Source organism: Equus przewalskii, chromosome 6 (assembly GCF_037783145.1).
Source record: "Equus przewalskii isolate Varuska chromosome 6, EquPr2, whole genome shotgun sequence".
NCBI classification, from domain to species: Eukaryota; Metazoa; Chordata; class Mammalia; order Perissodactyla; family Equidae; genus Equus; species Equus przewalskii.
The window spans coordinates 33,575,996-33,648,084 of NC_091836.1; the positions used below are offsets into that span (position 1 = coordinate 33,575,996).

The following is a 72,089-nucleotide window of genomic DNA, read 5'->3' on the forward strand; positions in this document are numbered from 1 at the left end:
CCCTTTAGGCGACATGGATAAATTCCTATAAACATACAATTTACCAAAACTGAATCGGGAAGAAACAGAAAATCTGAACAGATCAATAATAAATAAAAACATTGTGCCAGTAACCAAAAATCTCCCAACAAATCAATTGGTAAAATTGATATTTCCAGTCATTTAACATTTAGATGTTCAGAAAAAAATGCCTTCCTGCTAGAACATTGAAAAATGTTGAAGAAAAATACTAATAATAGAAATGTTAAGCCACTGATTATCTTAGCTGATCTGAAAATAGGAGTACTTAGGAGTGAAAAAAGACAATTTAAAGCAGGAAACTGTCTGTATAGTTGAGATGGAGCCAATGTTTCCCTTAGAAGTCTCTGCCAATGCTTGGAGGCCTAGAGCTATGGTTTGCACACATGAGGGTCAAAAGCAAGGCATAGAACCTGATGTGGATTAAGGCTGCCCCAGCTAGAGAAGCCCAAGGTGACCTGGCCTACATGCCAAACTATATGACCCAGTGGATTTTTTTATGGTATGAATTACGGCTGCCCCAGGGAGAGAAGCCCAGGACATCCTCACCTACATGCCGATCTATATGGCCAGATTCATATCTAAAGTTATGTGACCGTACAATAACCAAACCCCATCTGCACTGAAATCATTTAATGACTTTTTACATCATCTTTTCTTTTTCCAGTAAAAATAAGTCACGTACCCATGCCTTATAAAATTAGCCCTAACCCTCAACTCAGGGCAGCAGAAGCTCTGCCTGCCCATGGGCCCTGTCCCCATGCAGCAGCAGCAGGAGCTCTGACTGCCCACGGGTCCTGTCCCCATGCGGCAGCAGCAGCAGCTCTTCACTGCCCATGGGTCCTGTCCCCAGGCAGCAGAAGCTCTGACTGCCCATGGGTCCTGTCCCCATGCAGCAGCAGCAGGAGCTCTGACTGCCCATGGGTCCTGTGCCCATGCTATTCCACATTATTCTCTAAATAAAAAGAGCACTACTGCCAGATCTTGAGAGTCCAAGAAATCTTTCTTTCGACTCCTTGGCTCACCGACCCCGCATCAGAACCCAGACAGGAAGGAGTGCGGGACTAGAGGCCACTACACCTCTCCATGACCCTCATAAACCTGTGACCAACCAAGGCTATACTTGAAGGTGAATAAACTAGAAAAGAATCGCCCCGTATGGTGAGATGGCAAAAATGCAGGCTGATCTCAGCCTTGACTGTGGTAAAAAAGGAACAGCCTTTCCTCCGAGACTCCCCAGCCACAGACTGCACTCACATGTGTATGGACCTGAAATTTACAATTATTATGTTCTTGTAAAACCCCTCACCAAATATTTATTACAAAGGGGTCCTAGATATTATTACTTATAAAGAATTAGAAGTCCAAGGTTGTCTAAAGAATTAAAAGAAAGAAACTGAACTGACTTTCTAAGGTGAGGCACAGCCTCTCAGAGGAAGTGAAATTCAGTGACCTGAAGGATAAAGAGGTGTAGTCAACATTTGGCTTCCCAGCATCAGAACTTCTTTCTTTGTCTGGAGAATCTGTCCTTATTTGAGTTTGAGTTGAAACTTCCCCAGATGGTAGATAGCAAGGCCATCACGTGTTCCCCAAACTCCTGGAGTCTACAGACAAAACACACCGCTCAACCTCAGGCAATCAAATGCTCCTCCTCAGATCTTTGGTTCTGGAACAAGTTGTATGAAGAAGCCATGACAATTTCTAGTTCATAAAGGCAAAGACAAAGATAACATCTTCCAGCAAGTAGCCTGGAGCATGTGACATTCAACTGCCAACAACATAACCAAACTATACCTAGGCTGGAGCCTTACCTGAATCTAGACATTGGTAGAAAGATTAAAATACACCCTACATTACAAGAAAAAGGTAAGAGGACAAATACTGCCTTAAAAGAATTCAAAAGGAATCCTAGTAACCATCACTGCCCAAAATCAAGAGAAAAATCAGAGAAATTTCATCACAGCAAATTAGATACTCTGGTTCCTCAAGATCTTGACCAGACAGTTCATCACTGGCCCTAACACTGGTGGAGGAGACTATGTGTAATTTGCTCTAGCCCACAGTTCCAGGAGAAGATCTGAAGAATGTCCCTAATACAAAGAAATAGAGAAAGGAATTTCTGGTATCTGCGGACTTATCATCAGCATTGAGTGAATGAAGGATTGTGAAGAGAAGAAAACTGAAAGGTGAAGATGGTAACATTGGGTACTACAAAGCAAGTTCCTATGACTACAGATCTACCTGCTCGTGATATACAGTCATCCTCCTTATCCATGAGGGATACAATGTAAGACACCCAGTGGATGCCTGAAACCATGGGTAGTAGCAAACCTTATATGTACTGTTTTTTCCTGTATATACATATTTATGATAAATTTTAATTTGTAAATTAGGTACTTTAAGAGATTAAGAACAATAACTAAAATAAAATACAAAAGTAACAATAACAAATAAGAATAAAATAGAACAATTATAGCAGTATACTGTTATAAAAGTTACCATAGATCTTACTAACTTCTGCATACATTTTTTTCTTTCCTTAAGTCAGTTACTTTCACCATTTACTTAAAGGAAGCACTTATGGCTTCTCTTTGGCATATCCAAATAGCAATGATCACTACTCTTGTGTTTTAGAGACATTATTAAGTAAAATAAGGATTGCGTGAACACAAGCACTATGATACCACGATAGTTGATCTGATAACAGAGACAACTACTAATGTCTAAGTGGGGACAGGATAGCATATACAGTGTGGATACACTGCACAAAGGGATGATTTATGTCCTGGGTAGAATGGAGCATAATGGCACAAGATTTCCTCTTGCTACTCAGAACAGCGCAAAATTCAAAACATGAATTATTTGTTTTTGGAATTTTCCATTTAATATTTTCAGACTGTGGTTGACCAAAGGTCACTGAAACTATGAAAAGTGAAACCATAGATAAAGAGAGACTACTGTAAATACTGAATCAGGAGACCTGGAGCAGAGGGCCTATGTTACACAAGTAATGTTTGATGCTATTGTTATCAGAAAAGGACAGCTGGTCCATGTTCCCTGGGAAGACCGCAGAACCAGTAAACTGAATAGCTTATGAACCATCAGCAGGAAACAGTCCTGAGTAGTCATGGCCTCATAGTGACCAAAGACCAGTGGTACAAAATAGGAGTAATCACTAATGACAAGCAGAATGGAAAAGCTGAGTCTTTGATGTCACATAGGTGATGATATTCCTCTCTGTAACAAAGCTCATCATCATTTTAGGAGAAATGATAGAGGAATAGAAGAAATCTATGAAGGAAAAGCTAAAGATTAAAAAGTATATGGAGGTGTTAAGGTTAGAATTCAGCGCAGTTAGGATGACCAAATGACAAAGAGAGGACAGAGGGCTGGAGCTCTGATACGCCTCTCAATTTAACAAAAATATATCTGAGAAAAGAAAAATTAAACAACACATTTCTAAGTCGCAAGTAGTTTCAATAAGAAGAAACTACACGATAAATTGGAAATATTTTGAATTAAAAAATAATGCAAATAAAATAAGAATCTCTCCTGAGAAAATAATCAGAAATCTAGACAAAAATTTTAACATAAACTGATAATCATAGCATTATTTATAGTAATAAAACATTGGAGAGTTGACACAATTTTAATTTCAGCAATTGGAAAAGCTTAAATAAAATATGATATAACTACATGATGAAACTCATGAAAAAGTATAATTCGAAAAATATTTGTTGACAAGCAATAAAGCTCACATATAATGATAAGACAGAAAACATTTTATAGCATGGCATATAGAGTATGATCCCACTGGAAGAAAATTCTTTACTTCAGATGAGATTCTCCTTTCCTGATCTCTGAATGGTGGAGTGTTACCAGTTAGGTATGCTGTATAACAACCTCAAAATCTCATTGGCTTATAGCGATGAATATTTGTTCCTCATATGTCTACACGTTAATTGTGGTGACCCAACTTGTCTGGGCACAGATGGGCATCTCTGCTTCAATATCTGTTCCAAATGTGTTCATCATGAGAATCAGTTGGAAGCAGCAGCCGTTACCTATGACAAGCTCTTCCCAAGGCAATGGCAGAAGCACAAGAGGGCAAGCCCCAGAATGTAAATACACCCAACGCATCTGTTTATATCATATCTGCTAATATCCTACTGGCCAAGATGGATCCAATGGTCAAGTGAACAATCAACGAAGCAGAATCCTACCTTTATGAGATCAAGGCAAGGGTCTAGATGCATAACACTGCTAGTTGAGTGGCAAATTTTGGCTAATAATGCAAACTACCACATTGAAGTCTAGGTAATCTTTTTCCTTCCCACATTTTTTATATTCCAAACTTACAACAGTAAATAGGAGTGGCTTCAAGAATCAGAAAAAGAAAAAACATGTGGCTAATTTATTAAAATAGATAAATAAACATGTGTAGAACTGTGTCCTGTATTGAAAATACTTACCACTCTGACATTTCCAGCTCTCAAGGGCTCTAACCTCAACACAACATTAACAGAGATGGAGGAGTAAAACCATGGGGTGAGGACAGAATATCAGAAGATGAAAATGTTACTCTGTGGCTACAGGGTTTGAACTGATAGTGACCCGTCAAGAATGAAGGATGCCTCTGCTGTCCCTTCCCTTCTCTCTCATATGCTCAGACCCTTTCCCAGGCCTCTTCTGTGACTGGTTCCTGTTCTTTTTACCTCTGAAATGTTTTCTGTCCCATCCACTTCTAAGCTGTTTCCATTGAAAACATCATTCTTAAATACTCTTATATAATATATTTAAAAAGGAAGGGACAGACATTTATATATATACACAGAGAGAGAAAGAGAGACATATGTTTGAGTATGGAAGGATTCATACGGATTTAGCAACAATTGTTGTTTCTAAGGAGGAGATTTCAGGAATGGAATGACTAGAGGGAATGAACACATATTTTCCCTGTATAATCTCCACCTACATGGTTTAATATTTTACCAAGTCCATGTGTTAGTTAGTCAAAATATATTTTAATATATTATAATAATAATTAATATATTTTTAAAATGAAAGTTAGGGAAGAGTCCATTTTCTCATGACTAAGCAGAGTTCCAGGAAGATGAAGTGATTTCCTCAGGTCAGGAAATAGCTAGAGGAAGTGCTGAACCTGGATGAAGGAGTTCTAGCAGGGAGAGAACTAAGATTTATTAAGTGCCTAGAGTTTAATACTCTCAAAAACCCCACAAAGTCAAGATTATTGCCTCTCTCTTAATAGTGAAGTTAATATTTAGAGACATTAAATCATTTGCTCAAAGTCACACAACTGATAACAACTGAGCTAGGATACAAACCCAACTCCTCTATATGCCTCACAAATTGCCGTTTCCTCTACTACCTACTGAATGTGGCCTATTCACCTCACCCACCTGACACATGCCCCACAGATCTCCTGAACTCCATTCTCTTTCCCTATTTCATACTGACTAAAGCAAAATCCTCCCCCTGACACTCTCAGTTTTAATCTTCACCCCCTTTGATATGTCATACTAAAGGGTTAAACTATACACTCGTCTAAACTTCTCTCTTTCCCAGAGAAGAGAACCTTCCCAAAGAAAAGCTCATAAGTCAAAGTGTCTCCTCAGCTCTTGACATAGTAGTGCTTTTCCAAAAAAAAAAACAAAACCTTCTTTGGTTACTAAGAAGTCATTGAGATCAAAGTGTTCTGATGTATTCTGTACTTCTCTTTACTTAAACCAGTCTTTGAGGTGAATTTTCTTTTCCCATGTATGCCTGTATAAGAAGAGTTGTGCAAACCAAACTTTCTTAAAATTTGATGTAAATTGCTTCCTGTAATAATTAGCTGCTTGGTACTCCCTTGATAACTAACTAGATCTCCTGAATTATTTACTCCTCCTTTAGAACTTACAGGCCCTTAGCTAATTATCCTGAGTAACAGAGTTCTCCACCAAAGCAAAAACACCCAGACTAACCCTTAGAAGAAAGCTTTAATTCTGATCTTCTTAGATTTTAAACAATGTATGAAACTTTCCACTCAGCATCTTTATAAGCCTTAAACCTACAGAAGACCTAATTAACTAGCTGGGTCCCCAGGGTACCCCACATGACCCCTGGAATTACCATGCTTTACCTGGTATTGGAACCTACATACTTGCTGCCCACACCCCACAATCTTAACACACCTCACTCGTCATTTGGCCAAGACAATTTAAGAAAATTTTTCACCTCCTGTCCTCTTGAAAAAAAAGTGATATTGAAAAATTATTAATGGATAAGTTACATTAAATTGCTACACATAGAATCAGGCTTTAAAATGCTAGACATAGTACTTTCAAAATTAAATCTATGTGGGTAGAATGAAGCAAGAACACATAAAATAAATGAAAGCAAAGTAGATAGGAATTCAAGGACCTGGATTCCAGTCAGAGTTGTAGCACCAGGTGGTTGTGTAGCTCTGGATAATATATGCAGTATTAGTATTTCTAAGTTTTCAATGTCTGTTAAATAAGGAGATAGATAAATGATTTATAAAGCCCACTCAAGATTAAACGATCTTTGATTGTAGAAATACTTTGCATAAAAGAATATTGGAACCCTCAAGGTGGGTCAAGGAACAAGGAAAATAGACCTACAGTAAAAACTCATCCAAACATAAAGACTAAAATTCTCTTTCTGTACAAGAGAAAAAAAAACTGGACCTTGGATCCCTCATTGAAAACACACGCAGTAATGAACAAAGCATTGTATCTTCTTCCTCAAATACTACTCATTTCTCAAGAAAATATATTTCATCCCAAGGTTTTCCTCAAGAAAACTTTGATATCCTTGTTCCTCAAACTACAGATCAATGGGTTTAACATGGACCCCACAATGGTATAGAGTAAGGAGGACACTTTTCCTTGGTCAAGGGACAAAATAGAAGGTGGTTTGAGATACATGAAAGCTCCAGAACCAAAGTAAAGGGAAACCACAATTATGTGAGAGCAACACGAACTGAAAGTTTTGGGCCTGCCCTCAGTGGAGCAAACCTGGAGAATTCTGGGGAGGATTAAACCACAAGAGATGAAGATGGTGACAATGGGCATTCCAATTTCAATTGTCACAAATATGAAGATCACCAGTTCATGCATGTAACTGCTATTGCAGGAGAGCTCAAGGAGAAGAAAAATATCACACATAAAATGATTGACAACATTGTTGGCACAGAAGGTCAGACTTGCTATGTTTCCCATATGGGCATGGCACCCTGAAAACCTGCTCACATACACACCCAACAAGAGGAGTAAACAGGTCTGAGGAGACAATGGTTTACAGATGGCAACATAACGGTCATAGGCCATTTCTGGTAGGACGAAGGACTCAGAGATAACAAACAAGCAGAAGAAAAAGAATTGAATTATACACCCTGCATGCAAGAAAATGTTCTGCTTTGAGACAAAACTCCAGCATTTGGCGGGTGATGGTGTTGGAGTGACTGAAATCTATTAAGGAGAGGTTGAAGAGGACAAAGTACATGGGAGTGTTCAGGTTAGAGTTCAAACCAATCTTGATAAGACCAGCTTCCCCACAACGTTGACCATGTAGAAACCTAGAAACAGGAAGAAGAGAGGTATCTGGAGTCCTGGATGATCTGTTAATCCTGCATGGATAGACTCTGTCACAGAAAAGTTCTTGGCTGCCATACTCCACTGGAGATGAATAAGGTAGGGGCAATCTGTCAGGACAAGAAAAGAGAACCACTAACAAAGAAAGAAACACTGACACTCGGCCCCCATAATACACTCCCCATTTTTGAGAATGAAACCTAGTGAGAAATTTGAACTTTGCTATGGTAGGATGGTTGTTACTATTTACTATGGATCTATCTTCATAGCCCAAGTGACTTGCACTTCCAGAGAGCAATATGAGGTTAAACTTTGCATCCAGAGTAAGAACTGGTGCTTCCAGAGAAAGGGATACCAAAAATAGGTAGATGTGTTTAGATTTTTAAGTCAGTTCATTTTCTACGTCCTTCTCTCTCTTGCCTAGAGAGTCCTCACTGGGAGAAGACTCTGAGATTTCCCAGAGCTCCCACCTCTGGATCACTGCTGTCAGATCAAGAAGGTGAAGTCATGTTTTACCAAGGATGTCCTAGTGCAACTGGCTTTAGGTTTAATGATAATTTTTTAAGCTAACACTTATTTAAATGGTTACTATGTAAGTCTTTATATAAGAATTATGTAGCAAAATTATCATCATCCCCATTATACAAATGAGACAACTGAGTTAAGAAACTAGCCCAAAGTCCCAAAACTACTGCCTAGCTGCCAGAAGGTAAACTTAGGCAGTCTGACTTTCACGGTTTGCACTTGTAACAACAATGTTACACGACTGACCAGGGTCAGGCAGGCATTCACCTTCCTTTAGTTTAGAGCCATAATGCTATACTCTACTGTCTGTTGTCCATAGTTGTCCTCCAAGGAAAGAGGCCATAGTGGATAGAAGACACAGCTTGGGTCTCAGAACTCTCCTCTCCCAGTCCAGTCCAAAGCATCAGAATCTCTATTTTATGTTAGAACCCCTTCTGCACAGAAGAACATGATTTCCAATTGTTCATTTGCCCAAAAGTCCCTCCAGCTACAAGGAAGGAGACCATGCCTTTTTCTAACCAGGGGATACAGGAGACTAAAGTGTTTTATTACAATTACAGCTCTAAGTAGCCTGATTATTAAAACAGAGACTGCATGAAGACCATTTCCTCAGAGATTACTTTGCCAAAGGAAGAAGAAATGTTTGTACCTTTGATATTGCTTGGTGTGGCTTTTAGAGGCAATTCTTTCAACATACATTTATCCAGTACTTAGAAAACCTCTGGTGAAAAAATTATCATCATTACCATTTCTGGAATACCCAAAAATGTACCTAATAAAAATCCCTTATACTGACTGCTGGCTGCCGAGATCCAAAGCACTACACAAATATATCCTTATTTATTCCTCGCAATAATGATATCCATTTAAAGGTAAGTTGCCCACACAGACGATATGTTTCAGAGCCCACATGCCTAGGTCTGTCTCACTCCAGGGTCCTGAATCATATTCGCTAGACTAAACTTCCTCCTGATGAGAGCTACCGAAATCCATAAAGCAAGGTTCTTGCTTATTGGATCTGACAATCTCTTGGAAAGTAAAAAATAAATACACCATAACTTTAATCAAAAGAAGTGATTAGATCAAGGAAAGACTAATACAAAGGGCTATCTATTATAATTTAGGATAGTACATTAAATAATTTATTCATATTCCAGTTCATTCCAGGAATTAATTGCTTCACTTCAAGCTCAAATAAAAAGGGAGTGTCTCTCATTTACCTCCTCTGTCTTCTCTTGGAGTGTAAGTTTCTTTATTTTTTCCCTTTTTTTGTGTGGTAACATTGGTTTCTAACATTATATAAATTTGCAGTGCACATCATTATGTTTCCATTCCTGTGTAGATTACATCATGTTCACCACACAAAGACTACGTAAAATCATCACCACACACATGTGCCTAATCATTCCTTTCACCCTCCTTCTCCCCTTCCCCTCTGGTAACCACCAATCCCATCTCTGTCTCTATGTGTTTGTTTGTTGTTGCTTTTATCTTCTATTTATGACTGAGATCATATGATATTTGACACTTTTCCTCTAACTTATTTTACTTATTTAGATAAGATTCCCAGGATAAATTTGTTCCCACTGTTATGTATGCTTATGAGATCTAAAGATTGCGTTGGAAAATATAAAAAAAAATCTTTAATTACAGGTGACATAAGTGTACATAGAAAATGCAAGTAAATCTGTAAACAAACTAGTAGAATTTAAAAGTTAATTAATATGGTCATGGAACACATGGTTAACATATAAAAATTAATAGCATTTATACATTCTAGGAAAAATAATTACAGAGAGAAACTTTAAAATACCATTTCCTAGCACAAAAACTGATATATCTATTTAAAAAGTTAGTATAAGACCTCTAAGCTTAAAACTAGAAAATATGACTAAAGAACATTTAAGAAAATCTAAATAAATGTAAATATATGTCATGTTCATGAACTGAAAAACTAAGTATTGTTTAATTGTTAAGTCTATCTTAATTAATCTATGGATTCAATTTAATACCAGTCAAAATACCAGCAGACACATTGATAGCAATTAACAAGATGATTCTTAAATTTATATGGAAATACAAAGGTGCTAGAATGAGCAAAATCACTTTGCAAACGAAGAGAGTGGGAGGATTTGCATACCTGACTCCAAGAATTTTAAAAAGTTACAGAAATTAAAACAGTCTGGGGAGTGAAGTAAGGACAGGCAGAGTACAATGTCCAGAAATAGAGCCCTATGTATAGCATCAACTGATTCTTTTTAAGGTGCTGGAGTAATTCAGTGGGAAAAGAAAGTTATTTTCAATGAATGATTCTCAAACACCTAGATGTCTATATATAAACAAAAATGATCCTCAAGCCCTATTTCACACCATATACAGTTAATTCATGATGGATCAGAGACTTAAATGTAAAGGTTAAGCCTAGAGAAGAAAATAGGAGAATATCTTCAAGACCCTAAAGTAAAGAGAATTTGTTAAATATAAAAAGTAATATCCATAAAAGGAAAATACCATAAATTCCATTTGATCAATATTAAAAACTTCTGCTCTTTGAAATACATCACTAGGATATTATGAAGGAAAACCAAAAACAGAAAGAAAATATTCACAACACATGTATCTGTCAAAGGACTCATATCTACATTATACATAGAAATCCTACAAATAAGTTAATAAAAGACTAAAAAATATATATTAAGGGGATGAAGTTTTAAACAGATATTTCAGAAGATATTCAAATAAATAATAAGCATTGGGAAAGTTGCCCAAAGCATTACTTATTAGAAAAATGAAAATTACTACAACAGTGCTATCACTACATACCTAGTACAATAGCTAAATTTTAAAAGATTGACAATATTCGATGTTGGCAGGTATGTGGAGCAAATAAAATGCTCTTATATTGCTAGTAGGAATATAAAATGGTACAACTATTTGTAAAACTGGCAGTATCTCATAAGTGAAAGATAGACTTACTCTGTGACCCAGCAATTCCACCCCTAGTCTTACACTCAAAAAACTTAATGTATACATCCACAAAATGTCTCTTACATAAATGTTCGTAATAGCTGCATTCATAACAGCCAAAAACATTGCTCTTAGTGGGAAATTAACCAATGAAGGATCAACAGGAAAATAGATAAGCAATGTTATATTCACACAATGGATGATAACTCAGCAATAAAATGGAAAGACTAAGGAAATGTGCCACAACTTGGGTGAATCTTGAAAAGAAATAAAGAACTAGTCTGGGAAAGTATACCAGGAAGACACTAACGGGAGTCTACAATGCTAAGCCTAAAGGAAATTTGCTGCCCAATGAGTAACCTGTAAGAGTCTGAATAACAGAGTGATAATTCATTTATTCATTCAACACATTAATGAAGAAACAATATATCTGGCACTGTTCTAGGGGCTGCAGATAAAGCTCTGCACAAAACAAAGTCCTCACCATCGTTGAGCTTTTACTATACCAGGGAGAAGACAGACAATAAATAAAAGAAACAAGTAAGTTATGTAATATTTTAGAAGTTGATAAGAGTTATAAAAAACAAACCAAGAGGTGTGAGATGTGTGTTTAAATAGGATGGCAGATTAGGTGTGTTTGGGAAGATGACATTTGAGCAAAGACGTGAAAGACTATGGTCAGAGTTGTGCTGTTAATATCAGCTACTCTCATGGACCAATGGGTGAATATTCTTAATGTAGCACGCCTCCCAGGCAATGTATTATTGTCCTGTGCTTCAGACAATAGCTTCACCATAAACACTGGCTATCTTGGAGGGAATTTTGTACTTAGTGGCAAGTTAGAAAGGGCCAAGGACTTTTCTGAGCTTTTTATAAAATCACGAGTCACACAATGAAAGTCACTGCCCACAAACATTTCTGGTCTTTAAATAGCCAACACCGGCTACTATAAATTCCTTTAATTTTCAAATCAGCTCTCAGGAAGGGATCTGATAAACTCCTTTGTACAGGGACTAATTGACCTGGTAGGTGGCCACATATACTCCAAAAACTTTCACAGGGCATTTATGATATTTTTAGTCAGAGAGAAAAAATTCCGTATTCAGAGAAGCTCAAGCCTCAGTGAACAAATGGGTAGGCAATGTTTTTGATCAGGGCTTCTCAACAGAAGTTTATGAAATCATACCACAAAGGCAGAAACCCCAGTTCTTGTCCAGTCCACCTACAATCTCTGCACCAGTCACCATGTTTATGTGTGGGCACATATAAATGTCTGCTTGCTTATCCACCTCTGTGAGACATTTTCAGCCAATTCTCCAAAATAATGGTGCTTCATCTGTGGGTTTACACTTAGATTTTGCTTTGTTTCATAGTGACTCTAATGATTCCCAAGCCTGATCTAAATTCCACCACACATAAGATAGAAATGGAGAAAACTAGTTAACTATGATAAATTCTCATAAGGACCTAGAGGTAAAGAAGACCTCAAGCGTTCATTGAAAATTGGCTTTTTTCGGGGCCGACCCGGTGAAGTAGTTGTTAAGTTTGTGTGCTCTGCTTCGATGGCCCGGGGTTCATGAGTTTGGATCCAGGTGCAGACCTACACAGTGCTCATCAAGCCATGATGTGGCAGTGTTCCATATACAACACAGAGGAATATTGGCACAGATGTTAGCTCAGCAACAATCTTCCTAAAGTAACAAAGAAAGATTGGGAACAGATATTAGCTTAGGGCTGATCTTCCTCACCCCCACAAAAAATTGTCTTTTTTCTAGGAGCCTGGAGGTTTCTTGTCTGTATGATGCAACTCCCTCTGAATTGATGTCACTTCAGAGACTATTGCCATGAAAACTTTGTATCAAATGCATTTTGCCCATGGCTTCTCCAAAGTCAAATTCACTGATGACTTTCTCCAGCACAAGCAGAAAGGAGTACAGAGAAATAATTTTGACCATGTTCATTTGGTATAGAACCTTCCCCTTTCCAGAACCTGAAACTCCACTTAATCATTTCTTTGCTTTAATTACTTCTAGTGCATATGTAGCATGTGTATATCTAACATATGTATACTTATATACTATACATATTATTATATGTAATGCAAATTCATGTATGACATGTAAACACATATACAATGTCTTTATACATCTGTCTCAGAGTCTTTGTAGACCAGCAAATAACACTAGGGTGGCACTGAGTGAGTTGTTCACCACTACACAGCAGAGAAACACTACAACACACATTACTTCCACAAGAAGAGGCATAGAGCCTAGCTGGAAAGAAAAGATGGCAGCTGATTGCTCTTCATTTGAAATAGCCTCAACTTCCAAGGAAGTGAATAAAATTAAGGTCATTAAACCAGAGTCAGAAGGGATAGCATTCTATTTAATGTTCAATTAATCTTCAATTTGTACGTCATTTAGCATTTCAAAATTCCAGATTTAGCAACAAAAATACATTGTTCTTGTGCTGAAGGAACTTACAGTCTAAAAGAGGCAGTTCTCACATTGTCTCTTGTGCCTTTTCCTTTCCTCTCATATTTCACTTCCCAGCATCCTATGCACTTCTTTTTCTTCTTCCTGGTGAGCTCCTCTGTGCAACAACCTCCTTTATGAGGGTAGCTACCAAACCGGAAACATTAGTTCTCGTCTTTCTATTAAATGCCTACATGTGGTATATAACCTCACTGGATATTTACAATAGGCTGTGCTATGATCAATCACACACCAATTTCAAAGATGAGCTCGTCTTCTCTTCTGCAAAAGCAGATACCTCCCCATCCTACCCCATTAAGTGGGTATAACCATTGGAAGGAATGACAGTGGAGTATCAAAAAGGTGACTGTCTGACAATTTGCCTAAAACAGTCCTAGTTTATGCCTCTTGTTGCAACAAACTATAAGAAGCTACATTGTTCTGTCTCAGATACATACTGGTGAATGATAAGCTATGGTCTCCCTAAGTCTCAGAACATGAACTTTGGAATCAGACTAATTTCAGTACCAATCCTGGCTCTGCCTCTAAGTAGATGTGTAACCTTAGGAAATGTTTAACCTCTCTCTGAACTTCAATTCCCTTACCTTGTCCTAAGATGATGATTGCATCTCAAAGAATTGTGGTAATGAATAAATTCTGCTTATTGTAGCCCTTAGAATTCATAAAATGAAATCATTTAAATTATATAGTAAATTTAAAATATTTAACTTTAAATATATAAAATTAATAAAGTAATAAATAGTAATATATTAGTATTCAAAATTATCTCTCTTAATGACAGTGATGTTTAATATAGCCAATGGTATCAGAATAGTCTGAAACAGAGAGAACAGCAGCAAAGAGATCAGTTAGAAGACTTTCCACAGTAGTAAATACAGAAAGATACAAACGTTGTAGGAGACATGGTGATGGAATATTAACACAATTTAGTGTCTCAGTGGAACAGAAGTGAATGATGGAAACTGGCACAAATCAAATTAGACTAAGATTTCAAGCCCAGGGAGTCAGGGGTAGGATGCTGTAAATGAAGAATTAAAAAATAAAGAGAATAATTAACTGAATTTTAGACAAGACTATAAAGTGCTGGCAGAAATTTCAAACGGTAGAGATCAAAAAAAAGTTGGCGATAGAAGATCAGAGCTTGAGAGAGAAGAGGGAGATGCAAATTGAGAATTATAGGAACAAGATTGATCACAAAGGACAGAGAAATGGTGAATTGCTAAAAAAGAAAAAAGTATGTTTAAAGACAGAATACTTGATCTTTCAGAATAGAAACTTGGAGATTCTGGGAAGATGGCAATAGACAAGGATTGTGAACTCACCTCATCCCACGGACAAAACAAACCTACAGGTACCTGTGGAACAGTTTCCTCTAAGAGAGATCCAGAAACTGGATAAAAAGAACCCCTGCAACAAGGGACAACACTGACAGGGGTGGAAGAGGCAGAAATACACCTCTGCTAAGGAAAATAAAAAACACATCCTAGCTGTGGCGCTTCATGGCCAGGAGCAATCTTAAAGGCACGAAGCTTTTCCTGGAGGACTGGGGGGATCTGAGCAGGGGATCTGTGTCACAATAGGCATCCCAGACTTTGAACTCAGTACAACTGAGAGGAGTTCCCATAATACCTGGCTTTGCCAGCTTTTAAAACCAATGGAGAATACCTCTGGAAAAACTATGGAATTTCAGAGAAAGAAAAGCCTGCTCTTAAAGGGCTCACACACAGATTTACCCATTCCAGAAATCACCAAAAAAACACCAGAAAGAAATGTGCATAATGCTTTGGTAAAAGAAACTCACTTTCTAAGCTGTAAGTGCATCTCAGAGAGACAAGAAGTGGCTGGGCCCACATCCCCAGGGACAGGGACACTGGCGGCAGCCATTACTGTGACCTAGTACAGTCCTGCAGACACAGACACTGATGGTCACCATTGGATGTCTTTCTCTGGGTTGTTTGTACTCAGGTTTACTCCACTGACCACAGCACTGATTTAATCCAGGGCAGCCAGGGCAGACAGCCTACACTAAGGACTGGCCCCATGAACCAGTAAGCTCACAGGCAACTTGTGGGCCCACATATGTGGGTTATGTGGGACTTCTGCATGGGGCGGGTGAATTCCGCTTTGGCAGGGTATTCCCATCAGGTAGGTCTGCATTTGCAGGGTGTTTGGGCCCAAGGGCAGTGGGCATGTGGGCCACAACAGACGTATAATTGCTGGCCATCTCAAACACCCACCCAAGTGATCAGCGCCACCTTCCAATGCCTGAAACAACTGTACACTGCCACATCTGGGTGATCCCCACTCATCTTCACTCCTAAGAGATCTCACAACAGCTTCATGCCCCAGGGAGCTTTACTGGAGACTTGAAGCAATTTTGATCCTCTGAGCCTAGCAACCAGCTCTGCCACAGGTCTCATGTAACAGAAAAACATCAGCAATTGTGCTCTATGTGACCTTGCAGCCAGCTGTGTAGGGACTTGCCACATACAATAAAGTGACTAAAGTGACTGTCACAGCCACATGTGGCTGAGCTTTACAACCAGCTTGCCATGGGGCCAGTCTAGCCTACTCTTGTGCACACAGCCAGAGAAACTCAAACACAGAAGAAGGGCACACAGAGGACACTCTTGGAACATTTGGAATTGGTGAAGAGAAGGAAGCACATTGCTGGGCCTCATAGGCATCTCTTACATAAGACCATTATTTCCAAGATCGACAGAAATAGCTGATCTGGTACATAAATATAAGCACAGAGAAAGAGGCAAAATGAAGAGACAAAGGGATATGCTCTCAGAAAAAGAAATCAATGAAACAAAAAACAATATAGAGTAAATACCTATAGAGTACAAACTAAGAGTGATGAGAATTCTCACTGATCTTCCTTGAAGAATAGATGAACACAGTGAGAACTTCAACAAAGAATTGGAATATATAGAAAAGAACCAATCAGAATTGAATACAATAATGGAAATGAAAAATTCACTGGAAGGAATCAACAGCAAAGTAGATGACACACAAGAACATATCATTCATCTGTATGAAAGCATAGGGGAAATCACCCAAGCTGAACAGAATAAATAAAAAAGTATTAAAATGAATGAGGAAAGTCTAAGGGACTTCTGGGACAATGTCAAGTGTACTAATATTCATATTATAGGTGCCTCCAAAGAAGAAGAGAGACACAAAAGGTCAGAGAAACTATTTTAATAAATAGTAGATGAAAACTTTCCTAACCTAGGGAAGGAAACAGACATCCAAGTACAGGAAGCACAGAGAGCACCAAACAAGATGAACACAAAGAGACCCACACCAAGGCACATTATAATTAAAATGTCAACAAAGATAGAGAGAGAATCCTAAAGGCTGCAAGAGAAAGGCAACACGTTATACGAAAAGGAGACCTCATAAGACTATCAGTTGATTTCTCAGAAGAAATCTTACAGGGTAGAAGGGAGTGGCATGATATATTTAAAGTGCTGAAAGGAAAAAACCTATGGCTAAGTATACACTACCCAGTAAGTTTGTTCTTCAGAGTGGAAGGAGAGATAAAGAGATTTCCAGACAACAAAAACTACAGGGGCTTATAATCACTAAATAGGTCTTATAAGGAAAGTTAACAGGACTTATTTAAGTGGGGAAAAAAGACTACAAGTAGGAATAAGAAAATTATCAAAGAAAACAGGTAAAGGTAAATATACAGTAAAGGTAGCAGATTAATCACCTATAAAGCTAGTATGAAAGTCAAGAAATAAAAGTATTAAAATTATTTATCTCCATGATAGGAGGTTAAGGGATACACATAATCACAAAAAGAGGTTAAATATGATATCAAAAATATAAAATGTAGGGTGATGGCAGTAAAAGTGTAGGGTCTTTTGGTAAAGCTCAAAGTTGAGACCATCAGCCTAATATAGATGGCTACTTACATAGGTTATTATATATGAACCTCATGGTAAACACAAACCAGAAACCTATAATAAATACACACATACAAAAGAAAAAGAACCTAAATGTAACACTAAAGAAAACCATCAAATCACAAGGGAAGAGAGCAGAGAAGAAGAAAAGAACAGAAAAAAAGTAATGAAATAGCTATAAATATATACTTATCAATAACTACTTTAAATGTCAATAGTAAATGCTTCAAACAAAAGGCATAGGGTGGTTAAGTGGATAAAAAACAAGACCCATATATATGCTGCATAAAGAGACACACTTCAGACCTAAAGACAGACACAAACTGAAAACGAAGAGATAGAAAAAACACTCAATGCAAATGGAAATGAAAAGAAAGCTGGGGTAGCAATACTTCTATCATAAAAAATAGACTACAGCAAAAACTGTAACAAGAAACACAGAAGACTACATCATGATAAAGGGATCAATCCAACAAGAGGACATAACACTTGCAAATATCAACGTGCCCAACATAGGAACACCTAAATATAGAAAGCAATAATTAACATATATAAAAGGAGAAATTGATAGTAAGACAATAATAGTAGGATATTTTAACAGTCCACTTACATCTATGGGTAGGTAATCCAAATAGAAGATCAATAAGGAAACATTGGCCTTAAATGACACTAAGACAAGATAGACTTAGTAAATATATACAGAACATTCCACCCAAAACCTACAGAATACCCATTCTTTTCTAATGCATGTGGAATATTCTCCAGGATAGATCACATATTAGGCCACAAAACCAATCTCAATAAATTTTAAAAGATTGAAATTGTACCAAGCATCTTTTCTGACCACAGCAGTATGGAACTAGAAATCAATTACAGGAAGAAAACTGGAAAAGCCACAAACATCTGGAGATTAAATAAAATGCTACTGAGCATTTTTTGGGTCAATGAAGAAATCAAAGGAAAAGATTAAAAATATACCAGAAGACACTTGAAAATGAAAATAAAACATACCAAAATGTATAAGATAAAGCAGAAGTGGTACCAAGAGGGAAGTTCATAGCAAGGCCAACATCAATAAAATTGGGAAAATATCAAATAAGCAATCTAAGATCACACTTAAAAGAATTAGAAAAAGAAGAACAAACAAATCCAAAGTCAGTAGAATGAAAAAAGTAATAAACATCTGAGCAGAAATAAATGAAATAGAGACTAACAAAAACAATAGAAAATACTAGTGAAACTAAGAGCTGATTATTTGAAAAGATAAAGCAAATTGACAAACCTTTGTGAGACTTACCAGGAAAAAAAGACAGAAGGCTCAAATAAATAAAATCAGAAATGAAAGAGGAGAAATTAGAAAGGGCACCACAGAAATACAAATGATTATAAGAGAATACTATGAAAAGCTATACACCAATGAATTGGATAATCTAGAAGAAATGGATAAATTCTTAGAATCACACAACCTTCCAAAATTGACTCAATAAGAAACAGAATCTGAATACACCGATCAACAGTAAGGAGGTTAAAACAGTAATCAAAAACCTCCCAAAAGACAAAAGTCCACGACCAGACGGCTTCCCTGGTGAATTCTAGAAAATGTTCAAAGAAGACATAATATCTAACCTTCTCAAACTCTTCCAACAAAATGAAGAGGAGAGGAAACTTACTAACACATTCTACAATGGTAAACATCACCCTGATACCAGAAGCAGACAAGGACAACATAAAAAAAGAAAATTACAGGCCAATATCAATGATGAACATTGGTGAAAAGTCCTCAACGAAATACTAACAAATCAAATAGGCAATATATTAAAAAAAATCATACACCACAATCAAGTGGGATTTATTCCAGGATTGCAAGGATGGTTCAACATCTGAAAATCAATCAACGTGATACACCACATTCACAAATTGAAGAATAAAAATCACATGATCACCTCAATAGGCTCAGAGAAAGCATTTGGCACGATCCAATATCCATTTATGATAAAAACTCTCAATAAAATGGGTATAGAAGGAAATTATCTCAACATACTAAAGTCCAAAATGACAAACCCTCAGCTAACATCATACTCAATGGTGAAACAATGAAAGCTATTCCTTTAGAACAGGAACAAGACAAGGATGCCTACTTTCACCACTCTTATTTAACATAGTATTGGAAGTACTAGCAGGAGCAATCAGGCAAGGAAAATAAATAAAAGGGATCCAAATTGGAAAGGAAGAAGTAAAACTGTCACTATTTGCAGATGACATGATTTTATATATAGAAAACCCTAAAGAATCTACCAAAAAAAACAAACTATTAGAAATAATAAGAGAATAGAATAAATTTGCAGGGTACAAAATCAACAAACAAAAATCAGTTGTATTCCTATACATCAAAAACGAAGTAGTGGAAAGAGAAATTAAAAATACAATCCCATTTACAATTGCAACAAAAAGAATAACATACCTAGAAATAAATTTAACCAAAGAAGTGAAAGACCTGAACACTGAAAACTATAAAACATTGTTGAAAGAAATCAAAGAAGACATAAAGAAGTGGAAAGAAATTCCATGCTCATGGATTGGAAGAATTAACAGAGTTAAAATGTCCATACTTCCTAAAACAACCTACAGATTCAATGCAATCCCTGTCAAATTGCCAATGACAATTTCCATGTAAATAGAACAAAAACCCCTAAAATTTATATGAAACAAAAGACCCCAACTAGTCAAAGGAATCCAAAGAAAAACAACACAACTCAAGTTATCACACTCCCTGATTTCAAAATATATTACAAACTATAGTAATCAAAGCAGCATTGTACTGGCCGAAAAACAGACACACAGATCAGTGGAACAGAACTGAGAGTCCAGGAATAAGATCACATATCTATGGACAGCTCATTTTCAACAAATGAGCCAAAAACATGCAATGGAAAAAGCAAAGTCTCTTCAATAAATGGTATTGGAAACACTAGACAGCAAAATGCAAAAGAGTGAAAATAGACAATTATCTTACACCATAACGAAAAATTAACTCCAAAAAGATTAAAGACTTGAATGTAAGACTTGAACCATAAAACTTTGAGAATAAACCATAGGCAGTATGCCTTTGACATCGATCTTAGCAGTATCGTTTTGAATACCATGTCTCACCAGGCAGGAAATGAAAGAAAAACAAATGGGACTACAACAAACTAAAAAGCTCCTGCACAGCAAAGGAAACCATTAACAGAGTGAAAAGACAACCTAACAATTGGGAGAAGATGTTTGCAAATCAGATATCTGATACTGGGTTAATATCTAAAATACACAAACAACCCATACAACTCAACAACAAAATACAAACAATGCTATTGGAATATGGGCAAAGGAACTGAACAGACATTTTTCTAGAGAAGATCCACAGATGGACAACAGGCACATGAAAAGTTGTTGAACATCACTAGTTATTAGGGAATTCCAAATCAAAACTACAAAAGAGCTATCACTTCACACCTATCAGAATAGCTGTAATGAATAGGACAAGAAATAAGAAGCATTGGAAAGGATATGGAGAAATGGGAACCATCATACACTGCTGATGTGAATGCAAACTGGTGCAGCCACTATGGAAAAGAGTATGGAAATTCCACAAAAAATTAAGAATAGAGCTACCATTTGATCCAGCTATTCCACTTTGGGTATTTATCCAAAGAACATGAAAACATGAATGTGAAGAGATATTTGCATCCCTGTGTCATTGCAGCATTATTCACAATAGCCAAGACATGGAAACAACTTAAGTGCCCATCAATGGATGAATAGATAAAGAAGATGTGATATATATATATGATGGAATGCTACTCATCTATAATAAAAGATGAAATGTTGCCATTTGTGACATCATGGATGGACCCTGAGGGCATTATGCTAAGTGAAATAAGTCAGACAGAAAAGTCAGGTACCCAAACACCGAATGACTTCACTCATAAGTGGAAGATAAAGAATAATAACAAGAAACAAACACATAGATACAGAGATTATATTGGTGGTTATCAGAGGGAAAAGAGGGAGGGAGGGAGGGAGGGAGGAGGGAAAAAGGGGTAAAAGGGCGCATGTGAATGACGAGGGATGGTAATTAGTCTTTGGGTGGTGAACATGATGTAGTCAACACTGAAATAAAAATATAAGGATGTACACCTGAAATTTGTATAATGTTATAAACCAACGTTACCTCAATAAAAGATAATTAAAAGAATTTTTTAAATAATAGATTTTAAAAAGAACCAAAACTTTCCCCCAAAATGCCCACACATGGAAAAAAGAACTTGATAGTCAGAAATGTTTGAAAAGGCAGGTGAACCATCTAAGGGCAGGCTTAGAGTCAACCAGATGTGAAATAAAATCCTAACTCTATTATTCATTAGCTGTGTGAACTTGGGCAAGTTACTCAATCCTGTCTAGACTGAGTGTGCCCATCAAAAAAATAAAGATAGTAATACTGAACTTCTAGGCATTTGTGAGGATTAGATGTGACCTTAGTAAAGATTCAATTAGGTAAGTAATTGTGGAGTAAATAAATCACCACAGATGACAAGGGAGGAGAACAGTTGGAAGGTGGGGAATAGCTATATTCCTGAGAAGTTGGGAGAAGGATTGAAAATAACTGAATACATCTTTCTCTTTCTCTCTTGTTCACTCATTCTTACATAGCTCTCTCATGTATTCAATATAAAAGAGCCTTCTTCCATTTATTGATTATTTCAAGCATATATTCTACAGTTTCAACTAGATAAAAAGCTCCAGCCAGGAAAAATCTTTATCTCATAACTTTTGCATATACTAACATACTCAGTATCTAAAAACAGTGATGAATGTATTTTTAGATGCACCATAAAATTTTATTGAATAGGATAGACATTAATGAATACATTTAAATAAAAATCTATATTACAAACACACAAATCAGAGGTGATATTTTATTTTGTGAAGGAATGCACAAGAAATAGTGGAAGAGAATTCAATTATAGAACTCCTTCAGGCCTCATCTTTGTTACGGGTATCTCCTCAAAGCTCTTCAAAATAAAATTCTTATCTTAAGCATTACACTTCAGGAACATACGTACTTTTTCATAAGGAAAATCTGCCTTTACAGTACTATAAAATCTATAACTTGCAAAGGAGTGAAGATAAATTGATTGTGGGTAGATTGAAATAAAGATGCAGTTAATCAGAAAAAAAAACCAAGATGGCCTTCAAGTGTAAGTTGTGGTTTGATAGGTAGGAGTAGGTAGATGATTCTGAACAAAATGAAAATGAAAACATCTCCTTGGACATAAAAAAAATTTTTTTGAGGAAGATTAGCCTTGAGCTAACATCCGCCACCAATCCTCCTCTTTTTGCTGAGGAAGATCGGCCCTGAGCTAACATGTATGCCCAACTTCCTCTACTTTATACGTGGGTTGCCTGTCATAGCATGGCTTGGTAAGCTGTGAGCATGTCTGCACCCGGGATGCAATCTTGTGAACCCCTAGTGGAGCATCTGAACTTAACTGCTACACCTCCAGCCAGCACCAGAAAAATATTTTAAGAAGAAATGATCTTAGAGAAATAGAGAATGAAGATTGAAGGAGCTGTCCACAATTTACAAAGAGCTTTACTGAGAACAAAAGTGATACACTTTCTCTGTAAAGTCTTCCAGAATGTCACGAAGTCTTTTCTCAGGAACTTTATTCTGCTGGCTAGCTTAAATCAGAAAGCAATGTGTTGATGTAATCCACACAGAAATCAAATTATATTACGATGGACACCTGAAATTTATATAATGTTATAAACCAACATTACTGCAATAAAAAAATCCCATTACAAATCAAAATAAATAAAATGTTAATCTCATCCCCAAAAAAAGAAAAGAAAGAAATGTGTTATTGTGGAAGGAACTGAGTCCAAATTGTGCTCTGATTGTACTGCCTTGAACAAGATACTAAATTCTCTTTGCCTATTATTTTCCCCTCTGTAGAATAGCAATAAAAAATCTGAAATATCTGTCATAATGTTGTTGAACAAAACAAATCAGGTGTTGTTAAAACCAGTAAGTACTTTCTGGTGCTATTTTACTTGATACTGTTGAAAGTTAACTCCTTTCTGAACTATTCACATCCCTTCACTTTCAAGACACCTGAACTTTCCAGTTTTTCTCCAAATTCAGGCCACTTACTCTCACTCTCCTTCAAGGCTCCTTCTTCACCTGCCCATAAATGTTGATGATCCACACATCCCCAACTTTCTTCCTCTCATCCTACTTACTCTCTCTCAGAGATCTCACTCACTTCCTTCATTGAATGATTTGACCTGCTAAGTCTACATTCCTAGGAAAGATTTTATAGCTGAAATACAAGCAACCTACTAGACATCTCCACTTGAATGTCCCACAGACACCTGAAACTCAATATACTGAAGTCTTATTTCAGTATTGTCTTTCCCCTAAAGTTCCTCCTTCTCCTCTGTTACCCTATCTCGAATAAGGCACCGTTTTCCTAGTTGCTCACTCCTCTCCATCAATATTTAAACCATGGTGATTTTATCATTTAAATGATTCATGCCAGTTGTCTGAAAATCAAATACTGAAAGCTAATTTGCCAACAGACCAATTTGCTGAAAGCCAATTCACTGAATAGCCAATTTGTAAAATGGTCAATTTGCTGTGTCTAGTTTTACTTTCAGTTCTTTTGTAAGTAGTATGTGTTTATTTCATAAAATTAGGAAAAATAGGTAAACATAAAGCAGAAAATTAAACTTATTCATGTTTCCACAATGCATAAATAAGTTAACATGTCACTGTATATTGCTCCGTATATTTTATACATGTATTCAATTTGCTTAGTATTAATTTAAGAACAAAGAGATAGTGTTGTATGTGAAACTGTAACATGTTTTTCATTTAAAATGTATCATTAACATCGTTCATATAAATGACTAAAATTAAACGTCATACTTAGATGAGTGTATGGTATCCCTTTGATGTTAGAACCATGATTAAGTCCATCAATCCTTCATTGTTTGACAGTTTTATGTTCAGTTTTTCTCTAAGATAACAATGCTAAATAGAGAGTGCATTTCTTCAACATGACATTATTTTTTTAGGATAAATTTCTGAAAGTGTAATTGTTGTGTCTAATGATATGCTTTTTATTAAGGCTTTTCATACATGCTGCAGAATAGTACTTACAAAATGTTTCCCCAATATATACCCCTATAAACAATATAGGAGAGTTCCTTTTTCCCCACATTCTAGCTAACAATAGATATTATCATTCAAAACCTTCTCAACCTAATTTGATTCTGAAAATGGAATTTCATTATTTAATTCACATTTCCTATTATCTATTTTGTTAATTTTTTAATTCTTTATAATGGAAATTTCAAATATGTACAAAGAAAGGGAATAGTTTACTAAATACTCATGTACCCCACACCCAGATCAACAATCGTGAACATTTTGCACTTCTTATATCATCTATATCTCCACCTATCAAGTGTAAAATGTTTTAGCCGTTATGTCTTCAAATAATTTTCCTGTCTCTCTTCTTCTTTCTGAGACTCTAATTATACAGTCATAAGACTGACTGATATTGTTCCACAAGTTATTGAGTTTGTTCATTTTGTGTGTGTGCTTTAGTTTTAATAATATCTATTGCTGTATCATTGAGCTTTTCTTCTTCAACGCCTAATCTTCTATTAAGCCCATTCAATACATTTTCATTTTATGTTTTTATCCCTAAAAGTTCTTTTTCATTCTTTTTATATCCTCCATTTTTCTTTTCAGTATGTTCACATGTTCATGTAAATCCTCATGCAAATTCATAAGAGCTATTATTAAACACTTTTCTCTTAATTTCATCAGAGCTGTTATTTCTATTTATTTTCCTCCTGCTTTTCTTACACATTTTCCCACTTATCTGAATGTCTAGCAATTTTTGATAGGATTCTGGACATTGTTGACTCTCATAATTGTGTTTGGTTTTTTATTTTTTTTTAAATTGAGATTCATAATATTTTACATCATTGTGAATTTCAACTGTACGTTATTTCTTGTCTGTCACCATACAAGTGCTCCCCTTCACTCCCTGTGCCCACACTCTATCCCCTTTCCCCTGGTAATGACTGAGCTGTTTTCTTCATCCATGTGTTTCTTTATATTCCACATATGAGTGAAATCATATGATGTTTGTCTTTCTCAATCTGGCTTATTTTGCTTAGCATAATACCCTCAAGATCCATGCATGTTGTTGCAAATAGGATGATTTTCTCTTGTTTATGACTGAGTAGTATCCCATTGTCTATGTATACTACATGTTCTTTATCCAATCATCGGTTAATGGACATTTGGATTGTTTCCATGTCTTTGCTATTGTAATAATACTGCAATGAACATAGGGGTACATATGTTACTTTGGATTGTTGATTTCAAGTTGTTTGGGTAGATATCCAGTGGGATAGCTGGGTCATATGGTATTTCTATTTTGAGTTTTTTGAGGAATCTACATACTGTTTTCCACAGTGGCTGCACCAGTTTGCATTCCTACCAGAAGTGTATGAGCGTCCCTTTCCTCCACATCCTCTCCAACATTTCTCATTTTTTGCCTTTGCAATTATAGCCACTCTGACTGGTGTAAGGTGACATCTCGTAGTTTTGATTTGCATTTCTCTAATGATTAGTGATATTGAGAATCTTTTCATGTGACTATTGGCCATCTGTATATCTTCCTTGGAAAAGGTCTGTTCATATCCTCTGCCAATTTTTGATCTGTTCAGGGTTTTTTTGTTGTTGAGTTGTGTGAGCTCTTTATATACTTTAGAAATCAACCCCTTGTCTGATAAGTGATTTGCAAATATTTTCTCCCAGTTGGTGGGCTGTCTTTTCAATTTTTTGATGGTTTCCTTTGCTTTGCAGAAGCTTTTTTAGTCTGATGTAGTCACATTTATTAACTTTTTCTTTTGTTTCCTTTACCCAAGTAGACATGGTGTTTGAAATGATGTGACTAACACCAGTGTCAAAGAATGTACTTCCTATATTTTCTTCTAGGACTTATATGGTTTCAGGTCTTAAATTCAATCTTTAATCCATTTAGAGTTAATTTTGTGTATGGTGCAAGATAATGGTCTACTTTCATTCTTTTGCATGTAGCTGTGCAGTTTTCCCAAAACCATTTATTGAAGAGACTTTCCTTTCTCCATTGTATATTCTTGGCTCCTTTGTCCAAGATTAACTGTCCATAGGGGCCAGCCTAGTGGTGCAGCAGTTAAGTTTGCACCTTTGGCTTTGGTGGCCTGAGGTTCGCTGGTTAAGATCCTGGGTGAGTGAGCACATGGCACCACTTGGCAAGCCATGCTGTGGCAGATGTCCCACATATAAAGTAGAGGAAGATGGGCATGGATGTTAGCTCAGGGCCAGTCTTCCTCAGCAAAAAGAGGAGTATTGGCAGCAGATGTTAGCTCAGGGCTAATCTTCCTCAAAAAAAAAAAGAAAGATTAACTGTCTGTAGATGTATTCTTTTATTTACAGGCTTTGAATCCTGATCCATTGATCTGTTTGTCTGTTTTTGTGCCAATACCATGCTGCTTTGATTACTATAGCTTTGTAGTACGTTTTGAGTCCATGGATTGTGATACCTCCAGCTTCATTCTTTTTTCTGAGGATTGCTTTGGCTATTTGGGGTCTTTTGTTGTTCCATATAAATTTTTGGATTCTTTGTTCTATTTCTGTGAAGAATGTCACTGGGATTTTGATTGGGATAGCATTGAATCTGTAGATTGCTCTAGGTAGTATGTACATTTTGACAATGTTTATTCTTCTGATCCATGATCATGGAATATCTTTCCATTTCTTTATGTCTTCTTCAGTTTCTTTCAACAATGTCTTACAGTTTTCAGCATAGAGGTCTTCCACCTCTTTGGTTAAGTTTATTCCTAGGCATTTTATTCTTTTTGTGTGTGATTGTATATGGAATTGTATTCTTGATTTTTCTGCTAGTTCAATTTTAGTGTATAGGAATGCAACTGATTTTTTTTAAATTGATTTTCTACTCTGCACCTTTGCTGTAGCTGTTGATTATTTGTAATAGTTTTCTGGTGGATTCTTTAGGGGTTTCTATATAGAGAGTCATATGATCTGCAAATAGCAAAGATTTCACTTCTTCTTTTCCAATTTGGATTCCTTTTATTTCTTTTTTTTTGCCTAATCGTTCTGGTCAAACCTCCAGTGCTATGTTGAATAGGAGTGGTGGGAGTGGGCACCCTTGTCTTATTTCTGTTCTCAGAGAGATGGCTTTCAATTTTTCACCATTAAGTATGATGTTGGCTGTGGGTTTGTCATATGTGGCCTTTATTATGTTGAGAAACCTTCCTTTAATACCAATTTTATTGAGAATTTTTATCATAAATGGATGTTGGATATTGTCAAATGTTTTCTCTGCATCTATTGAGAAGATCATGTTATTTTTATTCCTCATTTTGTTACTGTGGTGTATCACACTGATATATTTGCAGATGTTGAACCATCCCTGAATCCCTGGAATTAACCCCACTTGATCATGGAGTATAATCTTTTTAATGTATTGCTGTATTCAGTTTCCCAATATTTTGCTGAGGATTTTTGCATCTAAGTTCATTAGCGATATTGGCCTCTAGTTTTCCTTCTTTGTGTTGTCCTTGTCTGGTTTTGGTATCAGGGTAATGTTGGCCTCATAGAATGTGTTAGGAAGTGTTCCATCTTCTTCAGTTTTTCACAATAGTTTGAGAAGGATAGGTACTAAATCTTCTTTGAATGTTTGGTAAAATTCTCCAGAGAAGTCATCTGGTTCTGGACTTCGATTTTTGGGAGTTTTTTTTATTACTATTTCAATCTCTGTACTTGTGATTTATCTATTTAGATTCCCTATCTCTTCTTGATTCAGTTTTGGCAGGTTATATGAGTCTAGGAATTCATCCATTTCTTCTAAGTTATCGACTTAGTGGGTATATATTTTTTCATGGTATTCGCTTATAATGCTTCATATTTCTGGAGTATCTGCTGTAATTTCTCCTCTGTCATTTCTAATTTTATTTATTTGAGCATTCTTTCTTTTTTTCTTGGTGAGTCTGGAGAAGGGTTTTTGTTTATCTTTTTGTTTATCAATTTTTTATATCTTCTCAAAGAACTGGCTCTTAGTTTCCTTAATCCTTTCTACTGTTTCCTTAGCCTCTGTTTCATTTATTCCTGCTCTGATTTTTATTATTTCACTCTTGATGCTGATGGTAGGCTTTGTCTGTTCTTTTTCTAGCTCTGTTAGGTGTCTTTTACGATTACTTATTTGAGACTTTTCTTGCTTGCCGAAGTGGATCAGTATTGCTATGGTTTTCCCTCTTGTGACTGTTTTTGCTACATCCCATAAGAGTTGGTATGTTGTATTTTCATTTTGGTTTGTCTCCAGGTGTTTTCTAATTTCCTCTTTGATTTCTTCAATGATCCAATTGTTGTTCAATAACATGTTATCCTCCACATATTTCTGACTTCTCCAGTTTTGTTCTTGTGGTTGATTTCTAGCTTCATAGCATTGTGGTCAGAAAAAAACTGGTTAGGATTATTTTAATCTTCTTGAATTTATTGGGGCTTGCTTTGTTACACAACATATAGTCTATCTTTGAGAATGTTCCATAGGCACTTGAGAAGAATGTATAATCTGCTGATTTTGGATGGAATGCTCTCTATATATCTTTTAAGTTCACCTGGTCAAGTGTTTCATTTAAGTCTACTATTTCCTTGTTGACTTTTTGTCTGGATGATCTGTCCATTGAAGGTGAGGTGTTGTGGTCCCCTACTATTATTGTGTTGCTGTTAATTTCTTCCTTGAGGTCTGTTAATAATTGCTTTATATATTTTGGTTCCCCTGTGTTAGGTTCATATATATTAATAAATGTTATGTCTTCTTAGTGGAATGTACCTTTTATTGTTATATAATATACTGTCCCTCTTTGTCTCTCATTGTCTTCTTTTTTAATTTGAAGTCTTTTTCTTTTTTTTTTTTGTCTGATAAAAGTATGTCAACACCTGCTTTCTTTGGTTGAACATTAGCTTGGAGTATTGTCTTCCATCCCCTCACTTTGTGCCTATGTTTGTCTTTACAGCTGAGGTGCTTTTCCTGGAGGCAGCATATTGTTGAGTCTTTTTTTTATCCATTCCTCTACTTTGTGTCTTTTGATTGGAGAATTCAACCATTTACATTTAGATTGTTGTTATATGATGTTAATGCTGCCATTTTATTTCATTTTCTGGTTGTTCTATGTTTCCACTGTTTCTCTTCCTTTGTGTTTCTGACTCCCATTTCATTTTGTTGGTTTTCTGAGGGGGATTTCTTAGTTTTCTCTCTTTTTGTGAATTGTGTCTCTGCTCTGATTTTTTGTTTAGTAGTTACCATGAGGATTGTATGAAAGATATTGGAGATGTGATAGTCCATTTTCTTATAGCCTCTTATCTCCGTTAATCTAAGCAGATTCCTTCCCTTTCCTCTCTCCTTTGGAGTAATTGCTGTTACAAATTGTTCTATTTTTAATTTTATGCGGTTTTGGCTAAGTTGAAGTGTTTAGCATTACTTTTGATACTTTCTTTCCCTTTTTCTTTTAAGTTGCAATTGAGTATTTCCCTCCCAGTTCTGGTAGAGAGCTGTAGGTTTCTGATCATGTCTGTCTATTTATCTCTTTCCTCAGAGCTTTGTAGACCTTTGCCTTTTTGTTGCCAGTGTGAGGGCATCTTTATTCCTTGTAGGAGAGGTCTAGTGGTGATGAACTCCTTCAGCTTTTGTTTACCTGGGAAAGTTTTTATTTCTCCATCATATCTGAAGGAAAGTTTCACTGGATAGAGTATTCTTGGCTGAAAGTTTTTGTCTTTCATTGTTTTGAATATGTCATTCCATTCCCTCCTAGCTTATAGAGTTTCTGCTGAGAAATCCACTGAAAGCCTGACTAGGTTTCCTTCGTAGGTTATTTTCTTCCGCCTTGCTGCTCCTCATATTTTCTCTTTATCACAAACTTTTGCCATTTTTACTATTATATGCCTTGGAGAAGGTCCTTTAGCATTGATCTAGTTTGGTGTTCTATTAGCTTCATTTATCTGTAAATCAGAAATCATCCCCAGGTTTGGGAAGTTCTCAGCAATTATTTCTTTGAACAAGCTCTCTGCTTTTTGCTCCCTCTCTTCTCCCTCCGGAATACCTATAATCCTTATGTTGCTTTTCCTAATTGAGTCAGATATTTATCAAAGAATTCTTTCAGGTTTTAAAATCTTAGTTCTGTTTCCTCTTCCACCTGTGGAATTCCTACATTTTTAACCTCAAGAAGACTAATTCTTTCCCCCATAAGATCAGTCCTATTTCTTAATGGTTCTAGATTATTTTTAATTGCATTAATTGTGTTTTTCATATCCAGAATTTCTGCTTGTTTTTTTTAATAGTTTCAATCTCTTTGGTGAAGAGATTCATTTTATTGCTGTGTTCCTTGAATTGTCTTCTTGAAAGTCATTGAGTTCCTTATGACAGCTATTTTGAATTCTCTGTCATCTAGGTTGTATATTCTTTGTCTTCAGGGTTGCTTTCTGGAGAATTGTAATTTCCTTCTGGTATGAATTGTTGCTGCAGTTTCTCATGGTATTTGATGAACTAATCTTTTGTTGGGGCATTTGTGGTATTCTTAGAATGTAGATTCCCCATGTTACCACTAGAAGCAAGCAGGAGCAGCATTTCTGGCCCCACCCTGTCTGCAGGAAGCTGTGGGGGTATTATGAGTGCTTGCCACAGTCTGTGGTGCTTTCAGGCACTTGTGTGGCCTCTCCTTGTCAGGCAGGCCTTCCTCACTTGGCTATGTCCACTCTTTAGCACCACAGGGGCATTCAGATCTCCCCCTCCCTGCCAGAAAGTGATCATCAGTGGGCTCAAAGCTACCATGCTTATTCCCACAGCCACTCAGACCCTTTCCCTCTTTGAGGCCTCAGCAGCTCTGTGAGTCCTCACTCGCATGCCTGTGAAGCATTTGCCCCAGCAAGTAGATCTACTGAGGTCTCTGTTTATGGTTCATGGTCCAAGGGGCTGCTGTGATTGGTGGTTTGGGCTTCCTCATTAGAACGCAGGCTAGGGCTGCTCCTTGACATCACAGGGGCATACTGGGTTCCCTCTCTCTGCAAGGAAAGTGAGCACAAGTGGGCTCAAAGCTGCCACTCCCATTCCCACAGCCACCAGACCATGAGAACTTGCACGTGTGACTGAGAAGCATTTGCTCCAGCATGTAGATCTGCTGAGGTCTCCATTTACAGTTTGTGGTCCGTGGGGCCACTGTGCTTGATAGGTGGGGCTTCCTTGCTGGGACCTGAGTTATGAATGCTCCTTGGTGGAACAGGGGCTTGGTGAGCTGCCCCTCCCCACCAGGAGAGTGACCACAAGTGCAGGCTAAGCGTTATTGCCACCTCCTTCTATGGTCGCCCCCATGCATGCTCCCACTTTCTGGTGCTTGCACCAGATTGGAAAGCATTCATATCTGTGCACAGGGCTACTTGGGAGAGCAGGGCATGCTTACCTATCTCTCCCACTTCCGTGGGATCCAGTTCATCCACCCTCCAGATGTATAGCTGTGTGTGTTTCTCAGGCATCCTGTTGTGCTGTGTGGGCTTCCTCTATTGGTCAATGAATGTTCATTAAGTTGTACTTCAAAAGGGGGAGACGAAGGGAATAGCTCACTCTGCCATGTTGCTGACATCACTCTACTGGTTTTTTTTTATTTCTTCAAAGTGTTTTAAAGTTTGTTCTGGCAGCCAGTCAAGCTACTTGTATTTGGCTTGATGTTTTTAAGGCTTGATTTAACCTTTGTGAGTACATATCAAGTATAAGTTTTATTCTGGAATTAATTTAGACCTAATGTTAAGACATAAATCTTCTGGTCTCTATGGAATCCTGCAGGTGAGCAAAGAGATCAGCATACTGACTGGTGTACCACAAACATCTTCACAGTATTGTGTAAGCTATAATAATTTTCAGCTTAAAGTACCCAAGTATTTATTCTTTGTCCAGCTTCATGGAATTTTATCTTACAAATGCATAGCTTATACTCAAAGACACAAGGAGAGCCCCATGCTGATTTCTTGAATTCTTTTTCTGTGTGACTTCAATATGCTTCTCCACATGTTCCAGCTACTTCAGCCTCCTAAAACTCTAGTCTGCTTCTTCTCAGCTCACCAATGCTGCTGTACTTTCTTTGTATATACCTGCTTTAGTCAATCATCTAGAAAGGATCTCTAGAAAAAAAGTCAGGGTTAACACAAGGCTCACCTCATTTGCTCCTCTTCTGCCTTAGATTCAGAAATACCTGTCCAATGTCTAAAAAAATTATTTTACATATTTTGTCCAGCTTCTTAATTGCTTATAGTGGATGGCTTATGGGAGGGGGTCGCAATTCAGATGGTCCTCACCACATTTCCACAAATAAATGAATACTATTATATGATTTCAAAATGAGATAACACACATTTTGAAAATGATACAAGGTATAGAAAAATAATAAAACTCTGAATTAGAAAAACTCATACATTAGGCAATGAAACTCAGAAAATTATTAGAAATAAAAGAAAAAATAATTTAGGAAATCAAGATTGAATTAGAAGTAACAAAAGAGTGAATAAACACAAGAGATAATACCTTAGAAGAAATGGAAAAATAAAGATAAAAAAATAAATGAAGAGAATTAATGAGAAAGTAAAAGTAGATGCAAGGCAAAGAAGATATAATCTACGTACAATAGGAACCCCAAAGGATAAAATCAAAGCTAGAGACAGAACAAATACCAAAAAAATAATTCAAGGAATTTTTCCTAATGCTAAAAAAGAAAGATGAAGTAACATATTGAAAAGAAACATCACCCCTAAGAAAACTGCCCAAAAACAAATATCAAAACGTATCCTAGTAAAACTACTGGTCTTTTGTTAATAAAAAAGATATCCTTTGGGAATAATATAGTCCCAAATTTCCTAGTTCTTTTAGAAATGGCCTACAAACAATAACTAAACCAGAAACAATGATTCTAAATATAGCACCTAAATTTTGGCCATGAAACATCATTTTACCACTAAAAAAAATTGCTTGGAGAAATATTTAATACCTGGAATGAAGAAATAAATGTATGTGATGAGCTCAGAACATCTTACCCTATCAGAGAACAGTTAGTATTAGAGACTAATAGTACCATGTCAAAAAGACTCAAGAGATAACTGTAGAGAATTCTGTAGACCAAAGATAGAAAATTTTGAGCAATAAAAGGATAATAATTGCAATGGACTGAAAAACATAAAACATATTTTTCAACAGTGAAAATATAATGATACTAAAGAAAAATAATTGGTTACCTTCAAAGGATAATAAGAAACCAAATAATTATTTTGAAAATTAGAAAATGAACGAGAAGTAATTGTTTTTATTGGAATAGTGGTGGTGGATACTCAAACATATGCATGTGGTAAAATTGCATTGAATGAAATGTACACACACACACACACACACACACACAAAGGACTATAAGTAAAACCAGGTAAACCTGAATGAGATCAGTAGATTGTATACCAATGGGGGAAACTGCATAAAGGGTACACAGGATCTCTCTACATTATTTCTTACAACTGCATGTGAATATACAATTATCTCAAAATAAAAAGTTTACTTTGAAAATCTTCCTTAGCAACATTTTCATGGATAATGTATTCTTGAAAAGCACATTTTCTTATGAACATATTTCCCTCATGAATGAAAATATATGAGTAAAGACTTCTTATCAGTCTACCTTCTTGTGTCACTCAACCTTCTGCCATTCAACACACTCTGTCTCCAGGTACAGCAGCAGGGTGAAAATTTTACCATTCCTTATGATTTAACATTTCTTTACTGAAGTTATAGTTTGTTTTAGGAAAATATTGAATTTGTTTTAAAAACTCTTTAAAATAAACATTTAAAGACCAGTTGACTATGCCTAATGATGAATAACTAATGATAAGTAACAACAATAACAATAGTAACTGATGATGTTGATGGTAATGACTGAGGTTGTTGTGGTTGTGGTGATGATGATGACGATGATGATGGTGGAGTTACTGTTCATAAAATATTTGAGTGCTGGCATTAGACTTAAGTTTCTCAAACTGCAAAATGACTCTACGAATAAAAAGAAAATTAACACACATGCAAAACAAAACATGATTCACAGCACAGGTGTAAACCAAGATGCTAATTGCTCCTTTAGTAAGGATTCAGTCTCTGAAGTGACTGCATCCCAGGAGAGGTTAGGCCCCTATAAATATATATATATATATGTATATAAACAGAACCCTGCAGTCTCCAAATCTCAGTGACCCATTTATCGTGGCTGTGCAGGCCTCTTTGAGTAAATTTAGGACTAGATATAAATCTGTATGATTCTCTCTTTTCCTGATATTTATTTTCTGATTGTTGAAACCAAGGCATCCTCTATGATTTCCAGGAGACCGTTTGCCATTTTGTCTCAGCACAGGTATTTAATTACACATTTAAAGCGATTGTGGGAGAAAATATTTCTTCTATGACTCCTGTTTCTAATGAAGGTTATTTCTAACCATACGTTTACCTTCACCTCTGTGTTTTTTCTTTGTGTGCTGTGTTCTCATTGGCAGAAATCTTGAGCCTCTGATGGTCTGGTAAAACTACAGGTAATAATTGTAGTAAATGATAGCAAATATGTGGGTCATGTTTGCCTATTTTGTGTTATTAGATGATTATGAGGGCAAAAGTTCAATCAATGCTGATAAAATTTTCCCATCTGCGCTGTGCAGAGTGAATGCTGTTCAGTCTGCACTTCTTTGTAAAGCACTTTGATTTCTGGTAATGGCAATCCTAGGTGGACTTCCTATGTTTCCTATTGTTTTAACAGGTGCAAATTGGGTACAAGGGGATATGTAAGATTTTATTAATCTATTGTTATCTAGAAGAAATTTTTCTCCCTTGTAACAAATGGAAATAATACTAAAAGATCTTAGCTATCTCTGATAGTAGTTATTACGAAGTTAAATATCTCACCACCAATAATTTAACATATAAGATTTACAATGCACTGCAAATTTTCTTGTCTTCATGCCACATACTAAGAATTTAAAGAGTCTTACACCAGGGGCTGACCCTGTGGCTGAGTGGTTAAGTTCGTGCGCTCCGCTGCAGGCAGACCAGTGTTTCGTTGGTTCGAATCCTGGGCATGGACATGGCACTGCTCATCAAACCACGCTGAGGCAGCATCCCACATGCCACAACTAGAAGGACCCACAACGAAGAATATACAACTATGTACTGGGGGGCTTTGGGGAGAAAAAGGAAAAAATTTTTTAAAAATCTTTAAAAAATAAATAAATAAATAGTCTTACACCTAAGAAAATGAAATACAGTTAGTGCCAGAGTTATTATTACAGGAATCAATGAGACAATGTTTTTCAAAGACCTACACTTAAAAGGCTGGTTACAAAATGTTTTTTTAAAAAATACTTATACATTCATACACATGTAAATATATATATGCATAGAAAAAAGTCTAGAAAGGATAGTCATTATGAAGTGTTAATCTCCAAGTAGCAGAAAAATAGCATTTTATTTTTGCTTATTTGTATTTCTAATTTTCTAAAATGCATATAGGTTGCTTTTGTTAAATGCACCTGAGATAGGAAAAAAATTTACCCTCTATCTCCAAAAATTTAATAAGTTAAGTTGACTAAATAATGATAAAGTGCTACACAAAGATAAGCTACAGCAAAACTATATTGTTTAGTGGAAAGAAAATAGACTGGGGGTCAGAAGTCCTGGGTTTTAGGCCCAGTTCTGCCTCTTGCTAGTTGTATGACTTCGGGTAACTTATTTAACTTTCAGAGCTTCAATTTCCCAGTGAATGGAAACGACAACATAACATTCCTCTTTTTCCATATGCTATGCAGAAACTAACACAAGTCTAAGCATGTTGTCCCACAACATTTTTAGAGCTGTAGGTGTGGAGATTTATAAGGACAGACACTTGGGCCAAGGGAAGAAGCCCATGGTCAGGAGAGAGCAGTTTGAGTTCCAAGTCTCCAGTGATTAGTAGTCCTCAGGCAGGTCACTCAGTGTCTGGCGCTTCAGTTTTCTCACTATGAAAATGGGAATGATAATACTACTATGAACACATTTCTTCTCAAACCCAAAAATTTTAGGAGGAGTTTGTGAGATTGACCTTTGAAGAGTATTACACAAAAGTTAGTAATTATATAAGGAAGCGATTAAAATAGTGAGAATTTATGGTTTTAGCTTAAGAAATGCATCTCAGAGACAGGAATGTCTATAGGTATTGTATCTGTCAATGATGATAGATCACCCTAGGGACATATCTATAATTTAGTTCATTGCCATTAGGGAGATAATGAGGCCATGGTTTAATACTATGATTGATAATAATAAAAATAGTAACAATAATAATAGCTATTGAGCACTTACTGGACTATACTCTGTGCTAGGGCCTAGGCTGCACCACTGATCAATTAAACCAGAACCTCTGTGGGTGGAACACAGGCATCAATACATTTCTTTTTCTTTTTGGTGAGGAAGATTCACTCTGAGCTAATATCGGATGGCGATCTTCCCTTTTTTTTTTTTTTCTTTTTTGCTTGAGGAAGATTAGTCCTGAGCTAACATATGTGCCAGTCTTCCTCCATTTTGTACATGAGATGCCTCCACAGCATGGTTGATGAGTAGAGTAGGTCCGTGCCCTGGATCTGAACCCGCAAACCCGAGCCACAAAGCAGAGCACGTGGAACTTTAACCACTTGACCATCAGACTGCCCCCAAGGCATCAATTCTTTTTAAATGTTCCAAAGAGTTATAATATAGAGCCAATGTTGAGAACCACTGTCTTATAGCCTTAAGTCCAGTGAAAAACTAAGAATAATTCCATATGCCTAGTGACAACTCACATTTTTATAGGAACTGAGTACTTCAAAAGAACTTTCTAAATATTATTATCCCATGTTAGTGGTACAACCACTTTTGGAACTGATATCACTAATTTCTTAATCTTTCAGATACAGAAATTGATTGTACTCAATGATACAGTTGTAGCTACCATATAGCCCTCACACTGCATCAATTTGAGAAAGGTATTCATATGTTCACTTTCAGTGAATATTTAGGAATTGCATAGATGACAGGGAAATTTCATGTCTGAAGCAAAATATATCTCAAACTACAAAATATGAAATATGGTATTCATTCCTTATAGGGCAAAGATTCTCAAACTTTGCCTGCATCAGCATCACCTGGAAAGAGTGTTAAACGTAGATTGCTGGGCCCCATCCTCAGAGTTCCTGATTTGATAGGTCTGGAGTGAGGCCTGAGCATTTGCATCTCTAATGTCTCCAGATGCTTCTGCTGCTCCAGGGATTGTACTTTAAGAAGCATTGCTCTAGGATATTTGAGAATCAGGAAAGTGGTAAAAATTCCAAATTTTGCCCCTTTTTCCTCTTATATTGATGATCTTTGAAACATCCAGAATCTGCTCTCTCTCTCTCAGAAAACAATAGGATGAGGGGAAGATGCAGCACGAAAGTATCCAGGATTGCTCTGCTGACCCCGAGTGCTCAAAACTAGTTTCACCTAGCAGTTCAAGATGCAGCTTTTCATGAGATTCTTCTCTCCCCTCCCCACAGGGCTCCCAACCAGAAAACGATGGCTGCAGAAAATCACTCTACAGTGACAGAGTTCATTCTTGGGGGATTAACAAATCAGCCAGAGCTCCAGCTCCCCCTCTTCCTCCTCTTCCTTGGGATCTACTCAGTCACCATGCTAGGGAACCTGGGCATGTTCACACTGATTTGTCTGAATGCTCAGCTTCACACCCCCATGTACTACTTCCTCAGCAATCTGACACTTGTGGATCTCTGCTACTCCTCTGTCATTACCCCTAAAATGCTAGTGAACTTTGTGTCGGAGAAGAACGTCATCTCCTATGCAGGGTGCATGTCACAGCTCTACTTCTTCCTTGTGTTTGTCATTGCCGAGTGTTACATGCTGACAGTGATGGCCTATGACCGCTATGTCGCCATCTGCAGCCCTTTGCTGTACAACATCATCATGTCTCATCAAGTCTGCTCTCTGCTGGTGGCTGTGGTCTATGCCATGGGGCTCATCGGCTCAACAATGGAGACTGGCCTCATGTTAAAACGGTCGTATTGTGAGCAACTCATCATTCATTACTTTTGTGACATTCTCCCTCTCATGAAGCTCTCCTGCTCTAGCATCTATGATATTGAGGTGACAACTTTCTTTGTGGGTGGATTTAACATCATAGTCACCAGCTTAACAATCTTTCTTTCCTATGCCTTCATCCTCTCCAGCATCCTCCATATCCACTCCAGAGAGGGAAAGTCCAAAGCCTTCAGCACCTGCAGCTCCCACCTTGCCATTGTGGGATTATTTTATGGTTCTGCTTCGTTCATGTACTTAAAACCCTCCACGGCCAGTTCTCTGGCCCAGGAGAATGTGGCCTCCGTGTTCTACACCACAGTGATCCCCATGCTGAACCCCCTAATCTACAGCTTGAGGAATAAAGAGGTAAAGGCTGCTGTGCAGAAAACACTGACGGGAAAACTCTTTGGATGTAAATGTCATTATTCTTTCTCAGGTTGAAAACTGGGATAGAAATATAGGCAAGAAGTCCTCTAAAATTTTTCACTCACTGGAATGGGGAACAACCACTTCTCAAAGTGACAGATTATGTGCATTTACTCATCTTTATTCTTCCCTTTCTCCTTCTCACATCTTTCATGCCTTACTCTGCTTAAGTCTTTGCTGGTTTTAAGCTCACTTTTTTTCCTTTTGAGATCAATTATTTGTTTCTTTGTTTTTCCTTGGCCCTCTGGTAAACATGTATCTATCTTTATTGTAACGTAACATAAATTTAGAAATTTTAGCAATGAGTTTGAGAGCTCTTCATTGATTTATCATCTTCTGTAGAGAAAAATATTACCCAAATTAATTGTAATTTGCGCTTGAGAGAACACAAAACAAACGGAGATGTATTTGAGGTCCTACTTTCAATTATTTTAGATATATCTTTGTTCACTGACAGAAAAGAATGCAAACATTTATTTAGACCAACTAGGAAAAATCAGGCTCTCTTTAATGCTTAAACTATAACAACAACTGGAAATTTATTATCACAAATCTAGGTGAGCTCAATGTTAAAAAGAAAACTAAATTCTCAGAGAAATGCATATTTTGCAGTAGTGTCATACGGTAAAAACTACATAGGCTTTGTGATCAAGCTAACTTTCATCCAAACTCTGATGCCTTCAATTACTGCAAAGCCAAGGAGATAGAACTAGGTTCTTCTGCAGAGTGAAAGAGTTGCCAGTGCAAACCGTGAAAGAAATATGAGGGTCCTACAGGAAGCCAGTTTTATAAGAAGAAGGGAATAGATGGAAAAAAAGAGAGGACCTAGATTTCCTTTCTCGGTCCAGACTTTGAGAAGTAGATAAATCCAAATGTGATCTCTTGCAGTGAGGGTAAACAGTGTTTTAAAATATGGGTTTTATTATTATTTAGGTATGGCAAAGTCAACAGATCTGCTGATGACTGCCATTGAAAAGATTGTTTGTGAGAAAATATTTGCAAAAGGCATATATGATAAAGAACTGTTACCCAAAATATACTGACTCTTGCCTCTCTATATAAACTTTAGAATCAATTTGTGAATATCCACAAAATAACCAAATGGGATTTTGATTGGAATTGCATTGAACCTATAGATCAAGTTCAGAATAACAGACATCTTGACAATATTGAGTCTTCCTTTCCACAAACATGGAATACCTTTCCATTTATTTAGCTCTTTTATGATTTAATTCATCAGAATTTTGTAGTTTTCCCCACATAAATATTGTATGTATTTTGTTAGATTTATACCTAAGTATTTCATTTTGAGGAGTGGTACTGTAAATTGCATTGTGTTTTTAATTTCAAATTCACTTAGTCTTTGCTGATACATAGAAGAGAGATTGACTTTTGTATGTTAACTCTGTATTCTTTAACCATACTTATTAGTTCCAAGAGTTCTTTGATGATTCTTTCAGATTTTCTGCATAAGCCACTATGTCATCTGTGAATAAACACAATTTTATTTATTCCTTCCAAATCAGTATAATTTTTATTTCCTTTTCTTGTCTTACTGCATTAGCTAAGACTAATTGAAAAGCAGTCATGAGAGGGACATCCTTGCCTTTTTCCTGCCTTGGTGAGAAAGCTTCCAGTTGCTCACCACTAGGTATGGTGATAGCTGTAGGTTTTGTGTAAATGTTCTTTTTCAATAAAGGAAGCTTTTCTCTAGTTTTAGTTTACTGAGATTTTATATCATAAATGGATCTTGGATTTTGTCAAATGCTTTTTTTGCATCTATTGATATGCTTATGTGATTTTTCTTCTTTAGCTTGTTTATGTGATACATTACATTAATTAACTTTTGAATTTTGAACCAGCCTTGCATAACTGGGATAAATCTCACATAGTCACAGTGTATAATTCTTTTTATACATTGTTTCTATATTTGCTAATTTGATTTGCTAATTTTGGGGGGGTTGCTGCTAATATTTTGTTGATTACTTTTGCATCTATATCCATAACTGATATTGGTCTTTAGGGTTTTTTTCTACTGCCTTTGCTTTAAGTATCAGGATAATGATGACCTCTTAGAATGATGTAGGAAGCAATCCTTCTGCTTCTACCTTCTAAGAGAAATTAAAGAAAATTGGTGTAATTTCCTCCTTAAATATTTGGTAGAATTCACCAAAGAACCCATATGAGCCTAGACGAGATGGCCAGAGTTGCTTGGAGTTGGGTATTTCCTTTGCCACACTTGGAAGGCTAGAGCCAGCTGGACCTTTACACTCTGAGGCCTGCCAGGAAAAGCCCTCATAATTGCCTATTGTCAGGCCTGAAAGATCATACATAGATTTTTGACCTGGAGCTAGACTCCTCAGCCTTCAGAGCCTCTGCAAGCCTTTTCTCTGAGTCCATCCTTCCAACAGCAGACCAGACTGTTGTGTTCACTCCATCAAGTGGTGAAGCAGAAGCTGTATGCAAGGGATGTGGATGGCAATTGGGCATGTGGACTGGAGTTGTTTATACCTGTGCATGTGTAGGCCCCTCACATTGTACAGAGAGTGGGAGTGAGAAGTAGAGGGAGGATGCTGTGGCCCATGGGCAGGCACCTGGGAACCAGGGAAGCTCTGCCTGTGCTACCACTTTTTGGCGTGGAACTTTAAAGATTCTCAAGATTGTAAATTTGAAACTGGCCTTCCAGAATTATGAAAGCAGTTTGTCAAGGTAAGAGGCAGGAATATATGTTATATAACACTTTATTAGCTATACTTTTTATTTACTTTTTTTGTGGTAAAAAAACACAACATAAAATTTACCATCTTAACTGTTTTTAAGTGTATGGTTCAGGAGTGCTAAGTATATTCACATTGTTGTGAAATAGGGCTTTAGAACGTTTCACCTTGCAAGTCTAAAACTCTATACCCATTAAACAACAAGTATCGTTTTCTTCCTCCTTACAGCCCCTGGTAACCACCATTCTACTACTGTTTCTATGAATTTGACTAAATATCTTATATAAGTGAAATCACATGGTAAGTGTCATTTTGTGACTGGCTTATTTCACTTAGCATCATATCCTCAAGATCCATCTATATTGTAAATGCGACAGAATTTCCTACTTTTTAAGGCTGAATAATATTCCGATGTATGTATATACGACATTTTCTTCATTCATTCGTTGGTGAAGGACAATGAGTTGCTCCCACCTCTTTGCTTATTGTGAATAGTGCTGGGATGAACATGGGTGTATAAATATGTCTTTGAGGTCCTGCTTTCAATTCTTTTAGGTATATTGCTGAAGTAGGCTACTGGATCATGTGGTAGTTCAATTTCTAATTTTTTGAGGAACCTCTATACTGTTCTCCATAGCAGCTGCATCATTTTACAAACCCATCAAAAATGCACAAGTATTCCAATTGTTTCTATCCTCACCAACACTTGGGTGGTTTCTGTATTTTTTTTATTAGTGATCCAAATAGGTGTGAAGTGATATCTCATTGTGGGTTTGACTTGCATTCTCTGATAATTAGTGGTTCTGAGCATCTTAAATTTGCTTATTGGCCTTTTATATATCATCTTTGGTTAAATGTCTGTTCAAGTCTCTCTTAGTTCTATTCAGCTGCTATAACAAAATGCATGGATTAAGTGTCTTATAAAAAAAAACATAAATTTATTTCTCACAGTTCTGGAAGCCTCCACAAGTCCAAGATCAGGGACCTACCACATTGAGTGTTTAGTGAGAGCCCACTTACTGGTTCATAGATAACCATCTTCTTACTATAACCTCATATCGTTGAAGGCAAAGGGAGCTCTCTGGGGTCTCTTTTATAACCGTGTTAATCCCATTCATGAGGTCTCTGCCCTCATGATCTTATCACCTCCAAAAGGGCCCAACTCCCAACATCATGACAATGGGGATTAGATTTCAACATATGAATTCTAGGAGAACATACACATTTTGTCTATAGCAAAGTCCTTTTCCCATTTTCTAATTGCGTTATTTTGTTATTGAAATGTAGGAGTTCTTTACACATTCTGGATTTTAACTTATCACATATATAATTTGTAAATATTTTCTCCTATTCTGTAGTTTTCTTATTTGCTCTATTGGTTGTGTCCTTTGATTCACAGAAGTGCTCAAGTTTGATGTAGGCCCATTTGTCTGTTTTTGCTTCTTTACATCCACATCCAGAGATATTGATTGCATGACTTAGATGAAGTGCATAACAAACCCTGTCACACAAATAGATCCTGGATAATGGTCACAACTCTTCCCTTTAGACTTCCCTTTTCTTCTTTCAATGAGTCATACAAACATAAACAAATACACACATATCTATCTATTGCTTTAGATTGTAATTCAGAAAATCCAGAACTCCTATTTATGAAAACATGGGCCATTTGGGAATTTGGATTTCTGATTCTCTTCCTTGTCAGTGATGTTTGCTTACTACACTTCCCAAGGATATTTCATCATCTCCCCACTGTCTCTTTCTTCAACCACTGATGGGGAAAAGAGTTGTTTCTCCTCTTTCTGGAAGTTTACAATGGAGAGTAAGAAGCTCTCCCTCAAGACCAACTCCCTTCCTCTACATCATTGTTCTCCCTCTCCTCTGTTTCAGAAATCCAGACAGAAAACCTTCTAAAAATGTCAGCTATCCCAGGAAAGAGTTACCAAATTACAGGCAAACTGCTGCGAAAATGCAAAGTCAACAGAGACACATCCCTGTTGGTCAGCCTCAGAGTCCAGGGGAGCCTCTGAGAGGAAAGAGTTACCAAATCAGAAGACTAAGTCAGAACATTTGGATGACCTAGGGAAAACATCAAAGTGCTGGCCCCTGTCATGCTCTGTACTATTATGGCCCAACAGGTTCCAACTGAGAAAGCAGAGACATGGGAAGAGGAAAGATGAAGAGAATCAGAACAATGGATAAACAGATAAAGAAGTGTCCTCTAGAGACTCCAAGATGGCTGCTCTGCAAGCTCCTCCCACTCCTCTGTTCTAGCTCAGGAATGCCTCAATGCTATGTTCCTGTCACAGCATCTGTTTCTCCAGCATCTCTGCCCAGTAGGCTGCCTACATAGATTACTCCCATAGGAATTCCCTGCCCATTGCAATCAGAATGAGTCTGACTAATAAAAACATGGTACCTCTCTGGCTTAACACATTGCAGCAGATACAGGCCACCTCACTGAGCAAATTGAGAGGGAAACAACCACATAACATTCTATTTTTGGAAGACATTTTTCTTTGTTTTTTGATATACAATCATCCCACAAATCCCTAGTGATACTAGGTTGTCCTAATGTATTTAAGAGACAGTCAGTAACAAGTTGACTGAACTCTCATTGTAATTGGTCTGGACTTTTCAACTAGTGGACTTTGCTTTCAGGAAAGGTTGATCTATGTGGGTCACTTTATTAGAGGCCAAGCATCTAACAGTGTCTGTAGTTGTTCCCTCTTAGGCAAGCTCATTTCACCAGAGAAGTGCCCTACAATCTTCTAATTTCAGGGGTCGAAGAGGATGACCATAGAACGGCTACAAACATTCTTAGAATCCAGCAGGTGAAAGAGTCTGCAGACCTCACCATTTAGTACTCAGTCTTAAATTTTGTCTCCCCCTTTTCAGAAAAGAGCCACCTCCCTCACTCTGATAGTCTTGTTGGCCCCTCTCTATATCTTTCTGGTTCAAACTCCTTAAAAGTCAACCTCATTTTATCTGACAGGTGGATTAGGGGAAGAGGAATTGCAAAACCTACCTATCTAAATGGAAGGAGGAATGATACCAATTAACATTGACATAAAATTTTCTGTCATATTTGCTACAATTTTCTCTGAGTCTCAGTATTCTAAACTGTTGGTAATATTATGTACCTCAGCCTTGAAGTCCTGAGAAACTCATGAAATGGGTTGTTTTTTGTCCTCCTGATGATTAAGGCCAAATAATATTATCATGTTAAATGAGATTTTTTTATATAATGAGAGGGGACAATGAAAAAGAGAAATGAAAGAGTGTCTGGTTGTATGCTACAATATTGCTATAAATTATGCAATATGTACTCATAACAACCATATGAGGTAGGTATTGTTTGCATTGTACAAATAAGTAGACAGAGTTTAAAAAAGATTAACATACTTAGATCAAGCTTGCACATTAGTAAAAGCCTAATAAGAGATACAAACACATATTTAGACTGACTCAAAAAATCACATTCTCTTTAATGCTTACCTTATCACAATGGCTGGAAATTTGTGGTCTCAAATCTAGGAGAGCTCCAAGTTAAACTGAAAACTTGATTCTCAGATAAATGCACATCTTGCAGCTGCATCCTACAGTGAAAACTATATAGTTTTTGTGACTAGGATGACTTTAACCCAAACTCTGAAGCCTTCATTTACTGCAAAACCAAGGAGATGCCCTACTGGGTTCTTCCGAAGAGTGAAAGTGTTCCAGTGACAGCCACAAAAGAGATGAGTGGACCCTCATAGAGGACACCAGCCTTGTAGGAGAGGGGCTAGATGGAAAAAAGGAGAGGACCTGGCTTTCCTTTCTCAGTCTGGACTTTGAGAAGTTGGCAAGTCCAAATGTGATCTTATCCAGTGAGGGTAAAGGACAGTGTTTTAAAACACAGGTTTTATCATTATTTAGGTAAGGCAAAGCCAAACAATCAGGAGATGACTCTCACTGAAATGATAGTTTCTGAAAAAATATTTGAAAAATATATACCTGATAAAGGACTATTATCCAAAATATACAATCAATGAAAACTAAATAAGAAAATGAACGAGCTGATTTGAAAATGGACCAAGGTCTTTTTTTTTTTAAAGGAAAAAAATTGTTTATTTGATTACATAAACGTTTAAAACTTTTATATGGCAAACCAAAATAACAAAAAAAGAAAAAAGAAAAAGCCCTAACATAAACAAAATTCAAAGATGAGCAACTCTGGGAAAATTTATGAAAATATATGTGGTAAGCAAAGAGTTAATATGTTTGGGTTTTTAATTATTTTTTTAATTGCAGTAACATTGGATTATAACATTATATAGCTTTTGGATGTACATCATAATATATTTAAAATTCTGTGTAAATTACATCACGTTCACCACCCAAAAACTAATTATAGTCCATCCCCTCACATGTGAGCCTAATCACCCCTTTTACCCTCCCCCCTGCCCCTATGGTAACCACCAATCCAATCTCCATTGCTATGTGTTTGTTTGTCGTTGTTTTTATCTTCTAATTAACAGATACCTCACCAAAGAAGATATACTGATGGCAAATAAGATATTCCACATCATTTGTCATCAGGGAAATGCAAATTAAAGCAAAAATGAGATACCACTCCACACCTATTAGAATGCCCAAAATCAAGAACACTGACAACACCATATGCTGACAAGGATATAGAGTAATAGGAACGCATTCATTGCTGGTGAGAACAGAAAATGGTACAACCACTTTGGCAGCTCCATACAAAACTTTAGTCTTACTACACAATCTAGAAATTGTGCTCCTTAGTATTTATTAAAGGAGTTGAAACCTAAGTCCACACAAAAACCCGCACATGGAGCTTAATAGCTGGTTTATTCATAATTGCCAAGACTTGAAAGCTACCAAGATGTCCCTCAGTGCGTGGATGGATAAACTTTGGTACATCTAGACAATCTATTTAGTGGTAAAAATAAATGAGCTATCAAACTACAAAAACACATGGAGGAAACTTAAACACATATTACTAACTGAAAGAAGCCAACTCTATGACGATCTGGACAAGGCAGAATTATGGAGATAGTACAGGGATCAGTGGTTGCCAGGTGGTAGTGAAGAGTTTTGGATGAATAAGATTTTTAGGGCAATGAAGCTACTCTGTATGACACTATAATTGTGGATATATGTCATTATACATTTATCTAAATCCATAGAATGTACAACACCAAGAAAGAGCCCTAATGTAAACTATGGATCCTGGGTGGTAATGATGTATCAATGTAGGCTTATCAATCATAACAAATGTACAGCTCTGAAGGTGGATATTGCTGATGGGGGTGTTATGTATTTGGGGAGGCAAGAGATATGTAGGAAATCTCTGTACCTTCTGCTCAGTTTTGCCGTGAGCCTGAAAATGCTCTAAAGAATAATAACATTTTTTTTAAAGACATTTTTTCACATACACAGTTCCCAAGAGAATCGAGTGTGCCACATCTTTGGCACCAAACAAGGAAGCAGCAGGATTGATCAGGAGGTAGAAAAAGAGGAAGAAATTGAACAAGAATCTTTATTGTGTTTTGGACAGGAAAGAATGGGCAAGGCACAGTAAGTAGGTTTAGGATTGGATACTTTGAAAACTTTCAGCCTCTTCTGGGGCATAAAGGCTGTCTCCAGTTGTCTGGAACATAGCTCTGCAATGATTAGGGGAGGTGGTTAGTGGCCCAGTGTTTGAGAGCTTGATAAAGGAGAATTTGGGGGAATGGACCCTGGATTCATTGGTTTGCATTTGAAGCCATACTCACTGGCTGAGGGAGTTCATCACCTCTAGACTTGCCTTACAAGAAATGCTAAAAGAGTTCTTCGAGCTGATGAAAGGACATTAATTAGTCATTTGAAAATAGGCAATGTATTTGTAAAGGTAAGTAAATAGTCAAATTCAGAATATTTTCATACCATAACATGGCAGTGTCTTAACTACATAACACTAGTATAAAAGTTTAAGAACAAAAGTACTAAAATAACTGTAACTACATTATTTGTTAATGGATACACAATATAAAAAGAAGTAAATTGTGACATCAAAACATGAAAGTGGGGAGAGTAGAAAGGTAGAGTTTTTGTATGTAATTGAAGTTAACTTACTATCAGGTGAAATAGACAGTTCTATCTATAAAATGTTTTATGTAAGTCTCATGGTAATCACAAAACAAAAAGTTATGGTAGATACACAAAATATAAGGAGAAACGAATCAAAAGCGTACTGCAACAGAAAATTATTCACAAAAGAAGGTAGCAAGAGAGGGGGAAAGGTACAAAGGAAGTACAAAGTAGCCAGAAAACAATTAATAAGATGGCATTGTAAGTCCTTACCTGTCAATAATGATTCTTAATGTAAATGAATTAAATTTTCCAATCAAAAGACATATAGTGGTTGGATGGATAAAAAACAAGACACAGCTCTATGCTGTCTACAAAATAATCACTTCAGCTTTAAGGAAAAACATAAGCTCAAAGTGAAAAGATGGAAAAGGATACTCCAGCCAACTTGAATTCAAAAGAAAGCAAGGGTAGCTATACTTATATCTGACAAAATAGAGTTTGTTAAAATTGATCACAAGGACAGAGTCATTATATAATGATAAGGGATTAATTCATCAAAAGGATATAACAATTTTAGAAAGTATGCACTAAACATAAGAGCATCTAACTATATTAATTGCTGACAGATCTGAGTAGCTATACTTATATCTGACAAAATAGAGTTCGTTAAAATTGATCACAAGGACAAAGTCATTATATAATGATAAGGGATTAATTCATCAAAAGGATATAACAATTTTAGAAAGTATGCACTAAACATAAGAGCATCTAACTATATTAATTGCTGACAGATCTGAAGGGAGTAATAAACAACAACCCAAAGAGTAGGTGATTTTGATAGCCCACTTTCAACAATGGTTAGATCATCCAGACAGAAAATACAGGAGGAAACATTGAACTTGAACTATATTTTAAACCAAATCAATTGAACAGGCATATACAGAACATCCCATCCATTAGCAACAGAATGTACATTCTTCTCAATTCATGCAGAACACTCTCCTGGATAAATCATATGATGGGTCATAAACAAGTCTTAGGCAATTTAAAAAGACTAAAATCACAGAAACAAAGTATCTTTTTCCAACCTCACTGGTGTTAAACTAAAAATCAATAAGAGAAGGAAAACTAGAAAATTCACAAATATGTGGAAATGAAACGACATTCCCAAACAACCAAGGGTTAAAGAAGAAATCAAAAAATATCTTGAGACATATAACGTATCACTGAAATTTACATAATGTTTAAACCAATGTTACCTCAATAAAAAATATCTTAAGACAAAAGGAATGGAGAAACAACATCCAAAACTTTCGGACTACAGCAAAAGCAGTTTTAATAGAAACATTTATAATGATAAACGACTACAGTAAGAAAAAAAGAAAGATCTCAAATAAACAACCTAACTTTACACCACAAGGCACATAAAAAGAAAAACAAGTATAAATTTAGGAGAAAGAAAGAAATAACAAAGACCAGAGCAGAAATAATGAAATGGAAACCAGAAAAATAATAATAAAGATCAACAAAACTAAGATCTGGTTTTTGGAAAATATAAGCAAAATTAACACACCTTGACTTTGACTAACTAAGAAAAAGGAGAGGAGACAAATTAATAAAATCAGAAATGAAGGATGAGATGTTAGAACTGATACCACAGAAATACAAAACATCTTCGGAGACTACTGTGAACAACTACACACCAACAAATCGATAATGTAGAAAAAACAGATAAATTCCTAGAAATGTACAACCTACAAAGACTGAATCAGGAAGAAATAGAAAGTCCAAACAGATCAACAAGTATGGAAATTGCATCAGTAATCAAAAATCTAACAAAGAAAAGCCCAAGACCAGATGGTTTCCCTGGTGGTTCTAACAAACATTTTAAAAAGAATTAATACCAAACCTTCCCAAACTCTTCCAAAATATTGAAGAGGAAGGAACACTCCCAGACTCACTTTACAATGCCAGTATTATGCTAATACCAAATCCAGAGAAGGACACTACACAAAAGGAGAACTACAGGCCAATAGCCCTGATGAATATGGACAGAAAAATCAACAAAATTCTAGCAAACAGCTTAACAGCACATTAAAAGAATTGCACACCATGATTAAGCAGCCTTCATCACTGGAATAGAAGTATGGTTCAACATATCCAAATCAATAAATGTGATACACCACCATAATAGAATGAAAGATTCATCTCAATAGATGTATAAAAGCATTGAAAAAACACTACATCCTTTCGTAATAAAACCTCTCAACAAATTGGGTATAGAAGAAACCACCTCAACATAATAAGGTTATATATTACAAGCCGACAGCTAACATCAAACTCAACAGTGAAAGGCTGATGGTTTCACTTCCAGGAGCAGGAAAAAGGTCAGAGTGCCCACTCACACCACCCCTATTTATCATAGAACTGGAGTCCTAGCCAAAGCAATCAGGCAAGAAGAAATAAAAAGGCATCTAAACAGAAAAGGAAGAAGTAAAATTGTCTTTGTTTGCAGATGACGTGATCTTATATAGAAAATCCTCAAGACTCCACCAAAAACTTAGTCAGTGAATTCAGCTAATCAACCAATTCAGTAAATTTTGAACTAATCAATGAATTCAGTAAAGTTGTAAGATACAAAATCAACATACAGAAAGCAGTTGCATTTCTAGACACTAACAACAAAATATCTGCAAAGAAGTAAAGAAACAATAGCATTCACAATACCATCAAAAACATAAAAACTTAGGAATAAATTTAACCAAGGATATATAATATCTCTACACTGAAAACCATAAGACTTTGATGAAAGAAATTGAAGAAGACACAAATAAATGGAAAGATATTTTATGCACATGAACTGGAAGAATTACTATTGTTAAAATGTTCATACTACCCAAAGCCGTCTATACACTCAATGCAATCCCTATCAAAATTACAGTGGCAGTTTTCACCAAAATAGAAAAAACAATCCTAAAATGTGTATGGAGCCACAAAAGATCCAGAATAGCCAAAGAAATCTTGAGAAAGGACAAAGCTGGAGGCATCATATTTCCTAATTTCAAAATAGAATGGAACTGACATAAAAAACCAGACATAGAGACCAATGGAACTGAAATGAGAGCCCATGAATAAACCATAGCATATATGGTCATCTAATATTTGACAAGGGAGCCAAGAATACTCAATGGGGAAAGGATAATCTCTTCAATAAATGGTGTTGGGAAAACTGGATTATCACACACAGCAGAAGGGAATGATGATGACATACGAGATGATGACAATTGTCACAAAGGTCTCTATTTTGGAGGAAATGATAGAGGAATTGAAGAAACCTACAAGGAAAAGCTAAAGATTAAAAAGTATATAGAGTAGTTAAAGTCAGAATTATCCAAGTCAGGATGACCAAAGGACAAAGAGAAGACAGGAGCCTGGAGCTCTGATCTCCTGTCAATTTAGCAAAAATATATTTGAGAAAAGAATGATTAAACAACACATTTTCAAATAACAAATAAGTCAAAGAAGAAGAGATTATAGATAAAATTGGAAATACTTTGAATTGAAAAAATAATGAAAAGAAAATAGGAATCTCTTCTGAGAAAATAATCAGAAATCTAAGCAAAAATTTTAACACAAAGTGATAATCACAGTATTATTTATAGTAATAAAGCATTGGAGAGCTTGACACAATTTTACTGTTCAACAATAGGAAAAAGTTAAAATAAAATATGTCATACCTATATGATGAAATCCATAAAAAGGTATAATTGAAAAATATTTATTGATAGCTAAAAAAGTTCACGTTATAATGACAAGTTAAAAACATTTTATAACATGGTATACATAGTATGATCCCACTGGAAGAAAATTTCATACTCCAAATGTGGTTCTCCTTTCCTGATCTCTGAATGATTGAGTGTAGAGTAAATCCTGACAGTGTTTTTTTTTTCTTTTTGGCAATGCAAATGCCTGACTTAAGCTATCTTGAATAAACAAATTGCCAGACACACAACTAGATAAAGAGCCAGGCCAACTTTTTCAACTGAGGCACCTTCGTTTTAGAGATCTTGGTTGATTTCAATAACTGATCATTTGGGCCACTTGTTTTTTCTCCTTGCTAGCTTCAAATTTCTGTTCTTATTCACCAATAGTGAGCCTGCCAAACCCTAGGCTCCCACCCTCAACCTCAATAAAAGCAGAACTCCAGGCCCATGTGTTCTCTCTCTCTCTACCTGCAACTTTGCTGTGTGATCTCAGGTGTGCTATGTAGTTGCCATGTCCTATAAGTAACAAACCTTTATTTTTTTCAAAGTTTCCTGGTGGTTATTGCTGAAAGGTATCTTGCAATCATAACAAGAACCTCAAAGACTGGCCCAGCTGCAATATTAGTTATTGATAAGCTGAGACCAGCACAAAACATGGAATGTATCAGTTACCTATTGCTATATAACAACCTCACAAAATCTCAAGGAATATGACAATGAATATTTGTTCCTCACATGTCTACAAGATGATTGTAGTGGCTCATCTTGTCTGGTCATAGGTGAGCATCTCCGATTCAATATCGGATCCACATGTGTTCATGGTGAGAATCAGTTGGAAGCAGGAGCAGTTGTCCAGGAAAAGCTCTTCTCAACACAACAGCAGAAGCACAAGAGGGAAAGCCCCAACACATAAAACACATCCCAGGCACCTACTTACATCGTATTTGCTAATATCCTATTTGCCAAAATGGGTCATGTGGCCAAGCTAACCATCAATTATCAGTGAAATATATCCAACCGCTATGACACCATTGCAAAAGTATGGATGCATAATACTGGAAGAGTGACAAATTTTGACCAATAATGCAAACTATCACATTGAAATATAGGTAATCTTTTTTCTTCATACATCTTTTATATTCCAAATTTGCAAGAATAAATAGGAGTTGCTTTCAGAATCAGAAAAAGAAAAACCATGCCCTCATTCATGAAAACAGATGAATAAACATGTTTAGAACCATGTGATACATTAAAAACATTTACCATCCTGGCAATCATTTCAGCTATCAAGGGATCTGACCTCATCACAGCAGCAATAAGAGATGGAAGTGGTACAACCATGGGGTGAGGACAGAAGATCAGGGGACAAAATGTTACTCCATGACTGCAGGGTTGAGCCCATAGTGACACATCCAGGGCCAATGATGCCTCTGCTGTCCCTCCCCTTCTCACCAATATCCTTTCCCATGCCTCTTCTGTGGTTGACTCCTCTTATTGTTACTTCTGAAAAGTTCTCCATGCCATCCACTCCTGTTTCCATTGAAAAAATCTTTCTTATATACCCTTTTATACTACATTAAGACAACAATGGACACTAGATATGTATATTATATACTCAGAGAGAGAGACAGATGTTTGAATTTTAAGGATTCATAAGGAATTAGCAACAATTGTTGCATATAAGGAGAAGAATTTGGGAATGGAATGACTAGATGGGAGGAAGATAGATTTTTACTGTATAATCTCCACTCATATTGTTTGATTTTTACCATGTATAAGTATAACTTAGTCAAAATGTATTTTAAAATACTTTAATAATATTTAATATACTTTTTAAATGAGAGTTAGAGAAGAGTCCATTTTCTCACGACTAAGCAGAGATCCAGGAAGATGAGGAGATTTCCTTAGCTCATGCAAAAGCTAGAGGAAGTGCTTAAACTGGATAACAGAATTCCAGCATGGATGGAAGTAAGATTCATTAAGTGCCTTGCATTTAATTCTCTCAAAAACCCCATGAAGTCAAGATCATTGTCTCTCTTTTAAAAAAAAAGAGAGATTAATATTTAGAGACATTGACTTATTTGCTCAAAGTCACACAACTACTAAAAAACAGAGCCAGGATACAAAATCAACTCACTATATGCCTCACAAATTGCCATTTCCTCTACTACCACGGAAGGTGGCCTATTCACCTCACCCACATGACACACTCTGCAGTCTCCAGACCTCAGTTCTCTTTCTCTATTCAATACCAATTAAACTTAGATCCTTAATTGAAAACAAACACATTAATAAACAAAGCATTGTATCTCCTTCCTCAAATACTACTCCTTTCTCGAGAAAATATTTTTCTTCTCAAAGTTTTCCTCAGGGCAGCTTTGACGTCCTTGTTCCTCAAACTATAGATCAATGGGTTTAACATGGGCACCACAGTGGTATAGAACAGGGAGGACACTTTCCCTTGGTCAAGGGGCAAAATAGAAGGTGGTTTGAGATACATGAAAGCTGCAGAACCATAGAAAACAGAGACCACAATTACGTGGGAGCCACATGTACTGAAAGCTTTGGACCTGCCCTCAGTGGAATGAATGTGGAGAATGCTGGAGAGGATTAGAGCATAAGAGATGAAGATGGTGACAATGGGCATTCCAGTGCCAATGGAAACAACTATGAAGACCACCAGCTCATTGACATAAGTGCTGTTGCAGGAGAGTTCAAGGAGAGGAAGAATGTCACACATGAAATGATTGACAAGGTTGTCAGCACAGAAGGTCAGACTTGCTAGGTTTCCCGTATGGGCCAAGGCCCCTGAAAACCCCATCACATATGTGCCCAACAAGAGGAGTAAACAGACCTGAGGAGACATGGTGACCATGTACACCAGTGGTTTACAGATGGCAACATAGCGGTCATATGCCATCGCTGACAGGAGGAAGGACTCAGAGATGACAAAGAAGCAGAAGAAAAAGAATTGAGTTATACACCCTGCATGCAAGATAACGTTCTGATTTGACACAAAACTCTTCAGCATTTGGGGGATGATGGTGGTGGAGTAACAGAAATCTATTAAGGAGAGATTGAAGAGGAAAAAGTACATGGGGGTGTGCAGGCGAGAGTTCAACCCAATTAGTATTATCAGGCCCAGGTTCCCCACCACGGTGACCAGATAGAAACCTAGAAACAGGAAGAAGAGAGGTATCTGGAGCCCTGGCTGGTCTGTTAAGCCTGCAAGTATGAACTCTGTCACTGAAGAGTTCTCGTCTGCCATTCTCCTCAGGAGACGAATACAGGAGGGGCGTCTGTGGAGACAAGAAAAGAGAACCATTTAGAAAGAAAGAAACACCACCACCACCGTCCAGTATCAAATCCCAATTCTTGAGAGTGGAATAAAGAGGAAGAATTTTGGAATTTTGGTATGATAGGAAGGTTGTTAACTGTCTGCTGTGGATCTATCTACACAACCCAAGTGACTTTTACTGTCAATGAAAAATATGAAGATAAACTTAGTCTCCAGAGTAAGAACTTGTGCTTCTAGAGAAAAAAATACCAAAAATAAGATAGAAGTCTCTTAGATTTTAATTCAATCCATTTCTTTGTCCTTCTCTCTCCTACCTCTTCTTCAGTTACTGAAACTTGGTCCTCTTCCCTGGACAGTGTCCTAACTGGCAGATGCCACCAAGATTCTGCTCAGAGCTCCCATCTCTGGGTCACTGCTGTCAGATCAAGAAAGTGAGGTCACATTTTTACAAGATCTCTTAGCTCAAGTGGCTTTAGGTTTGATGATAATTTTTTAAGCTAACTCTTACTTAAGTGGTTACTATGAGAGGCTGTGTACTAAGAGCTACGTTATAATATTATCCCATTTTGCAGATGAGACAACTGAGTTAAGAAACTGGCCCAAAGCCCCAAAACTACTGAGTTGCAGCCAGAAGGTGAACTTAGGCAGTCTGACTCTCACGGTATGCACTTGTAACAACTATGTTACACGACTGACCAGGGTCAGGCAGGTACTCACCTTCCTTTAGTTTAGAGCCATAACGCTATACTCTACTGTCTCCTGTCCACAACTGTCCTGCTGGGAAGGAAAGAGACTATAGTGAGTAGAAGACACAGCTTGGAGCTCAGAACTCTCTCCTCCCAGTCCAGTCCAAAGGATCAAAATCTTTGTTTTATCTTGTAACACCTTCTGCACAGAACATGATTTCCAATTGTTGTTTTGCCCAAAATCCCCTCCAGTTTCCAGGAAAGATACAAGGCCTTTTCATGACCAGTGGATAACTGGAGAATAAAGTGTTTTATTCTGGATTACAGATCTCAGTGGTCTAATTATTAAGACAAAGACTCCCTCACAACCATTTCCTCAGAGATTACGTTCCCAAAGGAGGAAGATATGTTTGTTTATACCCTTGGTATTTCTTGATTTGACTTTTCTTTCTTCCAAGTAACATTTAGCTAGTGCTCTAAGAGAAAAACCATTGTGAAAAAAATCGTCATTACCGTTTCTTGAATATTCACTAATGTACCTGACACAGTACACTTATACTGACTTCTGGCTCCCAAGATCCAAAGCACTACACAAATATATCCTTGTTCCTTCCTCACAATAATGATATCCACTTAAAGGTAAATTGCTCACAATGACAATATGTTTCAGAGCCCGCATGCCTAGGTCTGTCTCACTCCAGGGTCCTGAATCATATTCACTAGACTAAACTTCCCCCGATGGGGGCTCCTGAAGTCCATAAAGCAGGGTCCTTGCCTATTGGATCTAGCAATCTCTTACAAAGGGACTAGTAAATAAACAATGACTATAATAAGAAGAAGTGATTAGATGAAGGAAAGATTAACACAAAGGACCATCAACTACAGTTTAGGATAGACACTCAATATTTCTTCATATTCCAGCTTATTCCAGGAATAATTGCTCTACTTCCAGCTCAAATAAGAGGGGAGACTGCTTTGATTCCCTTCCCCATCTTCTCATGGAGCGTAAGTTTAATTGGTAACAAGAATCCCTATCAGGTAACTGCTCTCATCCTTTCCCAAGAACAGCCATTCTCTAAATTACTAAATAGTGAAAATCCCTGTACTGTCTCTGCTTTTCATCCACTTAACTTTGACCACTTCTCTCTACTGACTTTCTAGCTTCTCGGTGCTCTCAAACTGAATCCTAGCAGATCGGATTCACAGTGCAGGGAGACATCCAAACATGTTCTTCCTCTTTAGTTTGCATTTGCCTTTTTCAGTCTTCTGCTCCCTAACCCCAGCCTCTCCTTGAGAAAAACTCTATCCTATCTCTCGATCTCTCAAATCTTTATTTCCTTTCTTTAATATCAAGAGAACAAACTCATAGATTTTTAGACCCCAAAAGATTCAGGAAATTGTCAAAGCCAATATATCCCAAACCTGGCTGAGCACCACGATTACTTAGAATGCCTATTAGAAAGAAATTCTGGGCTTCACTTACACCTTCTGAACTAGACTCTCTATGGGTATGAATACAGTAGCTGTATTTTTTTAACCTTCCCAAGTGATTCCACTGCCAACAATTTATGGATCCAGAGAACTAATATTTATCCTCATCTTACAGACAAAGACTATAAGGAGATCCAGAGAAGCAAGCCCCTTGTCCAAGGTCACAGATCAAGATTAACTCTCCAGGATTCCAGTCTCTCCTAGTCCATGAGCCCATATGGCCTTCAGCTTGGCTGGAAGGCAAAGAATAATAATTAAAAGGAAAACAATCATATTTCTGATTTCAGGTATAAAGAGAAGTTAGTTTCATACTTACCTTCAGACCAAAAACAACCATAAGACTGGAAAATATATATAAAGCAACTGTTTGCAAGCTTTTGGAAGCAGACAGCACAGGGATGAAATTCTTGAGAGAGGGTAAGAATTTGAGGTGACTACCATGTTCACTCTAACTTTTTCCCTAAGAGCAATTTCCAAACCAGGCATAGTGAAGTGGAGCCAAGCAAATGGCAGCAGTTGCTACTAGTATAATAAAGATCAGTGTTCAAGGATGCTAAGACAGCTGGAATTTGTGGGGGAAGGTATGGAGGGGAAGAAGTTAAAGAAAGGACACTCAGCACCTGCATAGAGGATTCCTATGTGTTCTTAGCTGAATCCTAAATTTTGTATATGCATGGCGAGACTCCACAGGTCTAGGAGACAATGGCTGTTGGAGGACTAATAACTGAACAGAGAATGTAGAGGATGCTCAGTGCTAGGGAGATATTAGATTTCTGACCAAGTGAGAGTAGAGGGATTTTGGCAAACAAACCAAGCATTAAGATGAGACACCTGAATTCCATACCCTAGGAATAAGGAGTAAGCCCTCAGAGTAAGGGCAAAACTGAAATGGACCCATCATAGCAAAGGATAAATCCAAGTCTCAACAGGATCACGCAATCTGCTAGTAAACTAAAAGCATCCCAGTACTAAATTCATTACTCTGTAGAGAAAAATAGCATATCCACTGTCTCTACAATATATTCACAATGTCCAGCATCTTAAAATCAAAATTATAGAAATACAAAGAAGATAAATATAGGACCCATAATCAAGAAGAAAAAATATACCGAATAAAAGAAGATCTATATAGAATCTAAATCTTGTAATGAGCAGACAAAAAATTTGAAATTACTACTATAGATGTGTATTCAAATTTAGATAAAGGAAAGAAAATTCAATAACAGATGGCAAATTCCAACAGAGAGATGAAAACAATAACACAATTAAATGAAACTCTTTTAACAAATAAAAACTTAAAAATATAATATTGGAAATAAAGAATTCATTAGATTGGCTAAATAGCAGATTGGGCACAGCCAAAGAAAGGATCAATGAAAGCAAAAACAGATCAATAGAAATTATCCAACTGAAATAAAGATAGAAAAAAATAATTAAAAAGAATATAGCAACCAAAATCTTTAGGACAATGCTAAGTGGCCCAAAATATGTGTAACCAGGGTTTCAATGGTGAATTCAGTGAAAATTGGGGTGGAAAATATTTTAAAAGATAATAAGTGAAATTTTTCCTAATTTGATGAAATATTTGAACCTGAGCCACAAAAAAGTTTAGGAAACCATGAGCAGCAAGACAAATTCAAAATATACCACACCTAGGCATATCATACTCAAACTCATGAAAAGCAAAGACAAAGAAAAAAAGCTTAAAAGCAACCAGAAATAAAAGGCATGTTGCTTTCAAAGGAGCAAAAATAATAGTGAGTGCATAAAGGCAAATCAAAGACAGGGAGGAAATATTCACAACAGATATATCTGTCACAGGACTTATATCACAATATAGACAAAACTCCTACAAATAAGAAAAAATAAATTAATAAAAGACTAAAAGGTGTATATTAATGGGATGAAGATTTAAAGAGATACTTCAGAAGATATTCAAATAGACAATTTGAATAAGCTTATGGAAAGTTGCTCAAAGCATTACTTATTAGAGAAATGCAAATTAAAGCCACAATGAGCTCTCGCTATATACCCATTACAATACCTAACATTTCAAAGACTGACAATACCAAATGTTGGCAATAATGTGGAGCAAATAAAACTCTCTTATGCTGCAAGTGGGAATGCAAAATGATACAACTATTTGTAAAACTGGGAGTATCTCAAAAATGAAACCTACACCTACCCTATGACCCAGAAATCTCACTCCTAGTCTTATATCCCCCAAAATTAGTGTATATATACACAAAATGTCTCCTACACAAATGTTCGCAGCAGCTTTATTCATAACAGCCAAAAACATTTCCCTTATTGGGAAATTACCCAAATGAGCCTCAAAGGAAAATAGATAAGCAACTGTATATTCACACAATGGATTACAACTAAGCAATAAAATAGACAGACTATTGATACCTCCAACAACCTGGGTGAATCTTGAAAAGACATCAGGAATTAGTCTGGAAAGTACACCAGGAACACACTAAGGAGAGTCAAGAAAGCTAAGTCTAAAGGCAATTTGTTACCCAATGAGTAACCTCTAAGAGTCTTTGAATAACAGCGTGACATTCGTTGATTCATTCTCAATATTAATTGAGAAACTGTGTGTATGGCATTATTCTAGGGGCTGCAGATAAAGATCTACACAAAACAAAGTCTCTACTCTCATTGTGCTTTTTCTGTAGTAGAGAGAAGACAGACAACAAATAAAGGAAATAAGTAACTTACGTAACATTTTAGAAGATAATAAGAGCTATAAAAAACAAACCAAGGGTTTGTGGTTTGTGGGTTTAAATAAGATGCTAGATTAAGTATCTTTGTGAAGAGGACATTTGAGCAAAGACTTGGAAGACCATGTTGAGTTGTGCTGTTAATAGCTACTCTAATGGACCAATGAGTTAATGTGTCACTCCTCCCAAGCAACGCATTATTATCCTGTGCTTCAGACAATAGCATCACCATAAGCGCCGGCTCTCATGGAGGGAATTTTGTACTTGGTGACAAGTTAGAGAGAACAAAACACATGTGAGCTTTTTATAAAAATCGCAAGTCACACAATCAAGGTCACTGCCCACACACATTTCAGATCTTTAAATAGCCAACACCAGCTACTTTAAATTCCCTTAATTTTCAAGTCAGCTCTCAGGAAGGGATGTGATAAACTCCTTGGTTCAGGGACTAATTGAGCTGGTGCGTGGTCATCCATACTCCAAATGCTTTTCACAGGGTATTTACAGTGATTTTAGTCCAAGGGAAAAAATTCTGCATTCAGAGAAACTCAAACCTCAGTGAACAAGTGGGTAAGCTATGTTTTTGATCAAGGCTTCTCATGAGAAGTTTATGAAATCATACCACAAAGGCAGAAACCCAGCTTCTTTTTAAGCTTAACCACAATTACTGCAAGTATCACTATGTTTATATGTGTGCACACATAAATGTCTGCTTGCTTATCCACCTTTGTGAGACATTTTCAGCCAATATTCTACAATAACAGTGCTTCATTTTTAGATTTACACTTAGAATTTTGCTGTGTTCTACATTGACTCTAATGAATCCCAAAGCCTGATCTTAATCCCACTACACTTAAATTAAAAATGGAAAAAAAATAGTTAACTACCACAAACTCTCATAGGGACCTAGAGGTAAAGAAGACCTCAAGCATTCATTAAAAGTTGACTTTTCTCTAGGAGCCTTAGAAGTTGCTTGTCTGTACGATGCAACACCAGGAAAACTTCCTCTGAGTTGATGTCACTTCAGAGACTATTGCCATGAAAGCTTTATTCAAATGTATTTCACCATGGCTTCTCCAAAGTCAAGTTCACTGATCACTTGCTCCAGAACAAGCAAGAACAGTACAGAAAGAACTATTTTTGACCATGTTCATTTGGTACTGAACCTTGCCTTTTCCAAAACCTGAATCTCTGCTTAATTATTTCTTTGCTTTAGTTACTTCTAGCATATATCTGATATATAATAAATACTTATACATTATACATATTATTACATATAGTGTAAATGTATGTCTGAGACTTAATGTGTCTTTACATATATATCTCAGAGATTTGGTGGACCATCAAATAGCACAAGTATGGCCCTGAGTGATTGGTTCAACACTACACACCAGAGAAACACAAGAACACACATTAATTCCAACGAGAAGAGGCATAGAGTCTGTCTGGAAAGAAAAGATGGCAGCTGATTGCTCTTCATTTGAAATAGCCTCAACTCCCAGGGAAGTGAATAAAATTAAGGTCATTAAACAGGAGTCAGAAGGGATGGCATTCTATTTAATGTTCAGTTCATCTTTAATTTGTACATCATTTAACATTTTAAAATTCTAGATGTAGAGACAAAAAGAACTTGTTCCTTCATTGGAGGAACTTGCAGTCTAATAGAGGCTGCTCTCATATTGGCTCTTTCTCGCCCCTTCATGTTTTAGTTCCTCAGCATCCTACGCACATTTTTTTTCTTTAAGTTCTTGGTGAACTCCTCTGTTCAACAATCTCCTCTATAAGGATGGCTCCAAACTTGTAACTTTAGTTCTCTTCATTCTATTATGCCCCTAAGGTGGTATCCAATCACTTTACTGAATACTTCCAAGAGATTTTCCTGTAGTCAATTCAAACACCAACTTTAAAGCTGAGCTCCTCTTCCCTATTCAAAATCAGGTGCCTCCTTCACCTGTCCATTAAGTGGATATAACCATTGGAAAGGAGCAACAGTGGAGTATCAATAAGGTGACTACCTATAAATTTGCCTAAAATAGTCCTAGTTTATTCCTTTTGTTCCAGGAGAACTATATAAGATCTACCTTTGATTCTTGCTAGGATGTGGCCTTAGGAATTGTTTAACCTCTGTCTGAATTTCAAGTCTCTTATTTTAAAATGAAGATAACCATACCTCAAAGGATTATTGATAAACAAATCATGCTGATTATAGCACTTAGAAGGAATAAAATGAAGTAGGTTAAATAATATTAGTATTCAAACTTATCTCTCTTGAAACAGTGGTGTTTTATATAGCCAGTGATATCAGAACAGGCTGAAACAAAGAGAAGAGCAAGCAGTGAGATCAGTTTGATGACTTTTCACTAGTAAGTACAGAAAGGCACAGTGTAGGAGAGGTGGTGATGAAATAATTAACATGATTTAGTGTCTCAGTGGTGCAGGGGGGATTGATGGAAAGTGGCACAAATCAAATTTGACTGGGATTTTAAGCTCATGGAGTCAGGAGCAGGATGACATAAATGAAGATTAAAGAGTGAAGAGGGTAATGAAGTGAATTATAGACAGGAATATGAAGTGCTGGCAGAAGCTTCAAAAGGCAAAGATCAGAAAGAAACTGACAATGGAAGATCATAGCTTGGGAGAGAAGAGATAGAGATACAAATTGAAGAATTATAGGACCAGAGTTGTTCACAAAAACAGAGGAATGATGAATTGCTCCAAACAAGCGTGTTTAAAAAGAGAATAGTTGATTTGTAATGGCTGAAAGTTTTCCCAAAAAAGACCCACACATGGGAAGAAGAAGTTGACCAACAGAAGTGTTTGAAAAGGCATGTGTAGTATCTAACAGCAGGCTTTGGAGTCAACCAGACCTAGAATTAAAACCCAGCTCTATTACTCATTACCTGCGTGATCTTGAGCAAGTTACTTAACACTGTCTAGACTCAGTGCCCCCATCTGAAAAACAGAGATAATAATACCAAACTTGCAGATGTCTGTGAGAATTAGATGTGGCCTTAGTAAATATTCAACGTAGTAAATAATTGTGGAATAAGACTGAACATAGCAGGTCATTCTCTTGCTGTCCTGTTCACTCATCCTTAGATAACTCTCTCTGTGTACATAGTCTAAAAGAGCCTTCTACTATTAATTGATTATTTCGAGACTATCTTCTACAAGCCCCAACTGGATAAAAAGCTACTTCCAGGAAAAATATATAACTTTTGTATACAGTAACACACCCAATATCTAAAACAGTGACTAATATTTAATAGATGTGCTATAAAATCTTATTGAACAAAATAGACTTGCATGCAATTATACTTCAATAAAAATCCACATTGCAAACCCATAAATTCAGTGCTTGTCTTTTTTTATTAAGGCATAATTGACATTTAACATTATGTTAGTTTAAGGTGTTCAGCATAACAATTCAATATTTGTATATATTGCAAAATGATCACCACAATAAGTCTAGTTAACACCCATCAACATACATAGTTACAAAATTTTTTCCTTTTTTTTTTTGAGGAAGATTAGCCCTCAGCTAACATCTGCCACCAATCCCCCTATTTTTGCTGAGGAAGACTGGCCCTGAGCTAACATCCATGCCCATCTTCCTCTACTTTATATGTGGGACGCCTACCACAGCATGACTTGCCAAGCGGTGCCACGTCCACATCTGGGATCCCAACTGGCGAGCCCTGGGGCCACCAAAGTAGAATGTGCGAACTTAACTGCTGTGCCACTGGGCCAGCCCCCAAACTTTTTTGCTTATGGTGAGAACTTTTAAGATGTATTCTCTTAGCAAGTTTCAAATGTACAAAACAGTATTATTAACTAAAGTTGCCATGCTGTACATTACCTCCCCATGACTTATTTAACAGGAAATTTATACATATATAAATATATAGAGATATAAAATATTAAAATATACATTTTATAAATATATTTATAATATATTTATATGTTATATATATTTATATATTATAAATATATAAACATAAATATATATTTAAATATTTATATATAAATTTTTTTATAAATATAATAAATATATTATATATATAAAAATATATATAGGGGCCGGACCCATGGCCAAGTGGTTAAGTTCACGCGCTCCGCTTTGGCAGCCCAGGGTCTCGCCGGTTCAGATTCATTCTTTTGCATGAGGCTGTCCAGTTTTCCCAACACTTGTTATGGAAGAGACTGTCCTTTCTCCATTGTATATTCCTGGCTCCTTTGTCATAAATTAATTAATCACATATTTGTAGATTTATTTCTGGGCTCTCTATTCTTTTCCATTGATCTATGTGTCTGTTTTTATGCCAGTAACATACTGTTGTGATTCCTATAGCTTTGTAACATAGTTTGAAATCAGAGATCTTGACATCTCCAGCTTTGTTCTTCTTTCTCTAGAATATTTTGGATATTCAGGGTCTTGTCTGGTTCCATACAAATCTGAGGATTGTCTCTTCTATTTCTGTGAAAAATGCCACTGGAATTTTGATAGAGATTGCATTAAATCTGTCGATTGCTTTGGGTAGTATGGATATTTTAAAAATATTAATTCTTCCAATCCTTAAGCATGGAATATCTTTCCACTTATTTGTGTCTTTCAATTTCTTTCTGAATGTCCTATAGTTTTAGTGTTCAGGTGTTTCATCACCTTTGTTAAATTTATTCCTAGGCCTTTTATTCCTTTTTTTTTTTTTTTTGAGGAAGATTAGCCCTGAGCTAACATCTGCTGCAAAGCCTCCTCTTTTTTGCTGAAGAAGATTGGCCCTGAGCTAACATCTGTGCCCATCTTCCTCTACTTTATATGTGGGATGCCTGCCACAGCATGGCTTGACAAGCAATGCATAGGTTTGCACCTGGGATCAGAACCGGTGAACCCCAGGCCCCCAAAGGTAACGTGCAAACTTAACCACTGCCCCACCAGGCCAGCCCTGGCATTTTATTCTCTTTGATGCAATTGTAAATAGGATTGCTTCTTATTTTCACTTTCTAATAATTTGTTATTAGTGTATAGATATGCAACAGATTTTTATACTTTAATTTTGTATCCTGCAACTTTACTGAATTCCTTTATTAGTTCTAACAGTTTTATGTGGGATATTTAAGGTTTTCTACACATAATATCATGTCATCTACATATAAGGACAATTTTACTTCTTCTTTCCCAGTATGGATGCCTTTTATTTCATTTCCTTGCCTAATTTCTCTGACTAAGGCTTCCCAATACTATGTTGAATAAAAGTGGTGAGAGTGAGCATGCTTGTCTTGTTCCCTATGTTAGAGGAAAAGCATTCAGCTTCTCACCATTGAGTATGACCTTAGCCATGGATTTTGTCATATATGGCCTTTCTTATGTGGAGAGTTTTTAACATAAATGGAAGTTGAATTTTGTCAAATGTTTTTCCTGCATTTTTTGAGATGATCATGTGATTTTAATCCATTTTGATACTGTAGTTGATTGATTTATGGATGTTGAACCACCCTTGCATCCCTGGAATAATCCTACTTCATCATAGTTTATGCTCCTTTTAACGTATTGTTGAATTCTGTTTGATAATATTTTGTTGAGGATTTCTGTGTTTATGCTCATCAAGAATATTAACGTATAATTGTCTTTTCTTATACTGTCTTTGTCTGGTTTTGGTATAAGGGTAATGCTGACCTTATAAAATGAGTTTAGAAGTGTTTACTCCTCTTCTGTTTTTCGGGAGACTTTGAGGAAGATTGGTATTAATTCTTTGAATGTTTGGTAGAATTCACCAGTGAAGCTACCTAGTCTTGGGCTTTTGTTTGTTGGGAGGTTTTTGATTACTGATTCAATCTCCCTATTAGTAATTAGCCTTTTAGATTTTCTGCCTCTTCATAATTCAGTCTTAGTAGATGGTTTATTTCCAGGAATTTATCTATTTCTTCCAAGTAGCCCAATTTTTTGGTGTATAATTATTCATAGTAGTCTTTTACAATCTTTTTTATTTCTGTGGTCTCACTTGCAGTGTCTCCTCTTTAATTTCTGATTTTATTTATTTGAGTGCTCTTTTTTTCTGGTGAGTCTACCTAAAGGTTCGTTAATTTTATTTATCTTTTCAAGCAGCAGCTCTTAGTTTCATTGATCTTTTTGAATGTCTTTTTAGTCTCTATTTCATTTATTTACACACTGATATTTGTTATTTTCTTCTTCTACTAACTATAGGCTTTGCTTGTTCTTTTTGTCTAGTTTCTCGATGCAGGCAGTTACCACTACAATATTGCCCATTTAGAACTGCTTTTGCTTCATCCCATAAGTTTTGGTGTGTGGCGTTTCCATTTTCATTTGTCTCAAAGTATTTTTTGATTTCTCTTTTGATTTCTTATTTGACAAACTGGTTGTTCAGTAGCATGTTGTTTAATTTCTGCAGGTTTGTCAATTTTTCAGTTTTCTCCTTGTAATTGATTTCTACCTTCATACCATTGTGGGCAAAAAAAGATGCTTGATATGATTTCAATCTTCTTAAATTTATTAAGATGTTTGTGACCTAATAAATGATATATGGATAATATTCCATGTGTATTTGAGAAGAAAGTATATTCTGCTAATTTTGTTTGAAATGTTCTGTACATGTCTGCAAAGTCCATTTGGTTAGTATGTTGTTTAAGGCCAATGATCCCTTGTTGATCTTTTGACTGAGTGATCTACCTATTGCTGAAAGTGAGGTTAAAGTTTCCTACTATCATTGTATTCCTTTAGGTCTGTTAATATTTCCTTTATATATTTATGTGGTCATATGTTGGGTGTACAAATGTTATATCCTCATTTTCGACTGACTACTTAATCATTATGTGATGGCCTTCTTTGTCTCTTATCACAGGCTTCGTCTTAAAGTCTATTTATCTGATATAAGTATAGCTACCCTAGTTTCTTTTGGTTTCCATGTGGGTGAAATATCTTTTTCCATCCTTCGCTTTCAGCCTGTGTGTGTCCTCACATCTGAAGTCAGCCTCTTGCCAGCAGCATACAGAGGAGTCTTCATTTTTTTATCCATTCAGCCACCCTATGTCTTTTGATTGGAGAATTTAGTCCATTTACATGTAATTATTGATAGGTATGTACTTATTGTGATTTCACTCAGTGTTCTCTGGCTGCTTTGTCGTTCTTCTGTTCCTTTCTCTTCTCTGACTTTCATCCTTTGTGATTTATTTTCTGTAGTGGTATACTTAGACTCCCTTTCATCTGTTGTGCATCTACTATAGGTTTTTCCTTTGTTGTTACCATGAGGCTTACATGAAACAACTTATATTCATAAATGTCTATTTTAAGTTGGTTACTTAATTGTCAATACGTTCTAAAGCTCTACATTTTTATTCTCACTCCTGCACATTTTATTTTTTGATGCCAAAGTTTACATCTTTTTAACTTGTATATCCCATAACAAGTTACTGTGTATATAGTTATTTTTACTACTTTTCTCTTTTTCCTTTCAAACTAGCATTATTACTGACTAACTCACCACTTTACAACATTATATTATTCTGGTTTTTACTATATATTTACTTTTACCAGCAAGATTTTTACTTTCGTATGTTTTCTTGTTACTAATTAGTGTCCTTTTGTTTCAGCTTAAAGAAGTCCCTTTAACATTTCTTGTAAGGCTAGTCTACTGGTGAAGTCTTAGCTCTTGCTTGTCTGAAAAGCACCTATTCTCTTCTTCAATTCTGAGTGACAACTTTGCTATGTAGAGTGTTCTTGGTTGGAAGCTTTTTTTCTTTCAGCACTTTTATTAAATGATGCCACTCCCTTCTGGCCTGCAAAGTTTCTGCTAAAAACTGTGTTGATGGTCTTACGGGGTTCCCTTGTATGTAACAAGTTTTCTTTTGCTGCTTTTAAAAGTCCCTCTTTGCCTTTAAATTTTGACATTTTAGTTATAGTTGTAATTATAATTATAATGTGCTTTGATGTGAGCCTCATAGATTCACCTTATTGGGAAAACTCTGGGCTTCCTGGATCTGGATGTCTTCTTTCTTCCCCAGATTAAGGAAGTCCTCAGCCATTATTTCTTCAAACAATTTGGCCCTTTCTCTCTCTCTTCTCCTTCTGGGACCTCATACTGTGAATATTGGTCCACTTAATGTTGTTCTATGAGTCCCTTAAGCTATCTTCAATTTTGTTCCTTTTTGTTTTCTTTCTGCTGCTCTGAGTAGGTGAGTTCCTCCATCTGTCTTCAAGTTCACGGATCCTTTCATCTGCTTCATGTTGTCTATTGTTGAACCCCTCTAGCGTATTTTTAAGTTCAATTGTTGTGTTCTTCAGTTCTGTGACATCTTTTTGGTACATTCTTACATTTTTTATCTCTTTGTTAAAGTTCTCACTGTATTCAGCCATTCTTCTCCTATATTTAGTAAGCATCTTTATGACTGTTACTGTAAAATCTTTATCAGGTAAATCTCTTACCTCTGTTTCATTAAGTTCTGTTTCTGAGGTTTTATCTTGTTCTTTTGTTTGGAATATATTAGTATGTTTCTTCATTTTCCTTGACTTTTGTGTTGGTTTCTCTATATTAGATAAAGTAGCCACCTCACCCAGTCTTGAAAGAGTATTCTAGTGTGGGAAATGGACCTTATTGTTCAACTCTTCCCTAGCTTTTGTTTGTCTCTCAAACTTTTGTGATTGTTCAAGTAGCCTACTTTATTTTTAGTGGCTTCTAGTAGTTGAGGGTGTGCCACAATCTGTCAGTGTCCCAAAGGGACAGTCAGCACCTAGATTCAGGCTAATTGGAAGGCAGACATTTAGGCAGCAGCTTTCCAAGTGTGCAAATGAATACAGTACTCTGGGACTGTAAGTATAAGTCCTCCTGGTCACCAGAGCCAAGTGACCTAGAGGTGTCCCTGGGTGACAGCCTCAGAAATTGGTGCACCAGATATGTGTACAAGCTGTTTTCCAGGAGATCTAGAGACCTGGAGTGAGGCAGTAAGCACACAAATACGGAATTCACCAGTCTCCATTCCTGAGAGCATTTAATAGGCCTCTATATGTGTGCCAAATCAGCCTATCCCTCAGGCCAAAACTCCAAGACAAGTAAATAGGACTCTTTCACAGAAAGACTGGGGGTGTGTTTCACTCTGCTGTGAGGGCTATGGCCTGGGTGTGGTAGCTGAAAATAAACTGACTCTCTGTTTGTTGCATTCCCACGGACACATGAATGCAAGCCCCACTGGCCCCCAGAACCAAGCAATCAAGGGATGCCCCCTGGCCAGCAGCCACAAAACCGAGTGCACTGGATGGGAAAACTGGGGCACCGGACATGAGTACAACCTCCACTCTGGAAGACACTGGCACTTTGGAGTGCAGCAGAGGAAAAGCACAAAGATAGCACTCACCCTTCAATGTTTCTGCAGAGGATGACAGTTGGCCCTTAGACATGCGTTTAATTAGAAACCTGCCCTTCAAGCAGCAGCTATGAAGATAAACTATAGGCGTCTTTCACAGAAAAACAGGCATCTTATAGTCTGTTGTCTCTTGCTGTTCCCTGGAAGAAGAAGCCAGTTAAGAACTCTTTATCTATTGGTTATAATCCTGTGGCACCCGTAAGTGTAAGCCCCACTGGCCACCAGAGTCACTTGATCTTGAAGTGTCCCCTAGGCAGCAGCAGCAAAAATGAGAGTGCCAGACAAGGGTAAAGCTCCTTTGTAGGAGACACTGGCAAGCTGAAGTGAGGCAGAGGGAGAGCACAAAGGTGGTACCCATTGGCCACCATCTCCAAAGAGTATTTCAGTAGGCCCCTCGATGTATGTTAAATTAGATGTCTTCCCCCTCAGGACAATGCCTTAAAATAAGCAAATAAGCCTTGTTTACTGAACATCTGGATGCTTTGCAGTCAGCTGCCTTTTCCTGGGCTCTAGGATGGGTGAGTCTGAGTACATGAGCCTTTTAAGAACTGTTTCTCAATTTGCTATAATCCTGTGGGTCTCATACATCCACTGGCTTTCAAAGACAGATGTTTTGAGGGCTTGTCTCAAGGGTGCAGGTCTTAAAATATGGAGTGCTCTATGTGGGGTTCAAATCCTTCACTCCTCAGGCAAAAGCTCAAGTTTTTGAGCTCCCGTCAACTGTCAGTTGCCATGCAGGGGGTGGGTTTATGGTGAGATTGTGTCTCAGCCTCTCCTAATTGCTTCATTGTGAATTTTTTCTCATTTCCCCAAAGTGAAGGAGATACTCAGCTAGTTTCGGGAGTTCTTCTGAGAAAATTATTCCATACGTAGCTGTAGTGAATCTAGTGTGTCCATGAGAGGAGACGAGTTCAGGAACCTCCTATGTCACCATCTTGAATCAGAACTCTTAACTGACTTATGAATTTTGAACCAGTCTTCATAGTTGGGATAAATCCACTTAATCATGGTATATACATTTTTATATATTGTTGTATTTATTTGCCAATATAATGTTGAGGATTTTTGCATCTATATTCATGCAAGATATGGCCTGTCAGGTTTTTTTCTTGTACTGTCTTTGTCTTCTTTTATTATTAGGATAATGTTGGTCTTATTGAATCAGCTATGATATTCCCTTTGTCTCTATCTTCTGAGAAAAATTATAGAGAATTTGTATAATTTCTTTCTTAAAATTTTGGTAGAATTGGCCATTGAACCCATCTGAGTCTGGGCAGGATGGCTAGAGTGGCCTGGAGTTGGGTATTTCCTTTCTCCACATGGAAGGCTAGAGCCAGCTGGTACTTTCCCTTGTGAGGCCTGCCATTAAAGCCTTTGTAACTGCCTGTGGTAAGGCCTGAAAGATTACACAGAAATTTGGGCCTTGAGCAAGACTTCAGCTTTCAGGGCCTGGGAAAGCTTTTCTCTGGGTCTATCCTCCCAAGAGCAGACCAGATTGTTGGTTTTTTCACTTGAAGGGATCGTCAGGCAGAAGCTATATGCAAGGGATGTGGATGGCAACTGGGCATGTGGACTGGAGGTGTTCATACTTGTGAATATGTAGGCCCCGCACATTATGGGACAAATATGAGAGTGGGAGGTTGAAGGAGTAAGTTGTGGCCCATGGGCAGGCACCTGGAAACCAAGGTGTCTCTCCCTGTGCTACCACATTTTGGCATGGATCTATAAACATTCTAGGGATTTTAAATTTGAATCTGACCTTCCAAGTTTGTGAAAGTAGTTTGTCAAGGTAAGAGACAGGAACATATTTTATTTAACACTTTATTAGCTTTATTTTTATTTTTATTGTGATAAAAAAACACATAACATAAAATATACCATCTTAATTATTTTTAAGTGTATAGTTCAGAAGTACTGTGTTCTCACATTGTTGTGAAACAGATATCCAGAATTTATTTATCTGCAAATCTGAAACTCTGTGCCTCTTAAAAAACAACTTCCTCTTTCTCCCTCCTTCCAGCCCTTAGTAACCACCATTCAACTTTTTGTTTCTATGAATTTGACTATTTCAGATATGTTATATAAGTGGAATCATACAGTATTTGTCCTTTTGTTACTGGCATATTTCACTTAGCATAATATACTCAAGGTTCATCCATGTTGTGGCATGCGACAGGATTTTCTTACTTTTAAGGATGACTAATATTTGTTGTATGTATATACCACATTTAAATATATATAAAAGTATATACCACATTTTTTATAGTCATTCATCTATCAATAGATATTTGGGTTATTCCATCTCTTGGTGGTTGTGAATAGAGCTGCTATGAAGTACAAATATCTCTCTGATATCCTACTTTCAATTCTTTTGAATATATAGCAGAAATGGGATTGCTGGGTCATATAATACTTCTATTTTACATTTTTGAGGCATCTCCATAGTGTTTTCCATTTTCTAAAACATTTCACAAACCCACCAATAGTGCATAAGTGTTCCCATTTCTCCACATCCCCGCCAACACTTGTTTTCTGTTTTTTTGATAGTAGCTGTCCTAAAGGGTGTAAGATGATACCTCACTGTGGTTTTGACTTGCATTTTCTGATGTTTAGTGATGTTGAGCATCTTTTTATATGCTTGTATTTGTATGCCATTTGTATATCATCTTGGGAGAATTGTCTATTCAAGTTTATCTTAGTCTGTTTGAGATGCTAAAC

At 36.7% G+C, this 72,089-nt stretch overlaps 2 protein-coding genes and 1 pseudogene across 2 annotated transcripts; 1 reads left to right on the forward strand and 2 right to left on the reverse strand.

Annotated features, from left to right (window-relative positions):
• Window positions 1–6,818: 6,818 nt before the first annotated feature.
• LOC103551573 (olfactory receptor 8B12-like) lies at window positions 6,819–7,712 on the reverse strand (annotated as a pseudogene).
• Window positions 7,713–38,291: 30,579 nt separating this feature from the next.
• LOC103551592 (olfactory receptor 8A1-like) lies at window positions 38,292–39,251 on the forward strand. The gene has a single exon (XM_008521116.2). The coding sequence runs from the start codon at window positions 38,292–38,294 to the stop codon at window positions 39,249–39,251; it is 960 nt and encodes a 319-aa protein (XP_008519338.2).
• Window positions 39,252–54,115: 14,864 nt separating this feature from the next.
• LOC103551591 (olfactory receptor 8B12-like) lies at window positions 54,116–55,078 on the reverse strand. Its single transcript, XM_008521115.2, has one exon. The coding sequence runs from the start codon at window positions 55,064–55,066 to the stop codon at window positions 54,116–54,118; it is 951 nt and encodes a 316-aa protein (XP_008519337.2). The 5' UTR covers window positions 55,067–55,078.
• Window positions 55,079–72,089: the final 17,011 nt, after the last annotated feature.

Bases quoted from the DNA above. Each gene is read 5' to 3' on its own strand.
- LOC103551591 (XM_008521115.2), bottom strand. From the start codon at position 55,066: ATGGCAGACGAGAACTCTTCAGTGACAGAGTTCATACTTGCAGGCTTA.
- LOC103551592 (XM_008521116.2), top strand. From the start codon at position 38,292: ATGGCTGCAGAAAATCACTCTACAGTGACAGAGTTCATTCTTGGGGGA.